The 72,089-nt window shown below is 39.1% G+C and overlaps 2 protein-coding genes across 2 annotated transcripts; one reads left to right on the top strand and one right to left on the bottom strand.

Annotated features, from left to right (window-relative positions):
- Positions 1 to 52,101: 52,101 nt before the first annotated feature.
- LOC137007046 (uncharacterized) lies at positions 52,102 to 56,199 on the top strand. Its single transcript, XM_067368320.1, has 7 exons — positions 52,102 to 52,205; positions 52,930 to 53,591; positions 53,680 to 53,725; positions 53,919 to 54,010; positions 54,416 to 54,526; positions 55,020 to 55,296; positions 55,966 to 56,199. Exons 1-7 carry the CDS (start codon positions 52,188 to 52,190, stop codon positions 56,176 to 56,178), a joined length of 1,419 nt encoding a protein of 472 aa, XP_067224421.1. The 5' UTR covers positions 52,102 to 52,187; the 3' UTR covers positions 56,179 to 56,199.
- Positions 56,200 to 56,390: 191 nt separating this feature from the next.
- LOC137007125 (uncharacterized) lies at positions 56,391 to 61,594 on the bottom strand. Its single transcript, XM_067368439.1, has 17 exons — positions 61,577 to 61,594; positions 61,256 to 61,331; positions 60,649 to 60,721; positions 60,298 to 60,538; positions 59,979 to 60,054; positions 59,627 to 59,895; positions 59,418 to 59,513; positions 59,250 to 59,297; positions 59,089 to 59,162; positions 58,888 to 58,971; positions 58,579 to 58,784; positions 58,410 to 58,506; positions 58,166 to 58,328; positions 57,944 to 58,035; positions 57,710 to 57,854; positions 57,491 to 57,617; positions 56,391 to 57,260 (listed from the first exon to the last, which is right to left on the bottom strand). The coding sequence occupies exons 1-17, from the start codon at positions 61,592 to 61,594 to the stop codon at positions 56,908 to 56,910; spliced, it is 2,238 nt and encodes a 745-aa protein (XP_067224540.1). The 3' UTR covers positions 56,391 to 56,907.
- Between the last annotated feature and the right edge of the window lie 10,495 nt (positions 61,595 to 72,089).

Genomic DNA, 72,089 nt, shown 5'->3' with positions numbered 1-72,089 from the left:
TCCGGCGGCCGGGATGAAGAGCCGCGGGAGCCGCATTCGTAACATGTGGACTGAAACCTGTTGTCCAAATTTTGCAGTCATAAAGATTTCCAAGAGTTAAGGCCTGTTCACAACAAGAACGACAACTATAAGATACAATAAACTTAAAAACAATAAAGATATAATAAAGAAAAAAAACAAAAAAAACAATAAAGATGTAGCTATAATGATAATGATATAGTGAAACGATATCATTGGGATCACTTTCAGAATTATCTTTTCCAGCTGCTGAATGATAAAACACTGACAGCCAATCAGAATCCATTCTAATTTAAGGGCTCATGCATTTAAAATGGAGTGCAACATTGTGGAGAAGTTAATCGCTGAGGTCCAGAAAAATGCACCACTGTTTGACAAGTCAAACCTTCTTTTCAAGGATACTTTAAAAAAAATGGACATATGGAAAACAATCAGTCATACCCTCAGAATAAATGGTGAGAAGTATTAGCGATGAGATCATTATGTCAGGCTAGCAAACAGTGTAACATAACATTACCTCAGGGATCCAGCGCTGGTTTCGACAACATTGTCTTGATTCCTCTGAAGTTTCAGTGAAAAAGACTAGGTGTTGTTTTTATTCCCCTATATTGACTTCTTCAGCTAAATTCATTGTTAGATTAGATCGATTACACTAGCTATTCACTCAAAACATAGCATGCTGAGGACATCTGCTGGTTAAAGCCATGTAAATGCAACATGAACAGCAAAAAACCTATTGAACACACTTTGAAACCTGCAAAGTGTGAGCTTAGAATAAACAGACCGTTAGCGTCTGTTGGTGTGAATGCAAATATAGTTATCTTTATAGTTACCATTCTGACCAAGTCGAACCCAAGTCAACAGCGTTCCAATACACAGGAAAGAAAACTAAGATGGATGCATCCAGGGAAACCTTTGCTTGCTCTTTTTGAAGACAAACGCATAAAAAGCGTTATTTTGCACAGAAATTTCTGGTGTCATGTCCACAAATAGAGATTGGATAACACTGTGTGCACCACTGAGAAACAGACAAAGAGAAGTGCTAATAAACAATAGTTTACCACTGTCTCACAACGGTTGATGCGCTGAGCAGCCATATTCTGAAGTCAGGGTTGTTCCAGTTAAAAGTTCCTACTGGGAACTAGGGATTTCCCACTTCCGAAGACATATGGAACACACCATTACATTGACTAAGGTGGTACAGGACACTATCCCAGCTAACTCAACTTTTAGTTATGAACAAAAGTTTTTCCAGTAACATTAATAGAACATTCGTTCAAAGTTATCTGGTCTTTAATAATGTTAGCACAAAAACATTATTTATACATAAACTTTCATCTAACATTTTTTAAATGTTGTTTCAGAAAGTTAAAAAAAAAAAAAAACAATCCCATTTTTTTTTTTAAAACCTTTAAATCCTGGACATTCAGAGAAAACTTGTTTTCATAGCTTAATGGGAACCTTAGCAGGACGTTCTTGGAACATGTTTATGTTAGCTGGGTATATATTGAGGTTTTTTTCCAATAATAAAAATCCAAATGAGGGTGAAGATGTTTTGAATGGCAAAGGGTTAATCGCATGCCTGTGTGGAGAGGAAACAATTGTCAGAGTAAGATGAAAGATAAATGTGTCTTCAGTCTGCCAGGCCTACAGGCACATCAAGACAAACAAGCAGCGCCGCAGAACCGCAGGTCGTTTCATTCAGATGGGTCGCCATCATTAGACAGCGGCGCAGGAAATAAACGATGACATCACCGAATGAACAGCGTTTCCTTTGTCTTCATGAGACGGGACAAACCTTTGTTCTGGCTTTGAGAGAGCACATGAAGTACAGACGCTGATGGATCCGCTTTTAATTTGATCTGAAGGATGTTTATGAAGAGAGTGTTTGCCACATTCAGCGTTTCATCTCGTATTGAGCCAGATGAAAGATCTTCTCACTGGTGGTCTGAGTCCAATGTTCAGGTGATCTTATTTAGTATATATATTTGGATAGATATCAGTGCATGGCCATTAATATGCAAACACTTTTGCATAAGTGACAGTTGCGAGTGATGGAGGGTCAGGACACAATCCCACACTGCAACTTTCAGTCATTAGTAAATGATGGAGAATCTTCATTTCTAAATGAAATCCTGATGAGACTAATGAAAAGACTTGAGCAATGTCATAGTGTAACATTAAAGTCTGTGTAAATCAATATTGAAATGTGTTCTGAGTTTGTCCTACCACAAAAAAAAAAAAAAAAAATGTGTTATTAACCACCCAGCCAAAAGTGTTAATAACAACGGACAATATGTTCTATTATTACATATATCAAATTAATCTGACATCTTTAAAACTACTGGGGGTACAAGTCATACATAGAAATTACATCAATGAGAACCTAATTAATAATTAAAACTGATAGACACTGATTTACAATTGAGAATAAAGTAAAATGGTGAACTGTATATACACACACACACACACACACACACACACACACACACACACACACACACACACACACACACTCACTGTATATAGTCAGGTTTATGTTCAGTTTTATGAACTTTTACAATGTGTCCTAACCAGGCGTGACGCAATGCGGTAAAATCTATCTTTTCCATGTTAATACGAGTTTTTTGTCCTAGCTAGCCGCGATGACGACACACGACGATTCAATTTTAGAAACGGTTTCTATTTTTCTACGACGTCGTGGCTAGAACAACAACACAAGGTGTGGCAATGATAATCTCAGGTACTGTTTATGTGCTTTATTTAATATTAAAAGCATCTAATGTGAGTTTGAATGTGTGTCTTTTATAGCCGTGCTGAAAGCAACAATGGACAATTCACCTCAGATCTTCAAAATACATGAAAGGAAACAAGAGCGTTCAAACTGTACATAGCCCCGCACATGACATGCAGGAAAAAAATTGTAGGCTAAATTTTTAGATAAAGACTTTATCTTGATTGCGTCTGGTGCGGACAGATAAACTGTTTGTCGCTTATCGCGTTTGCTTTGGTTTCCGAGTGTTCTGTTCCTGTTTCCTTTGTTCCCATTTTCCTGCTTCTTTTCTGTTTCCTAGGTTACTGATTAAGTGCTTGTTTGTTGCCATGGTTACTGATTGCTTTGTGCACCTGTTTCTTGTTTGGTTTGTTTTCTCCCGTGTATTTAAACTCTCCCTGCCAGTATTGTCTTTGCTTAATGTCAAGCGTTTGCAGTGTTTTTGCTTCTGCGTCTTTCTTGCTTGGATTATCTTTGTTATTTTTGTTGAATAAAAGCATTAATGTTAATTAGTAAAAGTGTTCTTATAGCTGACTGTTCATAAGCTTTATTTAGTGTGTGTGTGTGTGTGTGTGCTATCAGACTTGAACACATCTCACGCTGTAGTGATACAGTCACACACACACACACACACACACTGAGAGAGTCATTGATTGTGAACGGCCTGAGGAGTCCATAAAGCCCTTACAGTGAACATAAACATTTTATCAGCCTCATACAGGGGTTAAATAGACTGCGGCTGTACCGCGGTAATGAGCCTCCGCTCCCACTGCGCACACACATAAACTCAGCTGATGAAATCTACACATAACCACAATTCATTACTTTCAACTTTGGATACTTCACTAAATGCATAAAGTACATGTGCAAATGCAAACTAACTACTTCATACCAAAAGACCTTTAGCCCCGCCCACCGATTCACGCATGACATGCAATAGAATAGGTAGCTTAAGTAACATAGTAACTAAGTAATGTGGTGCTAAACCAGACCGAGTTACCAAGCAATAAACATGCCGTTTACAGGATTACAAAATATTGTGCAGTTCCTGGACTCCACAGTAACATGTCAGTAAATCAAGCATTCTGCGTTAGTTCATAGTCAAGCTCCGCTATCAGCTGATTCGCAAATTTCAATCCCACCCATATCAGCTGATCCGATTTCTATGGACTCTATTGGCAACTCTCAAATAAGGCGCATTACTTAAACGCAGCTTCCATCTCTCTGCCTGCTTGGCTGCTTCCACTGCACGCTGCTTGCAACACACCTCCTCCTTAAACTTGTGTTTAACTTGATCAGTGTCATTCTGTTGTCATTGATGCATGCTCTGTTCTCAAGAGGGGGGTTTTGTGCTGCTCTCCCAGTTAAAAAAAATGGGAGGTTGTCCCCAGAAGCTGCTGCTGTTCCCGGTCTTGGCTTTCATGGAGCTCATGAAAAGGACGGGGAATTTAGAACAGAGCCATACCGCCAAATTGTAACTTTAGCAAAATATGCCAATAAAAATTTTACTAAAGTTTGTCTCTTGTAATTTTTGACTTAAGTTTTTGACTTTATTTAAACTTGAGAGCTGTAATAGTAAAAACGCGCTAAAAGAGAGAGTAATAATTAACTATTTCAAATGGAAAGATGTCAGCCAATCACAGCAGTGGGCGTTTACACTGAAGTCTCACAGCAGACACGCCCCTTAAAACAGAGCGTTCAAACAGAGGGCTAAAATCAGGGTAAGGAAAATGCCTTTTGTTTCTAAATTATGACAATTTTGGATGTAAAAATCATACTAACATTATAAGTGCACCCCAGGAAACATTATAAAACAATAAAACAACGCACTTCATGACCCCTTTAAAATATATTCACTTTAAATGTAATATTGAAAAACACACTACAGTTTTACAAATTATAATCAAGTACTTTACGTGTGCTTTAGTATGTTAGTCATCACGTCAAAATAAAACAAAAACATATTAATCTAAAATTTAAAGTAAAAAATGTTACATTATTACAAAGTACAATTTTTAAAAGTGTGCTTAAGTGTGAAACATGAAAGTGTCTTTTTTTAAGTGCACTTAAGTGGCCTTTTATTTAGTACACTACAAGTGCACACACAGTAAAAAATTTATTTTTCAATTTAAATTGAAAAGGTAAGTTTCCTGGTTGCCTTAATTTTGAGTTCATTGAAATAAAAAATTTGAGTTAATACAATAATTGGTTTAATCAACAGGAACTCAAAATATTATGTTATCTGAACTACATTAATTATCTAAGTTGATTTAACAAATGAAAATGAAAATATTTTTTTTTTACAGTCATTACCATTTAGTAGCCAAACATAAACAGTTTTCAGCTGCTGGACAATTAAACATTTGAAAATATCCCACAGATGCAACGCCCCAGCAAACCACTCAGAACACAAGCGCCATGGCAACCGGTTGCTTAGGACACGCCCCTCACATGTTCTTCAGAGAGTCTAAACATTTAGTCTGTATATTACAGCTAAAAACATCCTGTGTTTTTTCTGAATGCAGTAAAATGCAGCCAAGAACTGTGGAACGATTTAAAACACTCACATATGTGAAAGAGCACCTTTATTCACTGTACAAATATGCCTACTCTGTGACACTCGAAATTAAAGATGACAGAACGGAAAAGCAAGTTGATTGCAAATTTAATTACGGCATCTTAATTTATTTTGGAAGGCGGCTGATATCTGATACATGCACGACCTTTGAAACATGCTGGAGAAATGAAAACCCTCACAGCAAGATCGACTCAAAGATATGCAGAAACATCTAGAGCCCCCGCTGCGTCTGATGAATCACAGACACAACCATAAAACAACGAAAACAACAATCATCATGCAGATTAATAGACTTAGTGTGCTGTAAAAGTGAGGAGAAACACTTCCGGTATCTTCTGATATCAGTGATCAAACTCTACAGTACTCTACTGTAGTTGTGTGTATGAAGGAAGAGAAAAATGCATCACAATTCCTTCTTTAACTTTTCTAAGTCCTCAAACTTTGTGTGTTTTATTCAGTTATTTTATTGAATGAACTAGTTATTGAAAAGCATACACAGGACAAAACATTATAGATGCTGGTAAGTGCCATCATGTCAACAGGGAACTTTCACCAACGTTTTTTAAAGCTTGTGTAAACAAAACATTCTTTAAAATAATGTTTATGGAACATTCTTAACGTTATTGATATATGATATACATTCCCAGCTAACAAAAGTATGTTACGAATGATTTTGTAATGTTTACAGAAAGCATTGTGACAACATAAAAGTTTTCAGAACAGAATTCTTATACATAACTGGTGAAATATATATATTTTTTTTTGTTTTGTTTTTTTTGGGCGTTATTCTCAGAAAGTTCTTTAATCATTAGAAGGATTCACTAACAAGGAATGTTCTCAGAACTTGTTCAGAATGATGTTCGATATAACATCCTTACCAACAGAACGCCTCATAATGAATGTCGCACAATAGAATGGCTCATAACGTTTTCAAAAATAGAATGTTTCTCTAACGTTCAAACAACCAAGAAGAAATGTTCATGATACATTCAAAAACGGGATGTTTGGAACATTTAAAAAACATTGGAACTCTACATTGTGTCGTTTGTTTCAGACTAAAAATGTTGACACAATGTAGAGTACCTGCTATGTATATTTGGAGATCAGCAATATTAATTTCTCATCCATTTTGTTCCGTTCTCTGCTTGTTGATGTCATTGTACAGCAAGAATGTTGTGACAGTTGGTTGGTGTTGTATTTGTCCCGCCCCTCCTCCACTCTGATTGGATGGCTGGCTAAAAAGTGACAGTGATGAGCTCAGCGTTTTATTCAAAGTTGACCGTTCTTCAACTCAAGGCGACCAGTAAAAAACGCAGAGCGCTCAGCGACTGAGCGTGAAAAAGATGCTCAGCACCTCGTTATGCTCCTGTGGTGTTTAAAAAACGCAGCGCTCCCATTGAAAACTATTGAAAAAGTAGATTTTGAAAAGTATGCTAGCCACTGAAAAAAAACGCTTTCCACAAAAACAGATTCAGTATTCTTTTAAATGTATAAAAATTGTGAAATGCAAACTCAGAATATTATGCAAACCTGCAATAATCAAATATGTTGAATTACACATATACTTTGTGTATTTAATCTCAATTTATTAACCAATGTTTTTGCTACTGACTTTCAGTTTCAATTCAACCATAATAATGAGCAAAAATGGCTTTAGATAAACATCACATTTGTGTTTATTTTTTTGCTTTTCCTCTTCTTCTCGGATTTGTTTGAGCTGCGCCCTCTACTGTTGAGGTGTGTATTTGTGTTTCCTTCAGCCTGAGGCTTACTCTTTTCACTTTTGGTGTGAAAAGGCCTTCACATTTGCCAAAAATGTAACTTTTTTCTGTTATTAAAAAATAAACAACCAAGCCCAACCCAGTTCAGAAAAAGTAACACAAAACTAACGTGATGCATTACTTTCCATAAAAAACACAATTAGTTACTTTTTTGGGAGTAACACAATATTATAACACATTACTTTCAAAAGTAACTTTCCCCAGCACTGAATGTTAACAAAACATTCTTAGAACATATTTTTGTTAGCTGGGACACTGTAAAAACAGCACAGAGAAGCTAACATTATCTGCTTTATTTATTTTTAATACGATTATCAAAAGGACTGAACAAGAGAAAAATAACAAGTACACTGTAAAAATGATTTTTCAAAGTTGTAAATAAAACAAAGATACTCCTGCAGTCTCTCTACTTCAAATGTTACTTGCTGTTTCTTTGTAAGTATTTGTGAAATTTAATATCAGTTTCTGAGTCAAAATAATTCTACACCATTTTTTTTCTTGCAAACAATCCACATTTATTTTTTTCCTGTTAAATCTGACAGTGAGCTTCTGATCCAGTTGAGTATTCTGCCCATCCTCATCACACACCATCTAAACCTGCAGCTCTTCCTCTTGTTTTCTTCTACTTTCTGCTGAAAGAGCAGGAGGATCCGTATGTAACGGTAAACAAAGGCAGGCCGGAGCGCGTGTGCTGACAGGTAAAGCGCTATTACTAATTTATGTGTGCGCTGTTAGTGCGCGTGGAGCGCGAGGGGCCGCGGCTGATGTCAGAGCTGTCAGCCCTTCATTCCAGCCGTCAGAGGACTGACTGATGTACAAGCGCTGCTTTGCCCTTCCTGTGGTCTTCAGCTGCGTGTCCTGACAGGCGAGTGTCTCGCTCACCTCACACACACACCCCAGAGACATCATTTATTGGTATGAAACAAAGCAAGCGAAGAGACCAAAGCATGGGAAGAGTGAAGCGAGGTGAGTGACCGCTGATGGGAGGCGTTTGACCGACTCCTCTCTTCCACGGTCAGGGTTAGGAAAGACACGTGACTGGACGGAGCAGCAATATTAATAGATGCTAACACATTTGGTGAAGGATGTTTAGGAGGAAAATACTATTTTTAACATTTTCAGGGTGTGTTCACACTTGTAGTTCGGTTCTCTTGGTCCGGACCAAAAAAGAAAATGATACATGTAGTTCTGATTCTCTTAGCATTCACACTGCCATTTTAACACCGAATCTAAAGATACAAATGACAGAACTTACCGAACATCCAAAACAACACTGTTCGCAAAATGCGCAAAACACGTGTATGTTTTGTTGATGTAATGATCACCAACAATATAGTAAAATTTTCATTTATAAAATGACAGTGCACATTAATCCAGTACAACCTTATAAGCGGACAGGACATTTGTCCCTAATGGCACTCTTACAGTTTTAAATATTAGACAAACAACTTTGCTATACGATAAACACTGCTATTGAGTCATTGAGTTCAACATAAATGTAACTTTACTATCTCAAAATAATAGTCAAGTCCCTTATTGTACATTCTGTCTAGGAGTAAACTCCACATTTAGCTTTAAAACTCACTTTGTTTGAATTGAATTGTTTCAAGTTTCAATAGAAATGTTTCAGTTCAATATTTGAGCAAATTCTTATTTGATGGAACAACTTTATCTAGTAATTTATAAAGTAATGGATAAACACTTGTTGATTACAAAACTGAAAAACACTCATAATCGCAGACATAAAATTAAAAAAAAAAATCAAAGCAAGTCAACTTTTGCTTTGTCCTTTTACAGACGGATTAAATATGATCTTTCTAAGACATACTTACATATTCAATTGTATATAAAGAATGCTAGTATAAAATTGTTTCATTATGGATGACGAATGGAACTTTACTATTGAAACAAATACAATCTCCTATTTTCTGCTAAACATCAACTCACAGGGGTCAAAATGAAGACCAGGAACCATCACAGAGTAGAAATGGTGATCTATGTAGTTTTTGTGGTGTCAGGGATTTCCCAGGCATGGATGGCTCTCATTGGCCTGTTCTTTAATCACACAGCCATCGTGTGGCTTCAGGTTCTGTGCGTGTTTTGGTGTGGACGGGAGGATGCAGGTGGAGTGCTGGTCTGAAGAAGCCTCTCTCTCACACACACAGTGAAGCCTTTGTTTGGTCTGTGGTGCATCTCCTCGAGCTGTGCTGTCAGTCTTTGATCACGCCGCTCGAGTGCTGACAGCTCCTCGCCGCCCCAGTGTGGAATCCTTCCTGCCCCGGCCAGGTGACAGCAGGTGATAAAACAGCCCGTTCAGACTGACACTCAGTGACGAACATGCCTCTCATACACTGCGCCATAGGTTAGCCGTGGCCGCTCAGATGAGGAAAACATAGGAACTTAAAAAGAGACCTCAAACACATTTGCATCTTTACTGTACGGCACTAAAGGTGAACTATGGGAGGACCGTAACTCTACTGTTGGGACACATTCCCACATAACTGAACATTCTCAGAACTTTCTGGCAAATTATGAGCGAACATTATTCCAGTAACATCAATATAATGTTTATTAAGAATGTTCTCAAAAGGTTAGCACAAAATTTTTTGTTTATACATAATTTATAGAACGTTTTTTCTGAAATGTTTTAGTTGGACGTTCATCTAACATTTTTTAAATGTTATTACTTGTTTTAGAATTTTCAGAGAGCATTCAAAAGTAACGTTCCCATAATGTTTGCAGAATGGAATGTTTCCTCAGTGTTTGCATAACCAAGTTGGGTTGTTGTCATGTAAGTGACATCAAAGTAACTTTACCACACGATAGCTCCTCTTGCAGTCTTACAGTCAGTGCTAGCAATGTCACAGGTTATTCTATCTTTTGATGCTATATTACTTGCAATAATAAACTTACTTTGACGGGTGTTACATTTTAGCTCGGATGGAGATGATAAAGATGCAAAAAGGTTCCAAAAATAATAGTGTTTATTAAACAAAAAGAATCTAATCCATAGAAACTAATGACTGACGGGAAAATGGAACAAAGGAACACAGGAAACAGGTAACTGAAAAGAAACAAACTAACAGTCCATGAAAATGAAGCTAAACACAAACACGTAACAGAATGCCCCCCTCAGGAAGGAGCAACCTTACGGATTATAAGTCCATCCAAGGAGAGAGAGAGCTCAGGAGGAGGACGAGGGGCCAGTGAACGGCTGGAGATTAGAGATGATGGTGACGGAAGAGAACAAGGTGGTGATGCTGGTGGGAGGAGCCATGGAGGACAGTGGACAGTGGAAGAATCCAGGGAAGAATGAATGGCTGACAAGATTCCACAGCAACCTAGCAGAATGTTATGAGGAAGGCGACCCATGGTGGCAGAGATGGAGGGTGGAGCCAAGGTGGTAGTTTGAACCTAACCGACAGCGATGATGCCTGGAGATGTAGAGGCCCTGACAGGACTGAGGGGACTCTGGTGTGAGTGAGGACAGAGGTGGAGCTGGGGGAAGGAGGAACCCGACGAAGCTGTAGGGGTGGAGGGATGAGGTGCAGCCAAAGGCCCGGAAGTCCATGGCAATGGTAGAGAGACGACTGACCAAGATGGAGCCGATGGGATGACAGTCCTGGGTGGAGCCAAGGGGGCGAGGAGCCAGGGCAGAGCCGACTGGTCGATGGGTAGAGGTGGAACTGAGGGATGAGGCAGAGCCTGGGACTCCTCATGCCAGGGCAGAGTTGGGGACTGGAATCCCCAAGGCAGACGAGGGCTGCATGGCAGGGCTGATGGTGGAGCTGAGGGGATGAAGGGAGACGGGAGCTGAGGGAAATACTGGCCTCTGTGGAGTGTGCAAGAGAAGGACTAGGTGGTGATTGCAGAAGAGACCAAGGTGGTGATGATGGTGGGAGGAGCCATAGAGGAGTGGACAGTGGAAGGATCCAGGGAGGAATAAATGGTCGACGAGATACCAGAGCAACCCAGGAGAAGGCCATGAGGAAGATGACCCACGGCTGCAGTGACGCAGGGTGAAGCCAAAAGGGACAGAGGTGGAGCCGGAACTGTTATGTTCCGGACTTTTAGTTTGTTTTCTACAGTCACATATGTTTCTTTGACTTTATTTCCTGCCACTAATCTGTTACTATGGTTACATTAGTTAGTTCAGTTTAGCTGTGTTAAGTCTATTACCTTGTTTGTGTTCGCTACTTAGGTTGTGCCTTTGTTCTCACTCATTGTCCAGTCACCATTACGTTAAGATGTGTTGTGCTAATGCTGTCACGGAGTGAACAAACGATACGTGTGGATCCATATGCAGGCTTTTATTAACAAAGACATGGTCGATTACAGGCATGGGTTGGCAACAGCAAACAGGTATAGAGCAGGCGAGACAAAGAGTATACCAGGAACAAGCATGGTCGATCAGTGGCAAACAATATCCAGGAGGGCTAGGCTAAAGAATAAGCCAGGGGAAACAGGCAATGGTCCAAGAGAGGTGCAAACAGAGTCCAAACGGCAAGGCGAGAAAGTCCAAGACAGGCAGGTAATCAGGAAACAGGCAATCAAAAAACAAGATGAGACTAGACTTAGACTAGAACTGAACTCCAACTAGGACCGGGAACTGGCTTCGTAACATAGCTATGCTAAACAGCATAAATGCTAAACAATACTTGGCAGTGAGAGAGAGGAAGTCCATGGCTTATGTAGGGTGTGTGATTGGCTACAGCCGTGTGTGTAATCAGTGCAATGGATGATGGGAAATGTAGTCCGGGGTGAAGTGCAACAGTTAGTGTGGTGCAAGATTCCATACAAAACAAAAGACAGAACTGGGATCGTGACAAATGCCTGTCTGCATGCTTTTGGAATACTTGATATTTAACTACATTTGGAACTTTATTCATCTGTTTTCGTCTTCCTACCTGCAAATACATGTTACGCAATTATTAAAAATGAATCTAAAATTTAAATGAAAAGAGAAAATACAAAAATAAAATTTCAAATATTAACAAATACTATAATATTTCAATGAAAGTAAAACAAAACTAGGTGTGGCAATATAGTAATATAATTAAATAAAATACAGTACAGCATATCCAGATTGTCAAGATCATCAGAAACCTGTTCTTAAATATAAATAGCAGTTGTTAAGAGTTTTTTTCCCTTCAAATCAAGTTTAATTAAATATATTTGATTTTCAGACATTTTAAAACTTATTTTGTCTTGTTTTAAATAGTTTTAAGCCATCTTGAACCCTGGACTCCTGCAAATTTATAAAGATAATCTTGATACTTATCAAGCCTGTAACCATTTTGGATTGAGGGTCATCATTTAGGAATCATCGGAAACACCTCACTGTCCACTAAATCAATTTGCTGAGCACTAATCTCAGTATTGTGCATCTGGGTATGGTGGTGAGTTTAAGCCTCAGATCGTTCCCTGTCTGTTTACACTGAGCTCAGCATTACCCACAATGCTTCATGATGCACTTCACATGAGGTGGCTTTAACTACTGTACTAACATTAAATACCTACAAGACTATGGATTCACTGTGTAACTGCATGTTGTTCTAGAAAATTCCCACATTTACTGGTTTGGTTGGGTGTAGGGTTATAGCATTTAGATTGGATGAGCAATGGTTAGGGGTCAAGTTAAGAGTGTAACGTTATATATGTTAATTAAATGCAAGTACTTTAAATGCACTAACAATAAGTACATTGTATCAAATGGATAAGTACACAATGTACTTAACCATTTGCTACAATGTTTTAAAGTTAAGGCCACCTAATGTAAAATGTGGCTATGCTTCGTAACACGTATCTGTTGATAATATCGATGAAACGTGCAGAACCGATGCTAACGTCCGAACATCGATTGACAAAGTGTCACGGTTCCCAGTGGTTTGATTAGCCCTCGAGCTAATGCCACGCTAAGCAGAAACATTAGTCTGAGGCCGGACAGCGCTGGAAACACACACTCTACTGGGAAATTAAACAATGTGGAAGAAATGGTGTACCGAGGAAATTCCTGGATAAATTAACAACGCAATTACATTACACGACACGCCGCAAGATGGATGAGGAAGCCTTGGCTGGTATTATGTTCTGTTTTCCAAATTGCAATTTATTTGAGGGCTTTAATGGATGCCGTATTAAAACATCCCGGGCCCCGGTCAGGTTTCATTGTGTGTCAGCCGGTCATGATTGATGAGCCTCTCTCGTCCCGCGCCGTCCTCCCCCCGCTCGCTATTCTCAGCAGATTTGCAGGGGATTTTAAGCATTAGCTACATTTCTGTGAGAGCTGGAGTAAGCCATTGATTTTCTGATCAATTCATTTCCTTACTTGCTGCAGTATGCTGATAAATTTCACAGCAATTAATGTGAAGGTCCCTCCTCCCACTATTAGAGTGAATTTATTCATTATCAGCAGCACTGTTTGTCTAACGTCGCATCTGACTGACCGTCTGTGTGTGTGTCTTTGTCCAGTCATTAACTCGCATGCCATTTTTCTTTTTGTTTCTCTTTAATGAAAACATAATCATGCATTACTGCAGGGAAATAATACAGCTCTAGAAGAACAGCATCGCTGTGCTTCTCATGATACATACATATATGCATGCATACACACATTCACACATACATACATGCATACACACACACACACACACACATACACACACACACACATGCATACACACACACACACATGCATACACACACACACACATGCATACACACACATACATGCATACATACATGCACACACACACACACATGCATACACACACACACACATGCATACACACACACACACATGCATACACACACATACATGCATACATACATGCACACACACACACACACACATGCATACACACACACACATACATGCGCACGCACACACATTCATACACACACACACATCACATGCATACACACACACACACACATATGTACATTTGGGGGCCTTCCATTTCCAGTGTGCTGAAAAATCCAGAAGCAGTTATCATGAAGGTCCATTATAACACCTGGAGTTTTCTGTCTGTTCTCAGTGGAAGCTTCATGCATCTGAGTCTCAGTGTTTGTGGGTAAATAATGCATCAGGTCACATTTGATTAAGTGGCTCTGTGTTAACAGTCACTGTGCTGCAAATAAAGAGCGCGTGTGAAGCTGATCGTCTTCACTCTGTCTGACCTACTTCGAGGGCTGATATCACACTAGTTCTGCTGCGTGAGGAACAGTTTGTTTATACATCGTGAACAGCAAAAATATAGCAATGCCTCATGAGCGTCCATTTCATGCTTTCGAAACTGGAATACACAAATGCTGGAATTTAATTCAATGTGATTTAATTGTGTTTATTATGGAGTCTCATGGGTAATCTGGGGACATTTCCCAGGTCTGGAAGTTTGAGCATGAATGAGAACGAGAAGTTGCTTTTGGCAAGCGGGCGGCTTTTGGAGTTTTTGTCCAAATACAGTTTGTGCTTTGTAAACAGCAGAGGTTATCTGACCATCACAGCGTCCAGATGCTTCGTGAGACGGACCACCTGCTATGGGAATGCCTTTAGTGTGAGATCCATCCGGCTTCGCTCTTCAGTGTTTCGTGACTGCCATGTACAGGAAGCGTTACACATGTCTGGACAAGGCAGCAGAAAACTGGCATTGCTGTTAAGAATGCAAGAAAACAAGGTTGATGATTTGGTGCATTCGAGCAAAAAATAAACCAACAAACAAGAACAAAAAGTGCATTAACCATCTGCCCGCGGCTTGACTGGAGGAAACCTGAAAAAACTGCTTACAACACAAAGGCCTTTACAACAGCCAATGAAACGCAAGCACTACAGTGTCTGACATCTTCCTCTATATGCTTGATATGACGGTAAAAATGGCCTCGTCTGACAAACACGGCACTGTTAGTGTTGCCAATTCTAGGAATACTGAATAAAATTTACACTTTTGGGGTTATTTTTCCTAGTTTTTGCGTCACCCAGATCCTGGGTCAGACGTAACAACCCAGTGTTTGGGTAGTTTTTGCGTCACCCAGATCCTGGGTCAGATGTAACAACCCAGTGTTTGGGTAGTTTTTGCGTCACCCAGATCCTGGGTCAGACGTAACAACCCAGTGTTTGGGTAGTTTTTGTGTTACCCAGATCCTGGGTCAGACGTAACAACCCAGTGTTTGGGTAGTTTTTGTGTCACCCAGATCCTGGGTCAGACGTAACAACCCAGTGTTTGGGTAGTTTTTGTGTTACCCAGATCCTGGGTCAGACATAACAACCCAGTGTTTGGGTAGTTTTTGCTTTACCCAGATCCTGGGTCAGATGTAACAACCCAGGGGTTCAGTTATTTATCGTGGGCTTTTTGCGCCCCCTTCAGGAGAGAGCAGTGCATCTCTGTCAAATTGCTGCATGTCTTCGGTAAAATACAGGTTTGTGTATGTTTTATTTGACCTAAAAATTTGTTATTGTTCTGTATATCGTTTAATTTTATGCAAATCAACATTTAGGGGCGCGATGTGAGTCACCTAAACAAGTGTCACGTCGGTCTTTTCGCGTGATGGAAACGCCTGATGCCTTACATAAACTTTTATGATTTTATTCAAAAAGATATAGAACATAAATACTTGGGATGTTAAAATATGTTCTCAGAATTATACACTGATTATTTATGGACAGGTTATGGAGTCAGTCACAGCATTTTTTGGCTACAAGTTAAACGTAGGGCAGCGGTCTGAAGTTATCAGTTAACATTTCAACTCTGTTATGGATGGAAATCTTAGTGATGCATATTTACACAATAAAATATATTAAATATTATATTGCAATAAAATACATATTGTATAATGTGCTGTGATGCAATGATATTTGTTCTAGCTAAGGACATGAAAAGAGAAACAGAGATTGGAAAAAGAGAAATGTGATGGCTGACACTGAAGCTGGCTGAGTGTTGTGGATTCTGACTGTGACGGGGCTGAACCGCTGCAGTGCTGTAGGCTTGTGATGGTCAGGTATGGCCCTGTGACTCCAGCTGTAACCAAACAAATAACACTCTAATGATTCCTGAACGTGTCACAGAAGATGCTGGGAATGATCCGACCGTCCTCGGCGTGTCAGGACACTGTGATCCGGATGTTTTGACACTGGGCTTTGATCAATAGACTCTGTGTTTTGTGGTGGGACTGACACCCGTTTGCGGCACCGTTTAAGAGGTCAGGAGAACACTCTCAATGAATCAAAGCGCCCGACACATGAGGCCTGACACATGTTGGACAACACTGACCACAACAACGGCACTGCCTTTGATGAGCTGCCCGACTGAGTGCGTTTACATTCGCCTGTCCGTCATCTGCAGAGGGCGGAGCCTTTGATGACATCACAGGTTCAGGAATAACAGAGGAACACGTACAGCATGGGTGTGAGTGTCAATACATGCATGTTCTTAGAATGAATAAATGCAAAAGCATGGCATTGTTTACATTCATATTTTATATCACCACTTTATATTAGGTGTTGTTCACTAGTATGTACTTGTACATCATATAATATAAATTAGAAATGTTTCTTGAGCAGCAAATCATCATATTAGAATGATTTCTGAAGGATCTTGTGACAATGAAGACTGACGTAATAATGCTGATAATTCAGCTGAATTATATTTTTACAATATATTCACATAGAAAACAGCTATTTTTTATTTCACTGTTTTTACTGTATTTAGTTATATTAAGTAAATATGATAGCATTGTATAAAAATATGCTGGGTTAAAAACAGCCAAAGTTGGGTGGAAATGGAAAAACACAGTGATTGGGTTGTTTTAGCCCAGTGGTTGGGTTAAATGTTTGCTGGTTTTATTTAACCCAACTACTGTTTAAAAATGACTTAAAATGATCCCAAAATATGTTGGAAAATCAGACACATAATTATTAGAGGCAACAATAATAATCAAAAGGTGAACATTTATTAAAACAACCCAATCACTGGTTTTGTCCATTTACAACCCAACTTGGGTTGTTTTTAACCCTGCATTTTTTAGAGTGTAGTCATTTTGATCTTCTTGTGATTTGGGAACAAATGTAATATTGTAATTAGAGACTGATTGTTTGTCTTAGTTACTGTATAAAAAAATATTAAATGAAACTGAAACAGGTTTTACTCATCAAAAACAAAGCTCAAACAGTGTGTGTGTGTGTGTCGGATGCTCAGCCCAAAAACAGTCCGTCCCGCAGCCTTAATTAAACCTGAGCGCTTACAAAAGGTAGAAGCAAATAACAAGACCACATATTACATTAAAGTCTCCTGCTCCCCTAACACACGCTTAATAATTCATGCTCTCAGAGCGCCACAGAGCGGATCGTCTGTCGTCCGTTCAGCTGCAGTGAGGAAGTGCACGCAGACATGCATCTCCACCCCGTCTTACAAATGAGTATGATTATTTTTAATGGGTTTAAGGTTACTCGTAGCCTTATTCCCCGGCCGCCGTCTTCTGTAACCATCAGGACATGCAGGAGTAAAGCAGCACCTCCTGTAACGGTTAGATGATTCTCCTGTGAGAGCTCAGCCCTCGTCATGTTCACCTTTCGCCCAAAGATTTGTCACAATCCAGCATTATAAATACACTGTACATGTTCTTGCTGTTTATATCGCTGTTTTCTTCTTCTTCACAGGTCTAGAGTGTTTATTACCAGCTCATAAATGCTGTCTATATTTTTAAAATTCATCAAATAATCCACTCATTGTTTGAAATAAATATATAAAATTCCCACTGTACCCACAATAAAATTATTTATAAAAACTGATATTTTTCTGATAAGGCTTACACTTCAACAAACATGAGGTTCAAAAACGGAAATGACAGTATGGCATTTAAATACACAGAGATAAGAGGAAACAATATAATAAATAACAAAAGGTGGGAGAGATAAATATCATTTACATGTAAAGTACTAGAATTAGATCATGCTAGTAATGTCATGAAGACAAAGAAAAATAAAATAAGAAAAACGTATATAAAATGTAATCAATATTAGAATATTCATATGAATACAGACCACTTTAAATTTGTTTAAATACCAAAAGGAATGAATAAATATGAAATGTATTAAATGACAACAATTAAACAAAAGATTTCATATTTATTCACATGATTATGATTATAAAGAGAAAACAGCAGGGGTGTGTGTGTGTGTGTGTATGTGTGTGCCAATGTGAGTGTGTGTATGTGAGAGTGTATGTGCGTATATGAGTACCTGTGTGTGTGTGTGTGTGTGTGTGTGTGTGCATAGGTGAGAGTCTGTGAATGTGTGTGCATGTGAGAGAGTGTGTGTCAGTGTGTGTTTGAGCGTGTGCATATACATGTGTGTGTTGACCCCACCCTGAGTCTCTGAGTCTGGATTGTATGCCGACATCTCCCCCTCTAGGACGAGCCGCGTATGTTTTTGTGTCTCAACCCTCATCAATGTGTGTGTGTGTGTGTGCATGCGTTTTTGTGACATATCAGGACACACATTTGTATAATAACATGGGTATGACATAGGTATTACAAGGAGAGGGTGACTCATGAGGACATTACCCCATGTCCCCACTTTTCAAAAGGCTTATAAATCACACAGAATGAGTGAGAAAGTAAAAAGGTGTTTCCTGTGATGGTTAGGGGGAAATAGGTTTGTACAGTATAAAAACAATTACGCCTATGGAATGTCCCCACAATTCACAAAAAGTAACCTGTATGTGTGTGTGTGTGTGTGTGTGTGTGTGTGTGTGTGTGTGTGTGTGTGTGTGTGTGTGTGTGTGTGTGTGTGTGTGTGTGTGTGTGTGTGAGGGATCAGGCTCTCTCTCCACCCTGGGCTAGCGAGCGCTCGATGCCGCAGTGATGGATGAGCTCCCTCCATCAGGCTGTCAGGGCAGGGCACTGGGCCATATGGAACTGGCATATGGACTTCATGTATATGATGAGGGGAATGCAGGAGAGTGACTAAAATATACATTAAAGCCATGCTCTGCTCTTAAAAATGCAGGGTTCATCAGTTTGGCGAGGAATATCACTCAGCGGCTCCTTCACGCCAGCAGATGCGTAAGCTCCGATCAGACGTGAGTCCCTTTTTCCATCCGAGTTAGAACCGCTGACTGAAAGAGCTCCCACGGCAAAAGATTTTATTATAATTATTATTATTCCTGATGCCACACGAAACCTCAACAACAACGTCTTTGCAGCTAATTATCTAAGATTTCCATGAAAGGGGTAAAAAAAGGGCCTGAAGCTCTTATAGAAAAGACTTTATGTTCCTAATTTAAAAAAAAAAAACTGCTGAAATAATTGTCAACCAAAATATTATTTTTTCTGTTTATGTTCTATGAGATGTGCAGCACTGTCACCAAAATTTAGCACTGAACTGAAAAGATACAGTTTAAAACTTTGATTGATTTGTGTCATTTTACAATGTTTTTGCATTAAACATTAAATATAAAAATTAAAGTACACAGTTGTTGTTGTTCTTTTTTTTTAAATACAGGTTGAAAAAAAATTGTATTTGTTAATTTGAGGCTAAATCCTGGTTTGTATTTACCAATAAACCTATCATCAATTATATAATAATTGAAAATAATTGAGCTTGATGAATGCAGTCAACACTATAATTGTGAAAAATCAAGAAATTGAAATAAATATTAATTCATGTCCTTTCCATGTTGTAGAAAGTGTCCAAATGATGTCACTTCCTGTGTATTTTAAGTAGTGTAACTTTTCTTATTATTATTTTATTAATATATAACTATATAAATATAGTTTTGTACTACACTCTAAAAAATGCTGGGTTAAAAACAACCCAAGTTGGGTTGAAAATGAACAATCCCAGCGGTTGGGTTAAATGTTTGACCAACGTTTTATTTAACTCAACTATTGTTTAAACATTATGCATGTCTGGCTTAAAATGAACCCAAAATAGGTTGGAAATGAAAAAACTGACACATAATTACTAGAGGCAACAATACTAATCAAAATGTGAGAATTTATTAATAAGCAATTTAATGTTTATTGTTTAATTATTATTCATTAAATTTGTTAACAAATGTTAATTTTCAACATATTTTGAGTTCATTTTAACTGATCAATACTCTAATTTTTAAAATTAAAAATTACATTTAAATAAAACTGCCCAACACATTGGGTAAACATTTAACCCAATCGCTGGGTTTGTCAATTTTTAACCCAACTTGGCTTGTTTTTAACCCAATAATTTTTAGACTGTACAATTAAATGATAAAAACGATCACAATGTGTGATTTTAATTGGATTCATTAGAGAAGATCAAGGCCTCTGATGTGGCCAAAACTACAACCTTAAACACAGGTAGACATTTAAGTGTTAAATTAACTACTTTTCATAACAGAATCTTATTTTAATTTGTTTACAAATAAAATGGGGCGGGCTGATGCAAATGTTGTGAGTGTGAGGCTGAGAAAGAGAAATGAGAAGTCGATTCGATCAGATACAAATTTAAACACAACTACTGATAATAATTTTCTCTTCCAGAAGCTCGACATCAATGCACAATTATTTAGCAACAACTAGGACGAAAATAAAATACTGAAAGAATGCAAAACATGGCGAAATGTTTGCGCTGGAAATCACAGCCACAAATCACACTACAAAACCGGCCAGCGAACGCGACGATCTCACGCGTTTGACACGCGACACAGAGTCACGAGTAAATAGACACTGATAGAGCCGGTAAGAATTAAGATGATCTGTCTGGAAGTGGAATTCCTAATCACACTGTTTTCCCGCCGCTCCGGGCCTGCGGGCTGTCGGATCAGCCCAGGGGGTTTAATTCGATTGTTTAAAGGCCTCTTTTAATTGGTGCTTTGTCTGCACAATCCTAAATGAGCAGGGACACCCACGGCGCAGTCCCGCCGAGAGTCAGGACGGCTTGACAGGCCCCATGGAGGTTCCTGTCCCAGAAAGCCTCAAATCGCCAGCCATGTGACAGCGACCCACAGTCTACCCATCTCCCCAATTAAAACTCAACTGTCAGAGAGGAATATGCCATCATGCGCGCGCGTCTGGTGGGTGTATGTGTGTGCGACGCGCCCTGCGGCCGGGGAATATCAATGCACGCGGGTGTTTTTAGCCCGCGCATCCAGATGTTCACCGGCCCTCGCTCTGGCCGTTCGGATAGGATTGTGATTTGTAATTCTGAGTAATCGCTTAGGACAAGACCTTACACCATTTTATCTGTTCATGTCTGTGGGCCAAAGTCAATACTCATCGTATAGTAATGAGTTGAGAATATCTGAACCTTTTTATGAAAGCTCAGAGGAGTGAACCTGACGCTGCTCGGCTTCCCTTTGAAAACACGGGAAAATGGCCAGCAGACAGTCCAAACAAACGCAACCCGAAAACAACCACCTCCTCGCGTGTGTTTGCGAGGAAAACGCGCATGAAAAATTCAAGCATTGCTGATTTCCTGATGCGGCTTTAACCCAAAACATTACCTTTCAAGCAAATTCTGCCTGCATGCCGGGACGTGAGTGGCTGAAAAAAAGGATTAAGGCTCCGGTACTTTTTCTTTGAGATGCACAAACATCGGCCTGCCAGAGCCTCATTATTTTGTCAATTCATCGTGCCAGAAATTCACAATCGCTGATATCTGATGCCTCGGGACGGGCGTGTTATTAGCGCGTGTCGCTCTGAAGTCTTCATTCGTTCCAAGAAGAGATTACACAAACACAGCTCAGGTGCGGCCGGGGCCCGATCCGTCCTCTCGCCGCTAATCTCCGCCGCGGGCAAACGCACTTATTGAAAATGTGTCTGTGTTCCAGCAGCACTCGTAAGCTCATGCCTCTGGACGCTCTTAGCAAACACAGTAATATGCCCTCAAACTCCTGCTGCTGTAATGCGTGTATTTATAGAACATATCCAATCATGAGAACAAAGCTATTGTTGTACGCTAATGAACATAAAATCAAGAGCTTCTCCCTTGAGTACAAAACATACAGACTTTTGTTGTCTTTGCTTGAAGCACTTTATGATGATTACTAGTACTAGTGGTGATAGTGACATGATGAAACCTCTCACTTGAGTGTGTTTGTGCTGCTACTTTACCGTGTGATCAGATGCAGCATTTTCACCTACTGGACCAGAAAACGGCTGCAAATCCCTCAGACACATCTATAGACCAGAACATCACTGAGAAAAACACCTGAAAAAACACCTAGAACACCCTAGCAACCACTCAGAGCACCCTAGCAACTTTCTAGCAACACCCTGACAAACATTCAAAACACCCCACCCTGGCAACCACTCAGAACTCCCTAGAAACCTCCTAGCAACACACTTGCAACCTACCAGAACACCACAGAGAATGCCTGTCAACCATGTGGAAACCATTCACAAATCCATAGCTGACTAGCAACACCCTGGCGACTAATTCAGAACATCCTAGCTAACGCCTAGCAACAAGCTGGTGGCTAATTCAGAACATCCTAGCTACCGCCTAGCAACACCCTGGCAACCACTCAGCAACACTCTGGCAACCATTCAGAACACCTTAGCAACACCCTGGTGACCATTCAGAACACACTAGCAACTGCCTAGCAACACCATGGCAACCATTTAGAACACCTAGCAGCCACCTAGTGACACAATGGGAACCACTCAGAATATTGTAGCAACCACACAGCAACACTCTGGCAACCGTTCAGAACACCTTACCAACACCCTGGTGACAACTCAGAACACCCCAACAACTGCAAAAGCAACACTTTATTAACCATGAAGAACACTATAGCAACCAGCTAGAAACAGCCTGGCGACTAATTCAGAACACCTTAGCAACACCCTGGTGACCATTCAGAACACCCTAGCAACTGCCCATCAACACCATGGCAACCATTTAGAACACTATAACAACTGCCTAGCAATACCCTGGGAACCACCCAGAATATTCTAGCAACCACACAGCAACATTCTGGCAACCATTCAGAACACTTTACCAACACCCAGGTGACCATTCAGAAAACCCTAGCAACACCATGGCAACCATTCAGAACATTCTACCACCTAGCAACACCCTGGTGACTAATTCAGAACACCCTAGCTAGAACACCCTAACAATGCCCAGGCAACCATTCAGAACACCCTAGTGACTGCCTAGCAACACCCTGGCAACCACCTACACCACACTTTAGTATAGAGGTGGTGAGTTTTCACAAACAGCACTCTGAGTTTGGTCGCATCCGCACAGTAACATGGACCATTTTAAAGTGTCTTAAACTTCTGGCGTTTAACTGTATTTTTGAAAAGACTGTCTCAGAAACATCTTTGTCTCAGTTTGACATGAAAGAGGGGATAATCATGCCGTTCCTAACAGCCTGAGATCAGATGCCTCCAGCTGAAAGACATAAACACCCATGAGGAAGAAGAACCCAGTTCACCAGAGATCTCAACACCAGCAGGACACACACGACATCACGTAAACACACACACACAGGTACTGTGTTTATTCAACAACACAATCAAATGTTACATTCTGCGTTATTAGATGCCATCATACTAATACGGTCTATAGTCTAACACACAAACGCACACACACACACACACACACACACACACACACACACACACACACACACACACACACAGACTGCTGCCCTCCATCTGGAAGCCAGTCCATGAAAAGTGGCTTTTCCTGATGGCTGGAAACATTTAGTCGGAGTGGAACGTTGCTCTTCTGCTATCTGGCGTGTCTCCAGGAACACTGGGATATTACAGCTGTCTCACAGCGTTTAACACACGGCATATGGTACCTAAGTACTATTGTTTCACTAGTTAATACCCCTCTTTTTCATTATCAGAGTGCACTCGTTTAGCGTCAATCCCACGGAAAAAAAAGAAGAAAACACATTTTAGATTGGGGGCTAGAAGCCATAAAGAGACGAATGCAGGCTTCTTCTCTTCTGCTGGCAGTGATGACATTCACATTCACAGTCGGAGAGTTTGTGAAGCTGCACCATCTGTGTGTTTTTCACTAATTAGTGTAAATGGATATAAATATTAAGGAAAGTGTTTCACATGACAAGCTGTTTCACATGTCTGTGTCAAGAATGTTTTCCTCTCTCCAGCTCAACGTCTTCAGATCTTCAAACCATCCCAGCAAAACATCCGGCTCATTGTCCAAGCATTTTCAGGGACTTTATGATAGACAACACTTGGAATGAATATGTATAATAATCATATATGACTCATTTAAATGATGAATTTCACCTGCTGTACACCTTTTGACAGAACATTTCCTTGACATTTGTGATGATAATTAAAAAATAACTTAACTGCATACACATAGAGCCATATGTATCTAATGAAGCATGTTACAAAGCAGTGGCCAAAAGTGATGACCGGCCTAGGAAAATTGAGGAAAATTGCCAAATATTATTAAAATGTGTTACAGATTTTGTAGTCACATTGTTTTATTTGTGATAACACAATGAATCATGACAAATTGTGCAACATAATTTTTGTCCACATTAAGAACACATGCAAAAACAAGAGAGAACTAGTGAAATATCAATAATTGATTATGTTGTAGTCAAAGTATGCTTTTTCCTGTCAGCTTTTTGTTCTTCTATGATTTTTTTTCAAAGTAAAATAAAACCTTTAGCTGGGTCAATGACGTGACGGGTAATTTTTTTGTCCAAAGGCCTTAATAATAATAAAAAACAAAGATATGATATCCAAAGTATATAAGGTAGTACAACTAAGGTAGTACAACCAGTATAAAGGGACCATCAAGTCATGCGGTCAATATCATGTCACAGGATGTGACATCATTCAGACGCCTGCAAAGGACCACATGGTCATGAAGCAAAGTAACTCACTCTTTCTTAAGTATTTGAAAAATTCATGTTTTTACTTGTTAATACGCAGGTCATTTGGTTGTCTGGCTATCACCAGACCAAGCTCAATTTAAAATTGACATTGGTCTGGGGAGTCTGTATGTATGATATCAATGATCCGGGTGACGTACTTTGCAAAGCGTCGCAAAAACTCCAGACAGGTTTAAGCTGCGTTCCATTCTACAGGGTCCCTACGCAGTGTTCACTGCTCCCTACTCCCTGAGCACGGTATATCCGTTGAAGTGGACTTCGCTGACAATAATCGCTCATTTGGAACACACTACAAACGTCATCAAAGAAAGTCAACGATGGCTTTCAAATTTAAAATGGACTCTTAACAGATTTGAAGCTGTAGCCTCACATGCCATATGAAAATAAATTCTCATTTTGGTTAACAGTATAAATGTATTCTTAATCCACCGTCTGGGTCTCATCTTGTGCGCTTTCTTTTCCAAGCACAGCCACATAGTAAACACTTCTGAGGTAAATAAAGTAAAATAAAAAATGACAGAGCCTCAGCTGCTTAACACTTTTACTTTGTCATGCCTATTCATACAATAAAATATGCAAATACACTAATCGCCATAACCATTCATACTTTCGTTCATATAATGATAACAAAATTCATGAATACTCAAAACACATATGTAAATTCCTCCATCGGAGAGCCATTAAAAAACTCTTTCAGCAGCTCTGCTCCATCGTAGTTCTGACTGGTGACTCGGTGCGCAAACAGTCGGGTGATTTTACCACTCTACTTCCTGTGAAGTGATGTATCGAAGTTCCCTTATTACCTATGCCCTTCGAACTGAACATGTTTGCTCCCTTCAGAATGAATCTCACTTAAGATGGCGAAATACCCTGAGAAGTCCACTTGCGGTCGAATGGAACGCACTTTTAGTTTGTATTGGTTTGTAGCATTGATCAGCGGTTTGCAGAAGCAGCAATGGCATCGAGCGATTTTTGCAGGTTGTGCAAAAAAAAAAAAAAAAACACACACACACCCACTCGAGCGATTTGCTTGCTAAAGTCATTCAGCATCGTCGAGAGGTTAAAAGGAATTGGATTGATGGTCGTGCTTGCCGTCGCTTCTCTATCGTCATCGTGTTATACCCGCCAATAGCGAGCAAGGTGGATAAGCCAGTCTGTGATTGGTTCCCGCAAAAGGGTAACAGAAGCAGTAGAAATGAATGTACGGGTTTCAGACTGAGTTGCCGGGCGAAATCAAATCACCGGCAGATCAGGCTGGATTTACCCAGTCTAGTCATTCGGTACAACTGCTATAAAACATGGAAAATGTTGTAATATTTTTGTACTAAATATAAAATTTTTAATTGTCCTTTTGCTAGCTAGTTAGATATCAGCCTGTTAACATTGTTTGAAAATATCGTCATTCGGTATAAACCAAAGTGTCATTCGGTAAAACCAAAATTTTGGTTAAATCGAATGACGTTTTTGGTGACAAATTTTGTCCATCTTAAAAACCATATTTGTCAATGACCCAGCTGAAGTTTACCTTTTTCTGACAAAATTAAAATCGAAATTTTCTTAATTTTTTTCAATACGCGCACAGAGAGAAATGTGCAGAAAGCAGGGAACTACAATAACACTGTGTCCTAACCAGATGCGACGCGATGCTGCGACAGGCCATAAAAGGTATCTTTTCCATGTTAAGTTCTTGTCCTAACCAGCCCCAACAGCGGCGATTCTTTTTAAAACGGTTTTCTATTTTTCGGCGATGTCGAAGCTGGAACAACAACACAAAGTATGGCAATGATAATCTCAATTACAGTTTTTTACGATTGCTTACACACTAAAATTAAACTTTTCCCACAATTAGCAAAACCTTACACTTAAGGAGCAAAACACAATGCTAGATTTACAGAGCTATAAGCACATTCTCAGCCTCACATTGTTTTGCACAACACTAATCACACTTCTCTACATTAGACACAGAAATGTAACATAATGTCACTTCTTTGCCATTTCAAGACACAGCTGTCCAAAATACCACCCCTATAAACCAATTGATCAAACACAGCCGTCAGGTGTTCAGACACTCAGGTGCTTAACTTTAAACTCAACAATCAGGTACAAGTACTATAAAAAGGCAAAAGGTGAGTTTATGTGTCTTCAACAAAATGGTAGGCAATGTTGCAGTAAGAGGGAGAGGGAGAAACATCATTTTGAATCATTTTGAATGTCCCAGGCCAACACAGTGGTAACATCACAATATATGTTGCAATCACGCAGAATGAGGTCATCCACCAACATGCCAACTTAGGCCCTTACAACACAGCCCACGTATTCACATTTTAGACAGATATCAGGATATTCCTCATTCAAGCCATGGAGAAGGCCTGACCTAATTGATGCAGGGTCTGTGCAAGGATGGATTCACCTTTCAAGAAGATCCTTCCCTTGCTGTCTTACGAGGGAGGACATCGCCTGTGATGTGGATGAAGTGCTATGGCCAGATCCAGCTAGGCCAAGAGATGATGCTTAGGTGTTTTTTCTATTTTTTTTTCTTTCCATTTACAGTTTTTTTACAATTGTTTACACACTAAAATTAAAAACCTTACACTCAAGAAGCAAAACATCAGCCCATATTTGCACAACTATAAGGACATTGTCAACCTCACTAAACACACTTAACATACACTACACACAAAAATCTTTCATGAAGTCACTTCCTTGCAATACCAAAGCACTGACTGTCAAATTACCGCACCGTCCAACCAATTGGTTCAACACAGTCATCAGGTGTGCAAACACTTTTTTGCTTAATTGAAGACACACCAATCAGGTGTATAAGCACTATAAAAAGCAGCAGGTGAGTTCATCGGCCTTAGCACAATGGAAAGAGTCAGAGAAAGAGTAAGATGAGGAGGAGGACAAGGAGGAGGAGGAAGGGGAGTAGGAAGGGGAGGAGGAATGGGAGGAAGGGGGAGGAGGAATGGGAGGAAGGGGGGGAGGAGGGGGAGGAAGGGGGGGGGAGGAGGAGGAGGAGGAGGAAGGGGAGGAGGAGGAGGAGGAGGAAGGGGAAGGAGGAGGAGGAGGAAGGGGAGGAGGAGGAGGAGGAAGGGGAGGGGGAGGAGGAGGAGGAGGAAGGGGAGGAGGAGGAGGAGGAGGAGGAAGGGGAGGAGGAGGAGGAGGAGGAGGAAGGGGAGGAGGAGGAATCAACAGAGGAAGAGGAAGAGAAGGAGGCCATGCTGGAGGTAGAGGTAGAGGAAGACAAGAAGGTGCTCAAAGAGGACCGAATCTGACAAATGAGATCCGCGCAACACTGTTTGACCACGTTGTCAACCACGGCCTGACGCTGAGGGATGCTGGACTGCGAGTACAGCCAAATCTAAACCAATACACAGTGGCAAGTGTGATAAGAACATTTAGACTGGAAAATGGGTATTGTAAAAATATCATCATATCAAAAACATCTGCACGGTTTCAGTAAATGCTTACAGTACTGTATTCTATGCACTATCAGCACTTCTGTTACCTTTTCCTGTGAAATTACTGTACTATTGTATATTGTTTTTTTTCTACATAGGATTGAGGGTCGGGAACGACAAGGGGGAAGGCCTCCTATGTTCACAGAACAGCAAGAGAGGGAGATAGTAAACATGGTTTTGGCCAATGCTATAACACTCAATCAGCTCCAAGCTAACATTGTCAATAACCACGCCACTTCCAACGATATCCATCAGGTCTCAACATCAACACTGGCACGCATCCTAAAAAAAAAAAACATGTTCAATGAACATTCAAATGAAGCAAATTTATCGAGTGCCTTTCGAGCACAATTCCGAAAGGGTGAAACGACTTCGGCATGATTATGCAGATGTATTCACTTTAGCAGTGTGATCTTGAATACTGTCTCATAATCTTTTACTGTACTGTAATATACTAGATCTACACTGAACTACACAATTTTGCCTGACACCGTTCTTCAGAGAGTTTTACGAATGGATGGAGAGGAGATCCAGCATGAGTTCATTTACGTAGATGAGACTGGGTTCAACCTGACGAGAACACGAAGGAGGGGAAGAAACATCATTGGCCACAGGGAAATAGTCAATGTCCCAGGGCAACGTGGGGGTAATATAACACTCTGTGCAGCCATTACACAGAATGGGGTCCTCCACCGCCATGCCCATATGGGCCCTTACAACACAGCACTCGTACTTACATTCTTGGACCAACTGCACAACATAACAGCAGCAAATCAAATCGATCATATGCAGTACATTGTTGTCTGGGACAATGTGTCTTTCCACCGCTCTGCTCTGGTTCAGAACTGGTTTCAGCAACATCCACATTTCACCGTCCTATATCTTCCACCATACTCTCCATTCCTCAACCCTATAGAAGAGTTTTTCTCGGCATGGCGGTGGAAGGTATATGATCTCCGTCTCCAGGCTGAGGTACCCCTCATCCAAGCCATGGAGGAGGCCTGTGACCAGATGGAGGTAGCAGCAATGCAAGGATGGATTCGTCATTCAAGACGTTTTTTTCCAAGGTGTCTTGCTAATGACAACATTGCCTGCGATGTTGATGAAATTCTCTGGCCAGATCCAGCTAGGCGAAGAGACAATGTCTATTTTTTTTTTTTGTACAGTAAACTTACAGTACAATACGTAAAGTGACATTTTGTTACAGTATTATGAATCTCCATGTCAACATTTTGGGCGTGTTGACAAACAAATGAGTTTCTTCAGTCTGCAACATTGGTCTTGTGTAGTGTTTGGTGAATTTACATTATATTTGTACTTTGTTGATGGTAGCCTACTCTAATCATAGGGAAGTAGAAGTGCTAAAAGTGTTTTAGGTTTATCACAGCAGAGTGTAACTCGTGCAAACAGAGTATAGTAATGTGAAACGTGTGTGTTTCATATGGTAACAAAGTGTGTTTTTTAAACAGAAGTGTATAGTTTTTACAAGAGTGTTTAATTATGCAAAGAATCTATAGTGTTTTGCTAATTGGGTGTAGTGTTTTGAAAACACGAGCCCTGTTTTGAAAATCTTGCTTAAGCAATCCAAAAAAAACTGTAAAATCATGCTTTGTTTTGTCTCCACAATTTTTTTGTTTTGTTTGTGTAATATATTGTATTTAGAATATGTTCTGATTTTCAGTCCAATATATATATATATATATATATCTAACAATATCTCTGAAAAAATCAAACCCAGACTATATAATTAGAAAAGTTACAAGAGTTTAAGATGAGCACAGCAGTGTGTAAATGAATCAAACAGAATCAGAATATATGAACCATGTGTGTTCCATACGGTGTCAAAGTTGGGTTTTGTTAAATTAATGTTAAGTTTTGACATTTTGCAAATGATTTGAAGTGTTGTGCTACTTTGGTGTAAGGTTGTGTTAATTGTATGTAGTGTTTTGAGAAACCTGGCCCTGTTTTCAAAATTGTGCTTAAGCAATTGTAAAAAACTACAATATTTATGTGCTTTATTTAATGTTAAAATGTGACTCTGAATATCATTTAGTGCTCCCAGCTTTGTAGCTGTACATAAAACAACAATGAATAATTTAGGTCAGGTCTTGAAATTAAACAAGTGGAAACAGGAACATTCAAACTGTGAACAAACAAGTGTATTCTATGACAAAGATAGTTTTCTCTGGTGCTGTGCACTTGCCCGCGAGAGCCCGCCCACATGCTGTTCTGATTGGCTGTGGTTTTTGATTGATTTTGTCGCATCTCGTAGTCGAGTCGCGTCTGGTGTAGACAGACAAATCGCTTGCCGCTGGAATCTTATCGCATCCCGTCTGGTTAGGACATGATGTCGATCACAAACAACTTTTCATACAACAAATTTGCCATATAAAAAAGCAAAAGCAACATAAAATTAAGCCAAAAAATGGATGAATTCTGTTCTGAAGTGCAGTGGTCCAGTGAGAAGGTTAATGTTTCCGATCATCTAGATTGCTGTCAGTCGAGAGGGAAATGCGTTTCAAATGGCCGCCGCTGTAAATGAAAGCTGTCACATCTGCTGGAGCTCAGAGAGACGTCAGACAGACAGACACACACCTGAGAGACAGACGCCTGTGTGTTACACTGATCCACACGCACTTACTTATTGCTACAGAAGAAAGAAAGAAAGAAAGAAAGAAAGAAAGAAAGAAAGAAAGAAAGAAAGAAAGAAAGAAAGAAAGAAAGAAAGAAAGAAAGAAAGAAAGAAAGAAAGAAAGAAAGAAAGAAAGAAAGAAAGAAAGAAAGAATCTACTATCCATTTTTTATAAATCAACCATTTTAAAATGAATCCCTCAAAACAATGTCGTGAATCAAGGAGACAGAAGATAATTATTCCTCCGATCTCAGAGATGATGAGGCCAAGATTATTCTGAAGTCTAAAGCGTATCCGTGAACTCATGGAAACTGTGACAGACAGCTGTTCTGAGCTGATGAAGTCCAGCCAAAAACATCTGCAGAAACGACTGTGTGGATGTTGTGTCTAGTGCTCTAGATGATCGACAGACTAGAACACCTCAAGAAAAAGAAGTGCACTTAAAGGGGGGTGTAATGCTATTTCATGCATTCTGACTTATTTACACTGTTAAAGAGTTGCATTCTCATGCTAAACATGGCCAAAGTTTTAAAACAGAGTATTTCTGTGCCAAATACACTCCTTCTGGTTTCGGACGGGGTTTCGGACTGGGTTTTGGAGAGTTTTCGAGTATGGCCCTGTATCACGTAATAAAGGGTGGAATTCCTTGCATAGGCACTTCTCCCTTATAAGTGTGCACACACTTCAGTCAGATCAAGAGCAAGAGCACACCCATCAACGCGCTTCCTTCAGGATACAGAAGCCGAGAGATTTTTCAACAGTGTCACCAAAGGAGTGTGTTTTTGTTTGTAAGGGAAAGATATCCTTTTTCAGCTTCCGAAAGAACCCAGCATTAAGGGAACAGAGGGTGAAGTTTGTTTTTCCGGGGCAGCAACAGAGTTGTGCATGTATGTTTGTTTGTTCCCAGAATTTCAGTGATGAATGTAAACAACTTTGTAAACAAGTCCCAGTTTGGTGCTGGATTTGCAGATCAGGGGTGGTGAGTAAAGCTGCATCAGATGTCTGTGTTTTGTTGGAAATCGGCACGCAAGTGCATATAATGTAAACAACACAAATGTTTTTATTTATAATGATGTCACAGCTTGCAGGATTGCACTCGTGACTCTTTAGCTCCACCCACAGCACTGACAGCAGGCACGCCTCTAGGAGCTCGGCTTTTCCCGGAAAGACTCGGTATCTTTTATAAATATGATAAAACTAAAGACTTTTCGGAGATATGAAGGATGCAATACTACTCTACAGGTACTCAAGATTAACGTGAGATGCACTTGTAGTGTACTTCAAATCTTAAAAGTATATTTTTTAAAAACTGTACTTGCAGATAATATAATATAAATTAAATAAAAGACCACTTAAGTGCACTTAAAGAGGCACTTTCATGACTGTTTCTTAACACACTTAAGCACACTTTTAAAAAGTGTACTTTGTAATAATGTCAGATTTTTACTTTAAAAAAGATTTTATATCAATTTTTTTCTTATTATTTGTTTTTCAATGTTTGTCTTATTTTGATGTGTTGACTAACATACTAAAGCACATACCTTTACCTTTAAATTTAAAGTGAATATATTTTAAAATGTACTAAATTACAAATGTTTCAACAGAAATTACAGTAAAGTACGTTTCAGTTTACATAAATGTACATTCAGCAGTTCACTTTAACCATATTTCAAAGGCAATAGAAATAATTATGAAATTACACATAAATATCTACTTAAAAAAACTCTCTAAATTTCAGTTAATTGCCTTTAACATAAATTTAAGCTAATATATTTTCATTTAATTGCAAATAACATATAATTAAGTGTCTGAAAACATTACATTCAGTTTGTATTTAAGTATATTACTTCCATAGTAAGTACTCTTTATAAAAGCATGCTGAAGTTCCTCTAGGAACATTAGGTGAGACTGTTTGAGTCCTTTGGTTTGTAAGCTGAAGTGTGTCATCTTCTGTATAGTTTCTGGTGTGTCATTGGTAGTTTGATTTCCTGAAGACTGAAACATTGATCTGTTCATTTGAGGCGTCCAACATGTCAACTTCTGATTCAACCAATCACATGGGTTTAGGGCGGGACTCTCCATTTAGCTGACCAATGACATTATATTTGCATATTGGTGCAGAAACACCAATTACCTTTTAGAACTCCATATAATGTTCTCCTCTGTGACCTGCTCACAAATGCATCTCTGTCTAAGGTCAAAGGTCAGATTTTTTTCTCCAGAGTGTCTGCTAATCGCCGGAGCTCCTCCTTCCATCAGCGGTCATTATCCGCAGCTGTCAGGGGCTCGTTTAATGTCATCTCACCTGACAGCTCGTAGACAGGTGCCAGCAGACAGCAGAAAATGAGGAGCAATCGATACCAAACACATCCTACTGTGACAAACTATCCAATTTATTAGCAAATATAGCTGGTTTAAAGGAGAAATGTTTTGAATACAAGAAGTCCCTTGCTGGCGCAGATAAAATCAAGTCCAAATGAGATTCAGCTCCCATGAAAAAAATGGCAGTTATGGAAGCGCTTGCATTTGACACCTGTCCAGGAATGATTTGTTCTTCGCGCTCAATGCAGCATCAATCCCACAAATCCCTCTGGAAGCCAAAAGTTCCAACGGGATGCGGCTCAGATTGGATTACCACTCCACACGGGACATGAGTGATGTCATCATTCCAGGCTGCTTTGATCAGGAATGCTCTGGCTTGCATTTTCCAGCAGAGCTGCTCTTAGTTACCAGATGCACTTCAAAATAAAGGTTCCAGTTTGAACCAAGAAGAGTTTTCAAGCCAAATGCCAGTGAGAATGTATTATTCTGTGGTTCTTGAGAAAACCACTGGTTTGCGCTGCTTTGAAGACAACAAATGACCGCAGCAATGGCTGCAGTATAACGTCACACTCCGCGGTGTCTTTTTTAAAAACATACTGTAGTTTAGCATATTATGCATCCAAAAAGTAAAAATATGCAATCCTGCAGTGATTTAAAGTTTGCATTCTTTTAACTCAACTCGGAGGTTATGCCATGATGTTACACTCTTGAAGGGGACCTATAATGCCCCTTTCACAAGATGTAATATAAGTCTCTGGTGTCCCCAGAATGTGTCTGTGAAGTTTCAGCTCAAAATCCCCCACAGATCATTTATTATAGCTTGTCAAATTTGCCCCTATTTGGGTGTGAGCAAAAACACGCCATTTTGTGTGTGTCCCTTTAAATGCAATTGAGCTGCCTGCTTTCCAGAAGAGGGCGGAGCTTTAACAGCTCAACAACAACAAAGCTGGAGAATCTCACGCAGCCAAAATGAGGATTGTCAGTAACGGTGTTCAGCCTTACATTGTTCAAACCGGAGTCGACACTGATGGAGAGACTCAGGAAGAAGTTACAACTTTACAATACCCCTTTTCCACAGACACAGTTCTGTTGCGGGTTCCCGGCCTGTGTCCATTGCCGAACTGTTCTATACTGTGGATAATCAGTGGGTCGGGCGGGCCAAGTAATAAAAAAATAACATTACAATTAATTGCAGGTGGATGAGAGATAAATCATTAATGTGATGATTTTAATAAAGACACGGAACTCTAATTTCACGGTAGGATGCAACGAACGTGTGTCACTCTTTTACTTTCATTTTCAACTGAACGTATTTCTCTTCAGGGAAAACTAATCAAGGAAAACATGCACCTAGAGCACCTCATTCAGGGGTTAAAGCAAAAGAAAATCCTGTGCCTGAACTTTTTTTTTGGGGGGGGGGGGGGGGTATATTTTAACATTTAAACTAACCGTTATATATATATATATATATCTCGGTTTTAGACTCACGGTTTCGGTGCGGTTCGGTATGTGCTATGTTCAGGAAAAAAATTTATTACTGTCAAATAAAACAAAGAAAATAAGAACAAATAATCAAACAGCAAAAATAAATACAGTAAAGCAAAGATACAAATAAATAAAGCTTTTCAGGTTTTTCATGTATCCAGTTTTAAGGTACAGAAATTGAATAAAGTAGCTAATAAAATGTAAAACAACATTGCATGTAATCTTTACTGTATGAATTAAATATAGATCAATCATTATTAATTATTAAGTTACTATTCAGTCATAAGCAACGAGTGCTTTCCTTGTCTTTTGTTGTTTGATTAACATTTAAAACAGATTCAGACAGCAGGATAAAAAAGGCTGCTGTCTCTTTAAGACACATGCGTTCTTTCTCCATAAGTTCACTTAAGACATAACCGACAATGCTTACTAGAATACTCGCTAAGACAGGCATGTTGACATAATTTTGTGTGAATTTGTCTGTTCAAGCACAAGACTTGAAAGAGACCTCAATATTTGCGCGCTGTACACGCGCTTCGGATGAGTGCACAAATCTTCTCAAAGTGCGCACAAGTTCTCGTTCACGTCTTGCACTCGGATGTTTAAATTGGCAAGGCTTAAATGAGTTTAGTTTAAACGCAGACAGCAACTTGTGCAGTTCAGGTATCACCTGCGTAAGCTATCAACACCCGGTGATGGCGAAGTAAATGACTGCTCATATAGAACATGCGGCATTTGCACTGAACAAAGTTTAGGGGTAGCCAGAATGCATATAGGCAAAAGCAAGTCAAGACAAATGTAGGACTATTATATTTAAAACTTTAAGCCCTGTAGTGGTCATTATATAAAACACAAAAGAAAAACCCTACATGAGATATTGCTTTATAACTTAGCAGCTTTAACTAAAAATAAACACAAGCTTAACTATTAATATTAATATTATTCTGATAAGAGCATTATCCAACAATGATTTACAGTTTTTTCAATTGCTAACAAGCGTTTACCAATTCTTAAAGTACTTTTTCTAAAATCTTAACACAGCAACACATACATCACACAATTAGCCAAATAGTTAATTTTCTGCCCAATACCATATTTTGTTAAATAAACACAAACTCTACATTTCAAAATGCTAAAAACCTTTTTCGATACATACTAACTCTATCAAAACACAGCAAACCTGAATCAAAATTGAGTCATTCTGTCAAAACATAGTACTAGTTTTCTATTCAACATGAACAAATATTCAATCAAAGTGCAATGACTGTCAAAATACTAACAGTTGATGGCATTATGAAAACTACATTACTTGTCATGTTTCGGTTCTAACTGGAGAAAATATGAAATCCATTGTTTTTAAAATTCAGTTTCCTTTTACTGCAGTAATAGTATAATGCATGTAAGCCATTCTACATGTTTGTTTGAGTGTTGAATGTGTGCATTTTGGCAACAGACGTGAGTCAAGTTCGTCGGACGCTTCGCACGCAATTTCGTCAGTTGCAACGCACACAAATTCATCGGGTGCAACGCACCCAAGTTTGTTCATTGCTACACACTCAAGCTCGCCGGTTGCTACGCACTCAGGCTCTTTGGATGCGATGGACAAGATAGCCACTTCGCCAGTGCCCACGGGCAAGATGGCTGCCCCTTTGGTGTCTGTGAACGTAGGGGTCGTTCCAGCCATTGAGTCTTGCCCTGCTGGCACCACCCAAGCGTCTTGCCCTGCCAGCGCGGGTCAAGCTCCTTGCCCTGCCGGTGCTGCCCAAGCTCCTTGCCTTGCCGGCGCCACCCGAGCTCCTTGCCCACGAACCCACCACGGCCTCCGTTGAATTCCCCAAGAACTTTTTGGGGGGGGGGGGGCAGTATACCTGAGGGTGGGGAGCTTGTGAGTGGGGACCCTGCACGGCCGTGGCCAGCAACGGCCTTCGAACTGTTATGGCCGCCCATGGACTATAACCCACTATGGTCATTTACGGACTCTGTCTCGCCAGGGCTGGCCACCGCACCTGACCTGCCGTGGTTGCCCGAGCCATCTGACCTTCCGTGGTTGCCCAAACCACCTGACCGGCCGTGGTTGCCCAAGCCACCTGACCTGCTGTGGTTGCCCAAGCCACCTGACCTGCCGTGGCTGCCCAAGCCACCTGACCAGCCGTGGTTGCCCAAGCCACCTAACCTGCCGTGGCTGTCTGAGCCACCTGACCCGCCGTGGCTTCCTGACACTCCTGACCCACCAGGGCTGCCCGTGGAACCTGACCCGCCATGGCTACCCATGGCACCTGACCCTCTGTGGCTGCCCGAGTTCCTGGACCTGCATTGGGGACCCCGTTCCTGTCTGTATGCAGGTCTCCAATGCACCTTCCCACCCCTCCCTAGCTGTTCCTTTTACGCCGCGAGGACGCGCCTTCCGGGTGAGGGGCATTATGTCATGATCACCGTCTGTTCCTGTCACTTCCTGGACTACATTCTCCATCATCCTCTCTGCCAGTCACATGCACACACTCCACACCAATCACCTGTTGCCACATACAGCTTAGCACATCACCTGTACTATAAAAGACCCACACACACACCACCTCTTTGCAAAGTCTTGATTCACCCTGTGACAATTGTAAGCGTTATTGTCCTGTTACCATTCCTGCCTGATTCCTGTTTACTAGGGCTGAAACGATTAGTCGACATTGTCGACAAATATCTTTGTTGTCGAGTAGTCGTTTGAACTCACGTGACCTAATGTAAGGGCTTGCAATATCACGATTTTACCGCTACGGCGCTTTAGCGCTAGAGAGTAATGCGATTGCAGGGCTTAAAAGCTACAGCGGTAGAACAAAACAGCGCAAATTATGATGGAGTGCAAACGAATCCGGAAGAGTAAGGTGTGGGAAAGTTTCACAAAACTTCGAACTAAGAATGCTGTTGTCTGCAATACATGCAAGGCGGAACTTGCCTTTCACGGGAGCACGACGTGCATGTTGGAGCACTTAAAGAGGAAACATCCCGGCACAAGAGGAGCTGGTGAGAGGTGAGTGTTCGCCAGCTGGAGCTAACTAACTAGTGGTAAATCTCTTAGAGAATGCAATGCTACTAATAATAGTAATAACATTAACAATAATAATATAATTACGATAATGTGATGATTTATTTTGCATAGAATAAAGCTTGATCGAGCTTAAGAGTCAGGACTGTTTTTATTATTGTAACACTATTAGGTTTTATAGTCTTATTATTCTTCATATTCATGAAGATTTACAAAACGTGTATATATATATATATATATATATAAGAAAGAAGGATATCGTGTCAGTTACTTTTTCATATTGTTTATTAAATGGTAAATATAAAATGTCTCTGTCAGATCATTTGTAGTATATACTTATTTTTATACAGATGAATGTTTTACCATTCTTTCTGTCCTGAAGTAAATGTCCCTTTTTCTATTTCAGTTCTAAGAAGAGCAGTGGGCCTAATATTGATGAGTTTTTTCTGAGGAAGAATTCTTGTACTCCTCAGCAAGCTGCTGCTCTTACAGACTCAATTCTGAAAATGATTGTGAAAGACATGAGACCCCTTTCCATGGTGGATGGAGAAGGCTTTCGTGAAATGGTTTCTGCGTTCAATCCTGGATATATCCTTCCATCAAGAGCCTGCTTTTCAAGATTATTGGAGCAAAAATATCAAAAAACCTGTCAAAAAGTAAATATACACCTAATGCATGTCACAGACACGCCAGGCTCCACCTCACCACAGTACCCACGCACTCAATCACCAGCGTACTAATCACCGCCACCTGCATCGCATTCACTCTGCAATCACCAGCACTACAAAGCCACCACACTCACACACACTCACTGTCCGGTCTCGTTTGCAATACCTTGTGTTAATGCTTACCTTAAGGACTCCCCTTCATCATACTTACCTGCTCCAGCGATCTCCTTCATCTCCTTCGTCTCCTGGTCCCTTCGTGTGCTTACCCTTCTGTGTTTGTGAGTGTCTCCAACGTCTCCCTCCATCTCATCTCAGCTCCTGGATTAACAAACCATACAAGGACAGTATTACTTTCTATTCATCTCTCAAGAACCTGATAACAGCCATTACCACTCTGTGTTCACATATTGTTCAAATAAACTCACCTGGATTGCTTTTATCTCTGCCTCCATGTCTATATCATAACAATGCAGAATTGCAAATACATATTTCAAGAACAATCTATGGTATCACTTTACAATAAGGTTCATTAGTTAACATTAGTTAACATGAACTAATAATGAACTGTACTTCTACAGCATTTATTATTGTTTGTTAATGTTAACTTCAACATTTACTAATACATTTATTAACGAATACACTGAACATGAACAAAAAATGAACGGCTATATTTTCATTTACGTTACAAACGTAAATGAACATTTACAAAAATTAATGTTACAAATGTTCTGCTTATATTAGTTAATTCATGTTAGTTAATAATACATTGTTTATAAAATTAAACCTTAGTGTGAAGTGCTTCTAGATTTCAAACTAAACACCCAGTAAAGATAACTAAACAACGGTTTTACCACTAAGAGTTAAAAAAAAAAAAAAAAAAAAAAATGTTCAACTAAAATATTCTGATGTTTTTTAAAGGTTAAGGAAACTATTCAGGAAGGAGGAAGCTTCATTGCACTGACCACTGACATCTGGACTAGCCTCGCAACAGAAGCTTACCTTGGTGTCACGTGCCACTTCATCACTGAGGACTGGAAAATGAAGAGTATCACTCTTGCAACCATGCCTCTAGATGAACGACATACCGGTGTCAACATAGCCACATGGCTTGAAGAGGTTGTCACAAAATTCAACATTTCCGTAGACAACATTAAAGCAGTTGTTCATGACAATGGGTCAAATGTTGTGGCTGCGCTAAAATTGCTGGCATAATTTAAAAACATAAATGGGTCTCTGTCCGCTGTACGGGACATACACTTCAGCTTGTTGTGAACAATTCTCTTAAAGAGACCACCATCAGCAAAGCTTTGGGAGCTGCAAGGACCATGGTTGAACATTTTAGAAGAAGTGAACTGGCCAATACTAAGCTGAAAGAAAAGCAGCAGCAGATGGACACACCAGAGCATAAGCTGATACAAGATGTGACAACCCGGTGGAATAGCACCTACTTTATGCTGGAGAGACTGCTGGAGCAGCGCTGGCCCATTACTGCCACACTTTCTGATCCTGAAGTGACACCAAGGGGCAAACATTATTTTGACTTGAAGCCTGATCAGTGGTCATTGCTTGAAGAGCTGACCCAGGGCCTGCAGCCTTTTCAATGTGCCACTGAGTTTCTTAGTGACCAAGAGTATGCAACATTGTCATGCCTTCCTCAGCTTGCAAAAGGGCTACAGAGGTCTGTGCAACAATCCCTCAACTTTGAAAAAACACCTGGAAAATCTTTTTTAGCCAAAGCCTCTAAAGAGCCTCTAACAGAGAGGTGGGGGGAAATCAGCACTTTCTGCAAGGAGAAAGACAACATAGTTCTTCTGTCAGCAGCCCTAGATCCAAGATTTAGAAAACTCAAGTTTATGCCTGCTGAACAGAGGATAGAGGTTCAAAGCACTGCCAAAGTCCTTGCTATTAAAGCAGGAAAAGAGCTCTGGAAACCTACAGAAGAAGGGCAGCTTCAGTGTCACAGTGTCACTGCTCCAAGGAAAGGGGAAGAGTCAGTGCTTGAAAACCTCCTCCAGTCTGACACTGACAGCCTCAGTGAAGAGGAGGAGTCGCATGAGGAACAAAAGATTTTGGTGGTGAGAAAGGAAGTACAAATGTATTTCCCGGAAACACAAATAGCCAAACAAGAAGATCCTTTAGGTTGGTGGAAGGAAAATGAGGGACGGTTCCCTAACCTATCAAAGCTTGCAAGATCTTTTCTTTGCATCCCTGCCACATCCACTCCAGCAGAACGGATCTTCTCTGCTGCAGGAAACATTGAACATGTTGATATGCTGACGTTTCTTCATTTTAATTTAGCACTTATTTGAAAATCAGGCCAGTGCAGAAAGGACACTGTTAGTTACTCCTTTTCATTAAACTTTTAGAAATGAAGCTCTTAATATTGCTGACAAGAGATGTTTATGTTCAAACATATTTTTTTGTCTTTAATGCTGCTGATTATTTTTTGTTTGTTTTTTCTATTGAAAGAGAACAGAATATTTAAACAATGCTCAGAGAGCATTTGTGTGTGATTTGAGTTGGACAGAAATCTGAAAACTTAAGAGAATTACCTGTTTAGTTGGCTCAAAGTTCATTAAAACAACAATTTCAAAAGCTGAAGTGATTTTCTTTTTTCTTTAGCTGTTAGAATATGTATAACGCAATGTTTTAATTAATTGAAAAAGCTGAATAATCATTCAAAATGTACTGATTAGGCATCAAAATAATCAATGATTAGTCGATTAATCATTCTAATAATCAGTAGATTAATCGATTATCAAAATAATCGTTTGTTGCAGCCCTACTGTTTACGACCCATCACTGCCTGCCCTGTACCACTTGCCTGTACCCTGACTATGACTGCCTATTCCTTACTGTTCCTGTTTGTTCCCGTTTTGACCCTGCCTGTACGACCACGCTCACTTTTAATAAAAGCTCTGCATTTGGATCACTACCTGAGTCTCCTATCGTTACACCTAGATGGATCAAGGATTTTACCACATCTGCCTCGTTTTTACCCAGGAAAAACCCTGGCTTCTAATAAACCAGACGACTTCTACTAATACGACAAATATTGCACCTTTAACATCCATGAAACCTTTCTATTGCACTAAAGGAAAAATGTTCTTTAGATTATTAAAATGTCCTTCATTGTAAGAAAAAAAAAGTTTTTTTAAGACCTGGTCACTGAAAGGTTCTTTCGGGAGCTAAAAATGGTTCTTCTATTGCATCACTATGAAAACACCCTTTTGGAAATTTGTTTTTAACTCTTTCCCACCAGCATAAAAAAAAAAAAAAAAAGTTGCCAGCACCAGCATTTTTGATTGTTTTCACAAAAATTTCATGGCCCCTAGATTATTTTCTGAACTTGCAAAATATCAAAAGAAATCACTTTTTTTTTTTTATTATTCTAGCTTCATGCATTCTTCTTTTATCAACACTTCAATGTGGGTAAGTTTCATAAAAAAATAAAAATAAAAAAGCAAAATTTTGATCAAAAAGCTGAGAAAATTTAATTTTTGTCAAAGACTACAATGTGCATCAGCAATCCTTCTATCACTTGTTTCTGCTGCTATTTCGCCTGTGTTTTGATGTGGAGATTCTGTAGTCTTTCAGAAGATGTGTAATAGCGCCCCCCAAAGTATAACAGCAGATTGCTGGAAATTTGCATCAATGGCAGGGAAAGAATTATGCTGCATCCCAATTCACCTACTTCTACTATGCCCTAAAAGTATGTACTCTTTCTGTGAACAAAAAGTACATACTTTTGAGTGTGTAGCAAAAGAGTACACAAGCTTTGGGACATACTATCACGCCATACAATTGCGTCTTTTCTCTCTGTCACATCCTGTCACCGTAAAGTGGCCTGTCAATCATCTTACATCCTCCACATTTCATTTAGTTCATTTCCTACCATGTCAGAGAGAAATGCAGCACGTTGATATGCAGTCGCGGGTCTTTTATGTGGAGAACTCTCCTCATATTAATGCATAATGATGCATTTAAAAGTTAATGGCCAATCAGATCTTCATAAAAGTCCACATTGGTATTGCAGATGAAATATAACACGGATAACATTAAATAAATATTTTCTATCAGGTTAAACTGATTATTAGTCACACCGTCGGTTGCGCATATCGCCATGTTTTGTAGTTTTTTTAACACTTTTTACTCGTGTTTGTAGTTCTGAACTGAATCCTCATCCAAAGCGCGATGGGTTGTGGGCAATATTAGACTTTACAGTGTGCATGGATCCACACTTCAAAAATTTATTGGAAATAGACCATCCGGGGACTTTTGGCATACTCTTTTCAACATACTATGCTTTGGGACACACTTATTTTAATCTCACATACTATTTAGGATGGATAGTATGGACATTGGGGCGCAGGGTAGATAATGTAACAGTCACATGTCTTCACCTTTGCAGGTCAGAGTTCACCAAACCTGAACTTTGGAAATTAGCAAAATTTGCATGAGCTTTGCTACTTTTTTTCTCCCACATGTGTATGAATGGAGGTCAATGTAAGGTAAAATGTGATGCTCATTCAAACTAAAGAACCTGAAATGTTATATCAGTAACTTTTACAAAGAATCTCGCAGTTTGCTCACAAGACTTGATGGAGTTCTCAGCAGTGGTGTAGTCTACGTGATACGCAGGTATACGCCGTATACCCACTAGGAAAGATCAAGGATTTCCGTATACCCACTTAAAAAAGCACAAGGATACGTAACCATCCAATTAATCACAATAAGATTTGTGGTTTGTTGCTTTTGACATGAAACAAAGTATCATATTTCAAATTCTGCCCATTTTACAACGAAAAAAAAAACAAAAACCCATAAATACCGTTTTGGCGCTCTTTGTGTAACGCCTTATCAGTTCAAGAGAAGCGGTAGCGTAAAGCACACATCACCTGACCCTCTACTACGTTTTCATACCAGTTTCAGAGTTGAATAAACATGAATGAACTTCTAAAGGTATGTTAAAAGATACAGAACAACTTAATGAAATCCATATCATGTCTTGTGTATTCGCATAATCGGTGTTTCAACTGCGGAAAGACATTAATAACAGCTTGTAAACAATGTCACGTAATGTCAAATTTAGGCTAATGTTCAGGCATGAAAATCGGAGAACTGCGACCTGCGATTCAGTGAACTGTGAACAGATGCGCGTGCCAGAAGGGCGCGCGAGTGCATGGAAATATTAACGCGAAGGGCCTTGCATCCCAGACCACCATCAGAAGCTGAAAGCACGTCTGGCCTCGGCGATTTACCTGACTGAATTTGGTGAGTGATGGCAGGGCTCGACAGGACTGCCCGATGGCCCGGGGCCAGTGTGAACGACGCTCGGGACAGTAGACGCACTGGTCACTTGCCCGATCGGGCCAGTGCTGTAGGGTGTGCGTTATATATCGTCTATAATATCGTAGGCTAATTGTTGATTTAACGATCTGAAATTATCGAGTATGTCCCTCACTTTACAAAAACAGTCTTATGTTACTAGACACAGCATAGTTATTGTTACCTACGGTTAAAGTGTACGCTTTCACTGCATGATTTAGTCTATTAAAATGCCCCCAAAATTCAAGATAAGGGGCAAAAATGGCCCTGTATATATTTCATATATAATTTAATAAAGTTAATCAATATTACACAAAGAGCTCCGTTTTTCTCCAAATATTAGCATGATTACAAATGTGATATTGATTTTATTCAGCATACAATTTAATGAACAAGAACTTAATATCAAGTGACTTACATTTTAGACACCAAATCGTCTGTTTCGCTGTATTTCACCAACGAAAATAGTTCCAAAGTCCACCGAATTGTTTTGCGTCTCTGAGCAACACTTCCTGAATGAATCAGCCGCTTGAATGAATCGGTTGAATCTCAATGATTCGCTCATTAACAGTGATTCGCTGCCACCTACTGGCGGGTTAAATTTCACATTTAAAGTGTCTTCATTTTTAAAAATTTAAAATAACAGTATTTAACGTTTTATATTTTGAACATTAAAAACATTTTTATGCATCTGCAACTGCTCTTGATTAACTTTAATAAAGTTATCTATTCTATAGTTATACATTAGATTACAATTTCTGTACCTGAAAATCTTCTGTTTAAACCTACATAAAAAACTTGAAAAGCACCATTTCATTTATATGTTTGTTCTGTTGTATTTATTTGTGCTATTACTCGTAATTTAATTTCACAGTATACTCACTACAAAAAACTAGACTACACCACTGGTTCTCAGGTATGTTTCACTTCATTATCAGCTTTGTCTAACACAGTAAGAGAAGAAACTGGTAAACCAGAGCACAGTTTGAGACATTGTTGAGATCTCTTCTGAAACACATATGTGAGATTACCGGGCTCTTTTTCTCAGAAGAAACATCTGAGATGAGGTTGTTTTTTTGAGGAGAAATAAACAAGATCTCATTTATGATTTTTCTGACTCAAGTGCCCTAAACTGTGAAAGATGGAACTGGAAAGAAAGATGAATCCTGACTTTCTGTCGGTCAAAACACATCAATGAGTTGCATTTTAGCACTTTAACTTCCATCATCCTGAAGTCAATGAGTTCTTGGTTAAAGGCCTGAAATAAGGTCTGTGGTGAACACAAGCTCATGATAATCTCACGTTTTACTCTACTGTGACATAAAACACATCATTTATACCCCCTTCAGATTTTTTAACGCGTTTTCTTGCTAACTAGCATCCAAATGAGACTACAGAGGTTGTCAAGGACATTAAACGTCACACGAACAGGTAAACGCATCTACTCAGGCACTTTCACTCAACTCAAACTTTCAGCAAAAATGTTTTTAAATACAGACTGAAAGAGTTTAATGATGGTAGGCTAATGTTGAAGTCATTCGTTTATAGCCCACTTTTAGCTTTTGCCTTCGGCCGATTAAACTTATGCTTCAATATTTGTGAAGATTATCATGAACAACACGTGTAAGTTTTGTTGCTCACAGAGCTAATTTTCTGTAATAATCCAAAAGCCAGTGGAAATAACCTATTTGATTTTTGTCGAGAGATCCAGAGTGATGCGAACTTACAAAAACACACTTTGCAGGCTGTTATTTTGGGTTAAGCTGCTTAAAGACATCGCTGAAACATAATTGTTCGGTGTAGGGCAGGGTGTGTGGGTTTTTTTAGGTTTAGGAACAAAGTTCCCAATTATAAGACACAATATCACTGGTAATGTCAATGAATAATATTCACAGATCCACATCTGCTGTCTCAACAGTCTGAGCTGTCTTTGTAGGGTTAGCATTCGCTCTGAGCTCTGGACTCCAGCGTTTGTCTTTGATTTGACATTACCTCCGGTGTCTCCAGGCCGCGATGACTCCGCGTCGGCTACGATTGTCCTGCGAGGAGCCCGAGGTGCTGTACGAGGGTGACTTACAGCTGCTGTGAAGAGGCTGGAGGGAGAGCGGTGTGCCGAACACCTTCACGGTCAGCAGTCATGACTGTGAGTCTGGAGGACGTCGAGGACGCTTCTGTTTGTAGGGGGAATTGCATCATACCTTAAATGTCCAATGCAGACGTATCAAACACATATTAAGAGATTTTTTTGAAGGAGAAGACCATCAGAGGTTGACTGAATTGAAAGAGACCTGAACTAGGCTGGACAATGACCACTTTTTTCTACAGAGCTGCTTTGAATTGAACTCATTTCATAATAGGTTGTTTGCAGTCACGTGGTTCTGGTGACGCGCAAAATTCCGGTGGAGGGCAAGCAGTGAAAATTAGAATGGAAGAGATGGGGAAAAGTCCTTTCTTTGCTGGTTTAGAAAGGTATAAACAGAAAATCACAACATATGTTGGACGCGATATTTATGCTATGAAGAGGAGCGATTTTTCCGCTGAATTAAAAGACTTTACCTGCCATCGAGGAGGCAGATATAGAGGATGTGAAGCTGCCCTCACGCCGTGTTCAGTTCTAGTCTGTGTTTGTTTATATCGCGCTGCCTTTCTACTAGTGAAATTAGAGCAGTATTTTGATTTTCTGTTGTGATTGTGAAAAATGTCGCCATTGTAGGTCATTTATGCTGAATCGGGAATTATAAGAGGAACTCACGATATCGTTTGTGGAAAAAAAGGACGGCATTTCCGCCTTCGTTGAGAAGGTGAGGGAAGACGACTAGCAAATGTAATAATGTCACTAAATAAACCCACTGCCTTTCACTCAAAATAATCACATACTTTTAAACTAGTTACATTTACACACTTATAACAAATAAATGGATCGACTTCTGTCAGCTTGCTGAACACATTTATTTTATTTGAACATTTTCTACCATACGATGGCTGAAGCAGCAGCGTGTGACACTGTTCTCATGGTAACCAGATCAACATTGTGAACAGAATACTACAAAACTGAAGTGAAAAAAAACAAATTATCATTAAATAGGATAAAATATATTCTCCTCCCTGCAAACGATAGCATGAATGTGAATATTTAACCAAGTCAAAAAGGTAAGCAAGTATCCATATTCATTTACGGTAAGTATCAGCAGACGCAAAACGCTATAAAAGGCGACAACTTTTAAAATTAAAAAACGAAATAAGTTATAAAAAACAGTATAAGTTATGTAAACGATATAAACACCTTCTGGGTTCTCGATTTTATCGATTTGAGCAACCATAAACGACGCAAAACATGCGAATTTAGAGTTTTTGATAGGATTCCTATATAGAAACATCACCCCCTGCCCTCCAGACTCATTCGCGCTGCTGCTGTGACGTCATGTGCAAACAACCTATTGATGAACTTTACACAGTTATTGAACAGAACTGAATCAACACTGAACTGATTTCAAATTCTGCTGAATCATTGGCTCAACTGGTTCATCGAAAAGAGCTTGTCATTCAGCAGAAAGTTAACAAAAACTACAGTATTATATAGTAAACAGCATATTAAACCTTAGCGATATTAATATATTTTTTTTAATTTTGAGTGAATGATATGCCATTAATACCACTGAACTTCAATAACGAGCAAATAACGAGCTGAATTAACAATTTTATCTTTAACACTTAAATTTACAGGCTACACTATAACAAGTGATAGGCTCACATCAACATCATCGATCAAAAGCAAGCTGCATGCACTATAATACAGCTGATTAAAAAGATTAAAAAATATGAAACTATTTTTTGAGTAGTTTTTGCTAAGTGTCCAAATTAAAAACAACTAAAATGGAAATCTAAAAATATATCAGGTGTCCAGTCTCCAGATTTTAACTCATGTGAGCAAATGAAACAAACAGGGCATTAAATTGACAAATAAAGTTACAAAACATTAAAAAATACAAAACATTATACATCTAAAGTAGCAATTAACGTTAAAAAATGATGACTGAAAATAAAGTTATAGCTCTTACCTTTCTTTCTGAGAACTCCGTTTGTTGACTGACGACCGTTACAGAATAATGCGCATGCGCAATACTCAAAGTCTGTGACAGCGCTGCTAGTGGTTTTTAATTCAAATTACGTCACAGTTATTAACATCGTAAATCTAGCGATTTTATTAATTTATCTATTTTTATTTGATGTTCATTTAAAGGTCATAATACACTGGCATTCAATTACAAAATAATAATAATAATAATAATAATAATAATTCCTGTTTTTTTTTTTTTCTATGTTTAAAATTCTTCTAACGTTTAAAAATCTAGTGTGATCGCTACTAGGCTTTCTTACCCCTGAAATACATTTTTAAATATATTTTAAGATTGAAACAAAATATATTTTCAGTTTCAAAAATATATTTCATTGAGCTTCACTGTTTACAACAATGCCATATATGTAAAATATATTTTATTTTGGTGAGAAAAAAATACATGTTTTTCTGTATGGGTAAAGCAGCTCTAAAACACAATAGTGATATTATTCAGATCAAGTTTTTTTCTCACTGTATCAGTGCAGTTTAACCGAAAATATTACTGAATATTAATTCTTTTAAACCCTAACTGATCAAGCCAAAGGTGACAGTGGCCTAAATGTGTGATTTATTATTTACATCAGATCCAGAATGTTCACATACTCTATATCTTCAGGAGTTTGTCACACCAATACAAAAATAATGCAAAAATACTGCCAAAAAACGTTAATGCATGTTTTGTATTGTAGGGGTCCGCCTCTTTAGAAAGGCCCATGCACTGAAGAAGGAGCGCAGTGAAGGCCTGCGTGACCCTGCGTTCAGTCAGCTGTAAAATGAGCTGCAGCCAGTAGCCTGCTGGTAATGAGAAGTGGCGTGTCGTTCGATGTAACCTCGGGAAAATCGCTTCTATAAATACCTTCTATAAATAAAGAGCACCTTAGTTAGGCTTGTGTGATGCCTTCTGAAAAGGTCATCTGTTGCCAGTCTCAGGCATCCAGCCCGCATCTTTAAGTCACTGGCTCTTCCTCGACCCGCTCACCTGGTCACGAGCGCAGAAGCCTGTCTGTTTATTCCTCCCGGCCCGTCAGCACGTGGAGCCGCTCATGTACATGGTCACCACTGGAGGTGAAAAGCTTCGGTGTGCTGTTAATTACTTCCCTAAAGGGTTCGCATGTGCGCGACCCAGAGCCATATTTCATCATGTCAACACCCATGCAACATGTCATTGCAGTTTAGGAACACAACAGTGACTCGGTAGTAAAAGTACTGACCATGCATGCTTGCTAATAGCACCTCATAATGCATGTTGGGGTGAATCTCTTGTTTGTCCACCTCCTATCTGAAATACACCATCAGCTTGAAACAGCCAACAGAGGTTTTTTGAACTTCCAGAGGACACTCATGCACATGATTCTGCTGCTGTCTTCTGATTGGATGGTCCAGTGCTGATAAAATGTAATATATTCAGCATCATTACTCCAGTCATAACTTTTGACCGCTACTGTTCACCATCTCTAGTGTCCTTAAAATATTGTCATGTAGTGGCTGTTTTATAAAAGCAATACAGCTCTTGAGGTCATGATGTTCTGTTCACCATTCAACACAATTATTTATAATTTAGTATTCTGAGATGATTTTTGGAGTGCATATCGGTTTAGTGCAGTGGAGGAATCAGCCATGACATGCTCAGATTGAAATGTTGTCCAATCCCCTAGTGCCTAGAAAATACATTCACTTCAGCGCAGCTCTGCTGGTGCGTTTTCCACATGCTTTGGCTCTCGAGGGCCCGTGGGCAATCCTCTATAGCCGGCCAGGCCCTCAGGGGCCTCAGTCCTGTTAACCCTCAACCCGACAACCTGATCCAATTAGCCTCATTCTACATGGATCTCCACGCTGAAATCGACACATCACAGAACGCTTATCAATTATTATTCATATTGATTATGCAGCCTGTTTCAGCTCAAGGGGAAGCCTGTATTGATTCGACAAAATTAGCCAGAACAAAAGAAGGGCGATTGAGCTAGACACCTCACATCCAGAGGAATATCGCTGTGTGTCTTAATACGGCTAAAGGCGTCAGGCTGAGAAACGCACGCGAGCGTAATGAGCTCACACAGCTGTAAAAGTGGACTGAGTGAGTGTGTGTGAAGGGTGAGAGGTTGGGCTGTCAAAGTTTGATCCGCTGTCTATATCCCTGACCCGAAGCACACGGTGTACTTTGGATTCTGACCCACTTCTGACCGGTTGACCCTCAGAATCTCTACAGCGCTGTGCATCCTTGACCCTGCGGACCCTTTTGAAAGTGAAATGCGATCACATCAAACGTCGCTCGGCCTCGCTCCACAGGCTCTCATTAGAGTCTGGGAAAACTGTCTGTCTCCCACATGAAATATTTACACCCCACGCAAGAGTAAATAAGTCATGAAAACAGAGACGATGTACAACAAGAGATCGGAGAGAGAAGAGAAGGTCAGCGATTGACTCACAGCCGAGAGCTTTAGGGACAAACGGACAATCTGATGTAACTGGAATTACGGCTGGATCTATGGCTCATACGTGTACTGGCAGTCAAAGGTTTGGAATAATTAGGATATTCTGATGTTTTTTGAAAGAAGTGTCTTCAGCTCGGCATTTGTTTAAACAAAAATACATTAAAAAATAGTGAAATATTATTAGAGTTTAAAACAGCTGTTTTCTATGTGAATATATAGTAAAATATAAGTTATTCCTGTCATCAAAGTTGAATTTTCAGCATCATTACTCTAGTCTTCAGAGTCACATGATCCTTCAGAAATCATACTTATATGTTGATTTGCTGCTCAAGAAACATTTTTGATTATTATCAATGTTGTTATTTTTGTGGAAACCTTGATACATTTTATTTTTCAGGATTCTTTGATGAATAGAAACGTTTATCGTTGTCAGGGGCGTAGCACCAAATTTTGGGCCCTGGGTACAAACCATCTTGCTGGGCCCCTGTACCAAATACCATAGTGATATCAATGGGTGGGTATTGCATTTTTATCATAAACACTTAAAATGTAAACAAAATAAGCCACACTATGATTAATATATTTTTGTTTTACTGTCAAAAGTACTACTAACTTGCTAAAATATCCTTTATTGTCACAATACCTTTTTTAAAGTATAGGCTAAGTACAAGTTAATTGCTGATTATTTGTCTGTTTAAAATAAATGCATACTATAGAATCACAGGGTACACTAACCGCCAAACTAGACATTCAGTCTTTGAATTACGTTTTAAAATAAGTCATTTTCAATCATTAAGATGTGCATTAAACTGAGAACAATCCTGTACTTAATGTAAGAGCGTGCGCGAGCTAATTTGCATAACAATGCGGTAAAATAGGCGCTAACGATCTGTGTTTTCGCGGGTGTTAGATTTTGATAATGGAGGGAAATATACAGTGTTTTCATGTAAAATTCTGACTCTGGGGAGAACTGCAGCAGAAAAGGAGACAAGCTGCGCAGGCTCCGCCTCCGTCTGCTTCTCACTCCCTGTTATTTACCCAGAAAATAGAGTACGAACATAAATGTATGCTTTTCTACCTGGAGTAGATATTTATTTTAAAACAATGTCAATGCTCGATGATGCATTTGTAGCTCACCTTTCTTTTCAAAAGCCTGAGTGAGCAACTGCTTGCCCTCATTTGCTTTCTCTCTTTAATCTTCTTTTCTTTTCGTTTTTGAGCCCCCGATTTCCCTTTCTTAAGGAAAGACATGACTCTTCCCCTGTCTTCCTAGTTCATATCACGGCTAACTGCATATGGCGTTTAAATAGAGTCAAAAGTCGCGCGCACGAAAACCACGAGCACGAGAATAAAGCCAAGCGCGCAAAACAGACCCACGAGAGGAAAATAACAACGCGAGAGCGCATCTGTGCACCCGCGAGCGCGCATTTGTACACCGCGAGCGCGCAGAACAGTATTTGGGAGCGGAAATGAATACTGGCGCAAGCCCCTGCTGCCTAGCGCGCACAACTGCACATGAGCTCTCGCGCGACTACTCAACACTCGCTCGCTCCTCGAGTTGACTTTTGACACTTTGAGGGCGGGGCAATGACTTTTGTCTTCCCACCTGTGATTGGTCATTTGTTTAATCAGTTTCTCTCTTGTTTAAACATGTAGCAGGACTAGGACAAGGCACGTTTTTCGGAACCATTATGTCGGACCCGGAGCAGGTAATTTAATTTTTAAAAGTCTTTGTGTTTCCAGTGCTATATATTCAATATATGATATTGTATTGTACTTATTTTGTTTTCTGCCTAATGCATGTAGATAAAATCATCTTGAATAGTTTGTATAGGACCTTAACGACTAAAAAAGATAAGCTAATTTAAGATAAAGCTGGCTAACCCATAAATGTAGGATGTTAAAGGTTAGTTTTGACCTACATTGACAATATACAGTAAATAAATCATGGCTGAGTAGCGTTTCTAGCTACTAAACAAAGCTAGTATGCTAATTTACTAAACAAAGCAGCGAAAATGCAATCTTTGTGATTTATTCAAACCACAGCACCGACCCCTATTGCTATTATCGTAATGCCGTTTATAAAATGATTAGAACACATTACAAACGGTATTAGTGAAACTTAATAACATAGTTACATCACTAAAAGCATTTTTTTGTTTAAAAGTTTTTTGTGTTTTGATGTTTTCTATCATCCTATATGCAAACAATTAAGAAAATAATTTTGATATATTTACTACTAAGACCATGTTTGAAATAGGGAAATTAGTAAGTAAAATCAAACTTTGATGCTCATTATCTAATTTTTGATACTTTCCTGGAATCAAAGGATGAGTAGAGATAATGTAACCCTTTCAACTTTTGAAGTGTGTTTATCACAACAGTGACATGGTATCTTAACATCTCATTAATTATTCTTTGTTCTGTCAATAGCTAAGACACCACTTTTTGGAAAATCTTTTACACAAGTTGCAACAGGCCTTCAGCACAACACCACTGGATTTAGATTATCTGGAGTTTCTGTGTCGTCAGGAGCTGTATATTCTGGAGGCCCTGTCCAGTCACATACAAGTACCCCCTGCTATCACCCAGGCTTTGCAAGAGCTCTTTGAGCTTATACGGGCACAAGTGGAACATCCAGCACCATGTGTCAGAGTGGAAGTTGCTATCACCACAGGACGACCAAAAATTTTGGTTGAGGAACAACGCTTAAAATACATGCTACAGGCTCAACTTCCTGTGAGTTGCATAGCCACATTGATGGGCGTTTCAAAAAGCACGATTTTCAGACGCATGAGAGACTATGAGCTTTCTGTCCGTGACATGTATAGTTCCATCAGTGATGAAGAACTTGACAGTTTGGTTGCTTCTGTGAAGAACGCTTTACCAAATTCAGGCTACAGGATGGTCAGAGGAAGACTGGAGTCTATGGGCTACCGAGTTCAGTGGAGAAGAATTGCAGCCTCTATGCATAGGGTTGATTCAATGGGTATTATCTCAAGGTTATCAAGTCTTGGCTGTGTTGTGCGCCGAGTGTACTCTGTTCCAGGGCCCTTGTCCCTGGTACATGTGGACACAAATCACAAGCTAATTAGGTTTGCATTAAAGTCATGTTTAACATATGAATAGATTTGCATGTTTAATAACTATATCAATAATGTATATTACTTAATTTCTTCACAGATACAATATTGTGATATTTGGAGGAGTGGATGGGTTCTCCAGAAAGGTAACTACTGGCTAACATTTGGTCAACATTATGTAGTCAGTAAACACATTTAAAACCTTTGTTACTAGTCATCAATTAAAATCCACAATGACTTAACTAATATTTGATGGGTAATTGGCACACACACACACACACAATATTTTTTTAATGGTTTACCATTTTAATCTGATTTACTGTATGTTTTACTTTGTAGATATTGTACTTGAATGCAGCCACAAATAACCGTGCTTCCACAGCATTTTCATTCTTTTTGGAGGCAACTCATCGGCATGGTTTACCCTCAAGGTAATGTACTTTAAATTGTTACAAAGCTGCACTTTTCTCTGTGTAAATAATATGAGAAAAATTTTAATGATTAAAAGCTGTTAGATAAATTAGAGTGTACAAGAGCTTTATAATCAGTTTAACTAGTTTCCTCAAAGCAAAATGTCTTTAAAAAACATTGACAAACATTGGCATTTTTTGTTGCATCTCCTTCTTTTACTGGACAACAGCATTCTATTGTTTCCTTGAGTAGTTTATTTAGTTTAGTAGTTTACTCGTGGTAAATTCTTTGCCCATCCCACTTTCTTGGTATACATTATCTTTAAAAAGTTATTTTATTACTTGAGGATAATCTTTATTTGTCAGAGCCATAATCCAATGTATGAACTGTTTCTTTTAATTTCACTATTATTGTTGTAATTTAAGGGTAAGAGCTGACCAGGGAGTGGAGAATGTGGATATTGCTCGGTTTATGTTCACTGTCCGTGGCAATAATCGGGGGAGCTTCATCTCAGGAAAAAGTATCCACAACCAAAGGTAATGCTTCTTATTTTATTCTCAGTTTTCCTGGTATTAAGGCGTATCCTCATCACATTTTATTGTTTCATTCTGATGTATCCGTATTTATTTATACATATGACAAATGCGCCATAAATGTGCCATATGGTGTTACATTGAATCTCTCATGTTGTTTGTCACTTAAACAATTAAGATAAATCTGTCTTATGCTAATTGTATATTAAGTTTTTATCAAATGTCACTGTGACACCATAGGACAGTGTTCCTCCACAACATAAAAACTACTATCTAGTCATAGAAACAGTAACAGTTTGAGTTACTTTTACTAACATTAAATTTTCATGATATAACAAGTGTTAGCAGTGTAAACTTTGGATGTAACATTACAGAACACATTCTACCACATACTTGCAATATAAGGTTTTGTTCCGTTTTAAAATTATTGCATGTTTGATAAAACGTCATGTTTTCCTACATGGTAACAGTGATTACTCATTGGATCCCCCAACAGAATAGAGCGGTTATGGCGAGACGTCTGGATCTCTGTGTCATCAAAATACTACAATCTTCTACACTCTCTTGAAGAAGATGGCCTCCTGGACATTTCATGTACGGATGACATATTCTGTGTACACTTTGCATTTCTTCCAAGACTCAAACGAGACTTGGAGGTATTTATTGAAGGCTGGAACCACCATCCTCTACGCACTGAGAGAAACCGGTCTCCAACACAGATTTGGGAGATTGCACGGATGCTTAACACTGCTGTAGATTCTGATAACCCTGAGGTAAGAGTACAAATTCATTTTTAAGAAGCAAAATATGATGACTATAATTTGATAAGACAATGTCATTATGATATATAATATAGATAATCTATAATAAATATTACAATGGCATTGAATTGTAAATACAGTCAGGTCCATAAATATTGGGACATCGACACAATTCTAACATTTTTGGCTCTATACACCACCACAATAGATTTGAAATGAAATGAACAAGATGTGCTTTAACTGTAGACTGTCAGCTTTAATTTGAGCATTTATATCCAAATCAGGTGAACAGTGTAGGAATTACAACAGTTTGCATATGTGACTCCCACTTGTTAAGGGACCAAAAGTAATGGGACAATTGGCTTCTCAGCTGTTCCATGGCCAGGTGTGTGTTATTCCCTCATTATCCCAATTACAATTATTATTCTGTCCCATTACTTTTGGTCCCTTAACAAGTGGGAGTCACATATGCAAACTGTTGTAATTCCTACACTGTTCACCTGATTTGGATATAAATGCTCAAATTAAAGCTGACAGTCTACAGTTAAAGCACATCTTGTTCATTTCATTTCAAATCTATTGTGGTGGTGTATAGAGCAAAAAATGTTAGAATTGTGTCGATGTCCCAATATTTATGGACCTGACTGTACATTGAATTGTTGTCTTATTGAAAATTTCTAGGCCATACAAGAGCCTGACATTGACTGGGAGACTGCTGCTGACTTTGATCATCTTGAATCAGAAAGCGGTGTTGTCGTACCTGAATATGAGAGCCCTATGACTGCAGAAATGATGAATGAACTACATAGTTTGGTTGATCCACTGGATCTGAACATTAATGATGAACAGCTCTACATAATCTGCTATGAACACATAAAACGACTACGGACATAAAGATACATTTCAGTGAATACATGGACGCTTTAAGTTTGCAACTTTTTTTTATTTTCTAGTACATGTAATAAGCATGTAAACATTTGAAGCTGAAGTACATGAACATTCTTTAAGAAGAAAACACTTATGCTTTGGTACTGCATACACTGTAAACATATACAGTAACAATAAAACATTTTGAATGCATACAACTTGTACTTATGTGTTGGAATTCACAAACATCACTTCATAAACTTGCACAATAACTCATCATGTGAGCTTAGATTAGATTTATGAAATCCCTATATGTGCTACTCAGGTGTGCAATTAGGAACGTGACTGAGCAAGAACATGCATTAAAGTGACAGTTCACTCATTAAATGATAATTCTGTGATTACTTACTAAACTTCATGTAGTTTTAAATCTGCACGAGTTACTTTATTTTGTTAAACACAAAGCTAGACTTTTCAGTTATCAATGGTAACCACACAGCTGGTGGCAGCCATTGACTTCCATAGCATTCGTTTTTCCTACTATGGCTGCTGCCAACTGTGTGGTTACCATCATTAACAAAAACGGGTTTAAGGTTTAAAATTACATGAGGGTGAGTACATAATCATATAATTTTCATTTGAAGGGTGAACTACCACTTTAACTACAGGATAACAGATACTGTGTGTACAATAATGCACATTGCAGTCATGGTCAAATTCCATGACAATTTGAACATTTTTACAGTCTGCATTTTCCTAAATGCGTCCAAATTCATAGCCATGGGTAATGGCCTGTGAGATTACATTTTTGAATTCCATGTATGTGCAACTCAGGTGTGCAATTGGGAATGTGACTGAGCGGGAACATGCATTAACTACAGGATAACAGATTGTGTGTGTACCATAGCGCACACTGCAGTCGTGGTCAAATTCAATGACAATTTTAAAGTTCTCACGGTCTGCATGACTTAAGGGAATATGAGATTGTCCTGTCAGCCATTGGCAAAACTTGCTAACATTAATGTGTGTGTTGGTATGTTTTTCTGCCTTGTCCTCTTCACCCATACTCTCCTCCTCAGGTCTGTTGTCTCTGTCGTCTTTGCTCTCTCCTGAGAAAGTGATTAAAAATCAGTTGAGAGATTTTACCTTACAGTAAATTGCAGTTAAAAATATTACAATGGAATAAGTTTTAGCACTACAACTTTTGACAAATTGGCTTTAGTTAAAAAACAAATCTTTTTAAATCCAGTTTCAAGAAAAAAATCATAACCATAACAATGTAATGAGAACAGTTTTAACTGTAATGTGAAAACATTAATAATTTGTATAAATTAGTCACCTTCATCCTCCATGTCCTGTAAATAGTCCTGCAGAAAGTTGACTACTTTGGACTCCCTTGCACGCCTCATTGTACCCGTCTCACTAAATGAAGGTGATAGTGATTTCATCAGAAAATCAGCATCCACCTTAAATTTACAAAATGAAGAAAGTTAGACAATTATATTTAAAAACATTTACTGATTCAGCAAGTTATCTATTGGGTGGTATTTATATTTACCTTGCAAAAAGATCCTGGAACAAACAGCTGCCTGCAAATGTCAGTTTCTTCTTGTACCAAGCTAAGGAGGTCATACAGTTTCAATCCAGAGGCAATTTGTTGTAGCATGGGAAGTAACCTCACTGTAGAGTGTAGAACCACAGAGCTATAATACAAAGATAATTGAAGAAAAAAATGAGTATCTGAATTAAAAATCAAGACCAATAACCTACAATAAAATGTCATATACCGCACAATCTCTTCTTTTTTTCAAAAGACACTGCCCCTGTATAACCACATGACAAAATTCTGTCTGTGAACTCCATGACAGTTGTGTTGTCAGCTGCCTTAATCTTTGAAAAAAAACACAAAAAGTATTTTAATTTTTAATCCTTATAGGCAAAAAAATTCCACTACCTTAACAATTTAACAAATAATTTAACTTTAAAAGCCATTTTCCATACTTAAATGAGTTACCTCTTTAATTAGTTCCAAGACTTCAGGGTCAGTAATGTCTCTTTCAGTTATTGCTTCCTGATCCACTTCTCCAGTAGATATATACTTGTAACACCACTGCGAAAAGAAGTTTGGTGGCGGTCCTCCCTGTGCGATGCTGACAGCAAATATCTCTCCAATAACCCTGCATAAAATGGTTTGTCATGTCAACAATAATCGTAAAAAACTAACATTGGCAAATAAGTGTGAAATTTAAATAACCTACTTGAAGTTATGTTTGTCCAAGTCTGTAATTGAGTACTTGGGGTTTTTGCCACCATCCCCACCCTCAAAAAAACGCTTCTCTATTCCTGACATCATTTCTTTTCAGAAAAGAAAAAGAGAACAATAAATTCATAGATATCAACCATAAATTATATTACTGTAAAACTAACCAGTTAAAAATTCTGTCTTCAGCGCCCCATTGTCAATGCCAGCCTCTCCAATAAAGGTAACTCTAAGGGCATTTTTAGGGGAAGACTTTTTCTGCCGCTGCCACTGTTTAATGCCTCTTTCAACCATCTGTTCCCTGGTAACACAAATGCTGAAGGTGCTGCTTTCGTCCACCCTTTCAGTAAGGCTTTTGATGACATCAGCAATGCTAATAATATTGGGAGCAGAGAAAAAAAGCATGAAATTGGAATGTTTCACATTATTAATGTAAAACAGTTAACTTCTGATGAACTATTTGGGGTTTGAGGTACCTTTTAATCTCTTGCTGTGTCCTTAATCGTTTTGGGCATATCTCAGTTCTATCTGTGTCAAAGGCCTCTGTTTCATCAAAAACTCTGTGGGAATAAATATACAGTAATACTCTGTAAGCAGAGGTGCAGTTACTATCATAACATGTTAAAACCTTTATTGGAAATCTAGCTTAAAAAATAATTAATGAAAAAATGAAATACCTTTCACCACAGTAGCTTGCATGGAATTCTACAGTGTCACTGGGGTACAACTGCTCGCAAATGGGACAGGCAGTCTAAAGTAGTATGTAGTAATAAAACACATTATTATTATCATTATTTTTATTACTATTATTCAAGTGGAATGAATTAGTTATTCTTACTGTCTCAGAACCCTTGGCACATGAAGTAAGGTTTAAATTGTTGGTGTCCTTAAAATGTAAAATAAAAACATATTAATGTATGAACTGGATGAATAACAGTACCTGTGACATGACTTCTTTTTAGGACATACAGACTTTATATTTGCTGCATCAAACAAACACATTTACCGTTACAGATGTTTCAATAGAGGAAGTGTTATCTGGGGAATTTTGCATAGTTATGTCCATGGCAGGACTGTCATCTGTAGAAAATGTAGAAGTCGTCTGCAAAAGACCCAAAAAAACTAAATAAATAAATAAATAACTTTATTAGCCATGGGGCAACAAATATGCAATTAATTAATTAATTGTTTTAATATGAAAGAAATATTTCTCACCTCTTCATCAGAGAGTGTCACTGTCTTACAAGATGCCACATGTGCGGCTAAAAACTGGACTGGCATGTTTTCGTAACAGTTACGACATGTTGTTTTGGGCATTTTTTCAAACTCCTTTGAAGAATAAGGAAGAGGTGACATATCAAGTGTTCCTTGCACTGGCACAATGTATAGTGCTGACTTGCCACGAGCAACCGAACTGAGGTAAGCGCCTGTATAACCTTCTGCCTCAGGGGGTACAATACACAGTTTTCTTTGTCCAGATCCACCTATAAGGAGGGACATAATATTTAAAGTCACTTTGCCATGAGGTCACATGAGATAGTATGTATAGAAAGTTTCAAAGTCTTACCAACAGCCTTATACAACATCCATGCCCCATTCAAATCAGTCATTTTAGGGTATGTCTCCTCGAGTTTTCTGGAGAGCTGTACATAATTTATATAATGTAAGTACTTTGACAAAAATACGTTTTTTAATTCTTTAATAACATATGGTAAGTTATATTAGTCTAGCGATCAATAATTATATCTGCAATGCCCCCGGCATCAAAATGAACAGAGCACAGCTGCAAAGGAATTTAGGTGGTGCACTTACATAAAAAACATAATGCAAGTCATAAGTCTGACATGAACATCGAAGTGCAAGTGAAGTTTTCAACTACAACTTACCCATGAATGGTCAGAATCATCTTTGACAGTAATAGTTCTCCGACCCATCCCTGCTTGTAGAAGTGTCAGCTCATCTGAAGCTTTTGGTGTCTTCTCCATGTGTTTGTTTACCAGGTAGAACTGTACTTCAAAACACTTTACAGTATGTAGTTTTCTTTTCATGTCAGTAAAGCTAGAGTGTGTTCCTCTTTTCCTGGTCACTTTTTCCCCAAATGTTTTTCCAAACAGTCCTGGGAAGGATCTGCAAAACAAAACAAAAAACATAAACCGTAAATGTATTTTACAAAACAATGTTAAACACTACATTCAACAATTTATTGTTAAAATGACCATAAAAACAATATGACAAACCTTTTCATGTTCTGCTCCAAGGTATTTTGCTGTGGAACTTCTTGTCTAGTGTGGTTTGTAGAATCTGCAGAACCTTTTTCAAACACACCAAAGCAACACATTTCTAAAAATGTTACCACTTTAGGAAAGAAATGTTACAAATCAGATATATTTGACTCATAAAATGACTTTTTAAATTTGTACCCCTCAGTTAATAATAATATAATACAGTATATACATTATTTAGGCAACTCAATTTTTATATTTTTAAATCAGTTATAAAATGAGCAAAATATGTACTAAGTCTACCCATGAGACTTTTAACATTATTCATTTAAACATGCATGTCATCAAGCCATTACTACAGTATATATTAATTGAGAGGAAAACATGTTAACCTATTGTTTACCTTATGCCAATATCTCCGAAAAGCACATGTAGTTTTACACTTACACATTTACACTTAAATGTAGGTTTACACTTACCCTACTACTTTTATATTAAATCGTGATAACATTGCTGCTTTAATATCATGCATTGTATGATCAATGTGCAAAATTATGTAATTGTCAATCTTTTAGAAAAGCAGATCAGTGTAAGTATAGGTAAGGATGAGAACAATCCTCACTGTCTCTTGTTGCAGGCCGGGAAAGGGCACTTTGCAGCAGTGAGACGACCTTTCTTGCTGCCTCCTGCAATTCTTCCTAATAACAGTTTACAGATATGTGTATAATCAGTCTTTCGTAATTATGAGCTGACTATACAGAAAAGAAAAGCCAAGAACATGATGGAACTGATCACTTAGAACCAAAATAGACGTATGCAGAATATTTTCATAACAATTAAATACATTTATTTTATATTACTGCTGTTGTCAAATAGGCTCTGCAAAGTAGGCCATTCCCAATTTATGGTATTAAGGACAATAATGCTTGCCATTGTGTTTTACCTCATTTTTCTCCGACATTCTTGGGGATTCTTGGACGAAAATGCTGTAAGGGGGGAGGGGAGGCGGCAGATTGTAGTTGATTGGGTTTTACAAATGACCAATCACAGGTGGGAAGACAAAAGTCATTGCCCCGCCCTCAAAGTGTCAAAAGTCAACTCGAGGAGCGAGCGAGTGTTGAGTAGTCGCGCGAGAGCTCATGTGCAGTTGTGCGCGCTAGGCAGCAGGGGCTTGCGCCAGTATGAATTTCCGCTCCCAAATAATGTTCTGCGCGCTCGCGGTGTACAAATGCGCGCTCGCGGGTGCACAGATGCGCTCTCGCGTTGTTATTTTCCTCTCGTGGGTCTGTTTTGCGCGCTTGGCTTTATTCTCGTGCTCGTGGTTTTTGTGCGCGCGACTTTTGACTCTATTTAAACGCCATAACTGCAGCTCCTGTCTCATTAACTGATTCACCGCAGGTCCGCAGCAGAAGCACCTAACCTGCGGGTCGTACCATTTACATTGATTCGAGAGGGGTGATTCGAGAGGGGTGTGCATATCCTGCACAGCATGAATATGACTTTTTTTTATACCAAAACTACAAGTTTAGTTTTGCACAATAACTTTTTTATTTGTACATAAATGCTATACAAATGTTAGTGCATGTATATGTATGTATAGAAAACTGACTTCTAAGGCCCCCCCCTGCCTCGGGCCCTGGGTACTTGGCACCCTTTACCCCCCCAGTCCGACGCCCCTGATCGTTGTATCATGTATTCACCTGCTATTTTTAAAAACAGTGTATGCTAGTATTCCAGAGCCCATTTCAGTAATCATGGCTGATAAAACTCGTCTTTTTTTGTGGACTGGCACAAGCTGATGGGTAATTCAGCTTAAAGACACATGCAACAGCATCCCTGTCTTTAGAGAACTCCAGAGCAGTCATTGATAATTAGGGTTCTTTCTTTGATTCGCACAGGGGAAAAAAAGGAAAGGGATCCTCCTCCCCAAGCGTCCCGTGGGGTTTCATTTTGTGGACATCATTTTTTTGGGTCAGCGAGTTAATGCTAAAAATATGTCCTGCCAAGACCCCTCCATTTATCTGGGTGGGTATTGTGTGTCAGGCTCAGCGTGTGTGATTCTCAGCGGGACTCTCCTCCGCGGCGGAAGGCAGCACTTACTGCTGAAGTTAGGTATTATCTGTGCTGCGATCGGCCTCTGTCTCTGCGTCTCGCTGCACACTGCCTTGACTCCAGCGGTAATTAGACAGCCAGCGTGACACACCGCACTCATCTCTCCAGCTTCACTGTGTGTCAGGCCATTCCCGCTCATCTCAGAGTAATCAGTGACATTCTCTGCCCTGTACACCCCTTACCTTGAATAGCAAAGGATAATTTGCAAAGACTAGTACTAGTGCTGACAGGTAATGTGATCAGACCTCTAGCACTGAGTGCTAAAGTTTAGTGGGTGAGTGCAGTGTTTGTGCTGCTACTTTACTCAGTAATCAGACGCATCATTTTTACCTGTTGGATGAGTAAACAGTAGAAAAAAATACCACAGAGGAAGCAGACCAGAAGGTCACACGGGGAAACCACTCAGAACACCCTAGAAAGCACTTAGCAACACCCTTGCAACCATTTATAACACAATAGCAACCACCTAGCAAAACATTGACAACCACTCAGAACACCCTAGAAAACACTTAGCAACACCCTGGTAACCATTCAGGAAACCCTAGCAACCACCTAGCAACACCTTAACAACCATTCAGAACACCCTAGAAACCACCTTGCAACACGCTGGCAAACCCTTAAGAACACCATTACAATGGCCTATCAACCATTTAGAACACACTGGCAGCCATTCAAAACAACACCCTAGCAACCACTCAGAACAGCCTAGCAACCTCCTATCAGCATCATGGCAACCACTCAGAACATCCTAACAACACACTGGCAATCACTCAGAACACCCCAGTAATGACTTAGGACACTCTAGCAATTACCTAGCAACACCTTGGCAACAGCCTGGTAACTACTTATAACAACCTAACAATCACTTAGCAACACCCTGTAAACCATTCAGAACACCCCAGCAACCACCCGCACAGCCTAGCAACCTCCCATCAGTATCCTGGCAACCAGTCTTAACACTGAGACAACCACCTAGCAACACATTGGTAATCACTCAGAACATCCTAGCAACCTCTCAGAACAGCCTAGCAACCTCCCATCAGCATCCTGGCAACTACTGAGAACATCCTAACAACACACTGGAAACCAGTCTGAACACCCCAAAAACCACCCAGCAACACTCTAGCAACAGCCGCATAACCAGTCATAACACCCTAACAACCACTTAGAAACAACCTGGAAACCATTCAGTACACACACCCTAGTAACCACTCAGAATATTTCAGCAACACCCTTGCAACCACTGGAACACACAAACAAATGCCTAGTAACCACTCATAACAGCCTAACAACCACTTAGCAACACCCTGGAAAGCATTTAGAACACACACCCAGCAACCACTCAGAACACCCTGGCAACCACCGGAACGCCCTAAAAACTGCATAGTAACCACTCATAACACCCTAACACCCACTTAGCAACACCCTAGCAACCACTCAGAACATCCTAGCAACACCCTGGCAACCACCGGAACACCCTAGCAACTGCCTAGTAACCACTTATTACACCCTAACAGCCACTTAGCAACACCCTGGAAACCATTCAGAACACACACCTTAGCAACCACTCAGAACATCTTAGCAACCTCCTAGCAACACCCTGCAACCACTTTGAACACCCAAGCAACCACCTAGCAACACAATGGCAATCACTCAGAACAGCAATGACTCAGGACACCCTGGCAACCACTCAGAACATCCTAGCAACCACATAGCAACTGTTAGTATTAATCAAGTGCTCAGTGATAAAGGGTGTCAGTAAGGTTTGATTTGACTTTCTGAGACTGTCCAGGTTGAATCAGGGACATGCCAAAAGAGGCTGACTGTCATTTCCTCCGGGTGAATTAACTGAGTGCTTCTGCTGAAGCTCTCGCTGTCCCTGGAGAAAACACATCTTACTGTACAGATCTTACTATAAGCCACAAAAGGCCACAATCTTTGGAACACAATTTAAAGTTCAGAAAAGAAAACTTTGTGTCTGCTAAAAACACAGAGTCTATGATGATTCTGAATGTATTCATGAACACAATGCTTTGATTCTCAACATGCCGAAATCTGCCAGAGTTTCTATAGCTTTTCAAGTCATTTGTTATTTCTGGATTAATATAATAATTTTATACAGACTTAGAGATGACCATATAGTCAAAAAAACATATGTTTTGATTTCTTGAACTGCAAAAAAAAAAAAAAAAAATGCCTTCCTCATGATTTCTGTCTTGTTTTCCAGCACAAATATCTAAACATTCTTAAATCAAAATAAATTTACTGGAGAATCAAAATGACTTCAGGTATTAAATCTGGCTTTCTGAAAATGTACTGAGTGAGTTAAACCTATAGTAAAGGGAATTAAGCAAGTTTATGCTTAAAACAAGAACAAATATCTGCCAGTGGAGACTTTTGGGGATTTCTGACTCTAGTTCTAGTTCCTTGTTTGTTTCTATGGTTTCCAGTTAAATTGCACACCTGCTCCCTGTTCTGTTCATTATCTTCCCTTGTGGATTTAAGCCCTTGTTTTTCCTTGGTCGTGTGTTAACGTTACATGGTATTGTGTATTTATTTAAAGTCTATAGTCGTTCTTCCTGTGTCATGCTTCTCGTTGGATTATACACAACCAACCCAGACAATCTGAAGTAATTTTGCTTCTTTAGTAAATGTGTAGTAAATGCCATCTTGATTTAAAAGGGTCATGAAATGGAGAATCAAAATGTTGTTGATGTGAAGTTCCTAAACGTAATTTAGGGAGGAGCGAGCCCATCTAATCTTCCAATCAACAGCCAGAGTTTATAAGCAGCTGCTTACCTCTCTTCAGTCTCAGCTGTTTCAGCATCCCTCCACCTCCCCAAACTCCACCTTCATTTCAGGTACCTTGCCCTATGTAATCACATCCTATATTTATTCACTGGGGGGTGTATCAGAGCTCGAGTTGAAGATGCTTCATCGAGCCCCTCCTCAGTGGACAGCAAGCCAAATTAGCTAACCTAATATCCTAAAGATTATATGGGCAAACAAACTCGTTAAACACATATAAGAGGTTCCTCTACAATAAAAAACCGGAGATTTTGGCTTGTGACATCAGAACCGGAACTGGTAATTTTTTTCCTTTTTTCCAAGCTTCTGATTGGCCAACATGGCTTTACGGTTAGGGTTATATTGGCACCTCTTGGTTTGGCATGCTTTTGACAGCGCTTCATAGCATGTTTCACCACTCATAACAACCTCATAACATCAAAAAGTAATCTGATTACGTAATGCACGTTATTTGTAATGCATTACTTTACTCGTAACATCAAAAAGTAATCTGATTACATTATGCACATTACTTGTAATGCATTACTTTACTCGTAACATCAAAAAAAGTAATCTGATTACGTAATGCATGTTACTTGTAATGCATTACTTTACTTGTAACATCAAAAAGTAATCTGATTACGTAATGCACATTACTTGTAATGCATTACTTTACTTCTTACATCAAAGAGTAATCTGATTACGCAATGCACGTTACTTGTAATGCATTACTTTACTCCTTAGATGAAAAAGTAATCTGATTACGTAATGCACGTTACTTGTAATGCATTACTTTACTTCTTACATCATAGAGTAATCTGATTATGTAATGGACGTTAATTGTAATGTGTTACTTTACTCCTTACATCAAAAAAGTAATCTGATTACGTAATGCATGTTACTTGTAATGCATTACTCATGATATCAATAAGTAATCTCATTACGTAATGCACATTACTTGTAATGCATTACTCATGATATCAAAAAGTAATCTCATTACATACTGCATGTTACTTATAATGCATTACTTTACTCGTAACATCAAATAGTAATCTCATTACGTAATGCACGTTACTTTACTCCTTACGTCAAAACGTAATCTGATTACATAATGTACGTTAATTGTAATGCATTACTTTATTTGTTCGATCAAAAAGTAATATGATTATGTTATGTATGTTACTTGTAATGCGTTACCCCCAACACTGCTCATTTCAGATGAGACTGAAAACACCTGATCTCTAGGTTTTCTCAGAGGAGAGCTATGGTAGAAACATGAATTATGAGCTTATAAAGGTAAATTGACATACTCTGGTACACTGGAGGGAGCGTGAGCGTTTTCTACAGTTGGGTTTCCACAGTTTTATCTTGACAGGTAGTAGAGATCTATGATTGTATCATGTCCTCATGTTCTGATATCAAAGACATGCAAAGTTCTACTTGTATGAAGTTCAATTCAATATTTTGCATTTATATTTTTTTATACATTTTATACTTTTTACATGATTTTATATAATTTTATTTATTGGTTTGTTAAATACACAAAATATTGCCGTGTTATTACTGTATTATGTTTAATATAGTATCTCTTCAGTTAAACCCATAAATGCATACTGAAAATCTCTTTGAAAAGTATGTGTAAAAAAAATTACATTTCAAATCTAAAACACAGGGGGGGGAAAATCCTGACTGAGGTTGTCATAATTCATGCATGAAAGGGTTAAGAATGTTTACTTATTTGCAACTGAAAACAAGACAAAAAAAATGTTTGGTTTTTTTTGTTTGGTTTTTTTTAGCATGTAAATCCTGATATTTCCAGGTGTTTAGCGTATTATCCAGTGAAACACACAGTGCTTGCCCATAATGCAGACATGTGTGATCTTTAGGTGTTTTTTGGGGAGGTGAAGGCACAGGAGGAGGAGCAGGGATGGAGAATCCTGTCTCCTCTCCGACCCCTCCTGCTGCTGCTACCTTTATCTTCTGGCCTATTAACAACTGTTTCTGGGGTTTTAATTACGCCCCTGTGATCCTGAGAGAGTGGCGGCCTCATGTCATCTCTCTCCCAGGGGACGGTGTGTAATTACCAGCCCGCGCTCAGCCACTACCCTCTGCTGTCATCGCCATGACGATAATCACGCCGTCTCCTCCAACATCTGTTCCCCGAGCGACGGGTCTAAAGGCCGGAGCCTGTCAGACAAACATCCTCACCTCTCACCTTCACACGGGTGCAGACAGAGACCCAACCGCTGCAGCAACGCAACTATTACTGCCGGAAGAAGACATGTGACCCTGATAAAACTGATTTCAGCCTTTAAAAGGATTCTGTGGTTAACAGTGGAGCTAAAGCTCTAGAACAGTGTCTGCAACATGCTGTCAGTCACCACAGAAAATCATTTCAGCTTTTACAGTTTTATAAAACACGGATTGAAACTCATCAGGGCTGAAAAAGATGACATACATAAACTCTTTTGCATACCTCCCAAGAATTTAAATGTGCATTTTGTTGATTTTAGTATGGAACCAATTAAATATTACTACATAATAAGAAGAAGACCACTCCAACTCCGGTTTGAACAATGTAAGGCTGAACACCGTTACTGACAATCCTCATTTTGGCTGCGTGAGATTCTCCAGCTTTGTTGTTGTTGAGCTGTTGAAGCTCCACCCTCGTCTGGAAAGGGGGCCGGAAGCTCATTTGCATTTAAAGGGACACACACAAAAACGGCGTGTTTTTACTCACACACAAATAGGGGCAAATTTGACAAGCTCTAATAAATGATCTGTGGGGGATTTTGAGCTGAAACTTCACAGACACATTCTGGAGACACCAGAGGCTTAAATGACATAATAGGTCCCCTTTAATATAGTAATAATTTCCTACTGTAAAATAAAAAATTGGTGCTTATATCATTGCTACAGTGCTTTTATTTTTGGGAAAAACCGCAGGGAGACCTTAAAGGAACAGTTCACCCAAAAATGAAACTTCTGACATCATTAACTCTCTGTCCTGTCGCTCCAAACCCACATGATTTTCCTTCTCCTTCAAATAAAAGTCCACCCGGCCAAAACTTTCAGGTTTCTAACACTACCAAAAGAGATGGTAAAATAAACAAAAATATAATAAAAGGAAGTGCTTGAATAGCTGAATGACACAATTTCACAAGCAGTCATGAACCTGTGCTGGATGTGAAGACAGAAAGCACACATCATTTCACAAAAGCTTTTTCCAGCATGCGTTTCTACTGCTGCATTTAAATGCACCTATCAGCATAACTCATACAGGATAACTGTCAATACACCTTTTGACTTATTCATGTCATATCAGTTTCATAACGCTCAACACATGTGAGTGACAGCTCTCAATATACTGCGCTATCGATTGTGCTCCAAGTGTACCGGGATCAAAAGTTTTCCTTGCAAAATACAAAATAAATAAAGCCGGACAGCCGACCAAAAGAACAATATGTGCTGCTGATAAAAAATGCATGAGCTTTTGAAAAGTGTCGAAGTGCAGAAACTTTCGGAATTAAGAGGGAATCGAGAAAGCAAAACACAGAAAGCCATTTGTGGTGAGAGTATGAAGACAAAAGAGCAGCTTGGGAGGAGCGCAAATGACGCTTGGGAGTATATCAAGTAAAAAGCGCAGACAGATACTGTGTCAGACCATGCAATGCCTTATACTGCATTTTAAAGTCAACGTGGAACCTGAACGGGAGCCAGTACAAGCACTTCAAAATCAGAGAGATGGGCTCATGCACTCATTGCAATTTGTTAAGTGTGGTTTTAGGTGACCCCTACAAAAAGTGCATTGCAGTAGTCAATGCGAGAAAAAACAAAAGTATTGATAAGCCTTTCAGTCACAGGAAAGGCATAATCTAGCAATATTTCTGAGATGAAATGAAAAAAAAGGAAGGGTCAGCAGTAAATTGCACATGTGGATCAAAAGACAAACTCGAGGCAAGTATAACTCCTACATTTTTCTAATTTAGTTTGATACTCCAAAACAATGCCATCCACGTTAAAAATTAGTTAACCAGCTTTACGAAGCTGATGATGAATATGGATGATTTTGGGTCATCCATATTTTTATCTCAGAAATGCAGCATGAGAGATAAGAAACATCCACATTTTGACCAGGCTAAAGCCCAAAGTATAGTTCACTTTTTACATGTACGCGAGGGTCAGCGTACAGTGCGCGTGACACAAATTTCGTCATCAGAAGAATACACGCGTACTGTACTCGCACCACTGGATACTTGCACCAGCAGGTCGCATATGCGCATTTAGTTTTGCTGTAATTAGTTTATCCACAAGGTGGCAACAGTGCCCTGGGGGCGTCGACTCACAAGGTATTCGAAGAAAAAATGCATAAACAGAACAGACCAGAACACATGCAAGCTACAGCCACAATGGAGGCCTACATAGACAAGAGATTGTGTGAAGAGGTTAGAAAGTATTTGTACAACTCTGGCATGAAAGAATACAAAGATGTTTACATGGGTTGTAACTCGTGGAGAGAGATTGCTCAAAACGTTGCATGCATCGAACTGAAATGAAGAAATGAAGTATACTTTCCGAGGCTGTGCATTTGACTAAGCGCATACACTAGTGTACACGTACTGTAAAAAATGAAGTATAGCCAGGGCATTCGAGTGGATATATATCTGAGTATCATCTGCTTAAAAAGTAGCCCAAGCAATCCAAGAGGGAATGTATATTTGCTAAAAAGTAAGGGGCCTAAAATTGAACCCTGTGGGACACCATAGGGACAGAGCCAATCTCAGACCTGAAACCACTCATAAAAACACAATGCCGGCGATCAGAGAGATAAGATCTAAACCAGGTTAAAACAGTCTCAAAAACACCAAAGTCAGTTTCAGTACAGTTGAGTAAAAGGTTGTGATTGACAGTATCATAATCGGCACTAAGATGAAGAAGGGGAGAAAGCCAGAATCTGAAGCTATTAACCAATCATTGGTGACCTTGACCAAAGCTATTTCTGTACTATGGAAAACCAGACTGAAAGGGCTCAAAGAGATTATTAACAGTGATTATGCAGCTGCAACGCATTGATAATAATCAGCAAAACAGCATATTAGAATGATTTCTGAAGGATCATGTGACACTGAAGACTGGAGTAATGATGCTGAAAATTCAGCTTTAAACACAGGAATAAATTACAAAAAAGAAAATCTGTAGTTTTTACAAAATAATTTTGGCAGCTGTGGTTGCCAGAATAATTTTGTAAAAAATACAGGAAAACTGTAAACACATTTACAGAACAAACTGTACATTTTACAGAATAAAACTGTAATTTACAAACAAGAAAATTTGAATGTAAACCAATAAATTCAACAATGCACACTACTACTAAAATCTGTTTTGTACCTTTAACATATACTGACAACCACCATAATAATGAGGTGGTGAAAAAGAAAGCCACATGAAGAATCAGAGTTCATCATAAGTAGCTTTTACACAAGCTGAAATATATACTAATATATAGAAGGTGCACAGAGTCATTCACGCAAACGCAAAACACCATCATGGTAACCCACAATACTTACATAATGCAATCAACATTCATTAAACAACAGAGGATGTAACATAAAACCCTAATGTACATAAATGTTAACAAAAACTATTAAGAAACATGATTATTTAAACAAAATACTTTCAAATGTGGAGTGTCACACAGGGAATTGTGGGAATATCAGTTTACAGTTTTTGACTGTAAATTATTCATTGATTTTATCTTTTTTACTTATAAAAATTGTAAAAATTTACAGCATTTTACTGTGAAAATGACTGGTAAGAGCTTTTACAGTTTTTCCCTGTATATATGGGAACTTACTGTTAACCTACCTACATTTTTTTCTGTAGCATTTTTACAATATTTTACAGTTAAAATCTCATTCATTTTTTACAGTGTACAGTTTAACATTCACATAGAAAACAGCTATTTTAAACTGTAATAATATTTCACATTTTTAAACTGTTTTTACTGCATTTCTGATCCAATAAATGCACAAGAGCCTAATTACAATTTAAAAATTGTAGTTATTCCAAACTTTTCCTCCTTCATGGCTCTCAGACCGTCTGTTAGTTGTTCTTCTGTGTGTTAACCCGGCCTCATGTTCATAATATCCATATATGAGCTTGTGCTCGCTCACTTCACTGCAAACACAGGCGTTCAGAGGAGGATTCAGTCAGGCTCCACAGGAAACTCCCACATCTAACTCTGGCCTCCATCCATTACAGACTCACTTGTCTCAGTTCATTCATTTCTCCACTCAACTCTTTTTTCCTTCTAGCAACTTTAGGCCAGATTTTCATGGGAAGTGAGGGCTCGAACAGCGAGCAGAGACCAAATTAGGGAGCAATCAGCATCCAGATCTGTAGAGACTATAAATTCATTTCCCCCATTTCAGTGATGAGACGCAGGAGCCGTCCAAAAACTCCTTCCCAGAGCTCTGCTGTTTGGATTTCTGTGTGAACGGCGCTTCAGGAAACCAACGGACACAAAAGGCCTCTGAGAAGCAGTTGAGAGGAAACAT

The sequence above is a fragment of the Chanodichthys erythropterus genome, chromosome 18 (assembly GCF_024489055.1).
Source record: "Chanodichthys erythropterus isolate Z2021 chromosome 18, ASM2448905v1, whole genome shotgun sequence".
NCBI lineage: Eukaryota > Metazoa > Chordata > Actinopteri > Cypriniformes > Xenocyprididae > Chanodichthys > Chanodichthys erythropterus.
This window is presented reverse-complemented; position numbering and strand designations above follow the sequence as displayed.

Bases quoted from the DNA above. Each gene is read 5' to 3' on its own strand.
- LOC137007046 (XM_067368320.1), top strand. The intron at 54,011-54,415 runs GTAATGTACTTT...TTGTAATTTAAG, and splicing joins CGGCATGGTTTACCCTCAAG to GGTAAGAGCTGACCAGGGAG. The intron at 55,297-55,965 runs GTAAGAGTACAA...GAAAATTTCTAG, and splicing joins TAGATTCTGATAACCCTGAG to GCCATACAAGAGCCTGACAT.
- LOC137007125 (XM_067368439.1), bottom strand. The intron at 60,722-61,255 runs GTGAGGATTGTT...TGTTTGAAAAAG, and splicing joins CCGGCCTGCAACAAGAGACA to GTTCTGCAGATTCTACAAAC. The intron at 60,055-60,297 runs GTAAGTTGTAGT...AATTATGTACAG, and splicing joins ATGATTCTGACCATTCATGG to CTCTCCAGAAAACTCGAGGA.